Source organism: Genypterus blacodes, unplaced genomic scaffold (genome assembly GCF_046128005.1).
Source record: "Genypterus blacodes isolate CSIRO-AG114 ecotype Tasmania unplaced genomic scaffold, CSIRO-AGI_Gbla_v1 ptg000040l_1, whole genome shotgun sequence".
In the NCBI taxonomy this organism is placed as follows: domain Eukaryota; kingdom Metazoa; phylum Chordata; class Actinopteri; order Ophidiiformes; family Ophidiidae; genus Genypterus; species Genypterus blacodes.
The window spans coordinates 1,834,912-1,895,859 of NW_027466853.1; the positions used below are offsets into that span (position 1 = coordinate 1,834,912).

The window sequence follows — 60,948 nt, forward strand, 5'->3', positions numbered from 1 at the left end:
CTTTGGTGCTGTTCTGGTGTGTGACAGCTCTATCGACTGCCGATAGTAATTATGCCCTTGAACAGGGCATAATTTAAATCATGTGTTCAGTTTCTGGTCCTGTGCTTTGGTGCTGTTCTGGTGTGTGACAGCTCTATCGACTGCCGACACAGTAGTGGGTTAGTCATTTACTTGTCTCTGTATATCAGTACAAACATTTTTGGTTTCTTTTTTTTTTTTTGCTATTTGTTTTTATTGGAGCAAACATTTTACATGCCATTGTGCTTACAATTGTAGCATATTTTCGAGATAATTTTTTCATACAGAAAGGGGGTGAAGAGGAGAGACAGAGAGACAGAGAGAAAGAAGGAAGGTTGTCTTTTTTTTTGAGTAATTTTTTTGGTTTCTACAAGCAAACAGGAAATGGAAGGAGCCAGCTCCCGATGCTTGGCAGGGAGACTTGGAGCTACAGAATACAACATAAAACACTGAGATCGGCAGATTATGGACATTTCTTTTGGTTTTGATATCAGTATTTATAATACCGTAACTGTTTCTCTATTTGTATTTCATCTGTTGGTTGTGGGCTTTATTGTGGGTTTCTTTCTTGTGGCTGAGGTGTATAAATACCCTATGTACATGTATATATTGTTTAATTTGGGAGGTCAGGTTTAGATTTCTGTTGTGTTATTGGTCTGCTGACTTCATTTAAGAACCAAGTTGCATTGTGCATTTGGATACTGAGATATTCTTTGTTAAATTAACATTTGTAATCTTGGATTGATCACTTAATTATAATTTGGCATAATAAAGCTTCAACTGTTTGTTTTTTTTTCTTTTACTAAACCTTTCCTCGTTTTCTTGCGGATGCTGCTTGGTCCCTAACATAGTGTAAGTGCATGATGGGAGGAAAAAGTAAGCATAAACATTCACCCAAAACGAACCCAATCTTGACGTGCATATACTAGATTTGAAATATAAAAAAAAATAGATTTAAAAAATAAAAAAATATGCTGAGGACCCTTTCTATGTATCCGCACGTTGATTGGTTAGCATTCCTCTGACGAACTTCTTTCTAGCCAATCAATTGCTTCCATCAGCCGTGTGGTATCGCAGGAAGTGCCAGACTGAAAACAAAACAACAAAGAAGCTTCCGAGACAATTAACAGTTGCGTTCAAAGTGAGTATTTTGAGCCATAACGTGCAGACAAATATATACAAGACTTTACCAGAACCTGCCGACAGAACTACGAACCGACCACGAACCGAGCTCCAGGGTCCTATCGCTAAATGTTAACATAGGATTAGTTTTCATTGTTGACGAAGCAAGGATTCTGTTCACCGGCTTTAAACTAAAGGGAGCATTTACTTTGAAGAAAACTGATTTACGGGCTAATTTGTAAATACGAGATCATTCGTGTCAAGGTTGTTTAGTCGGCACCAGTTCCAGTGCCCCGAGGCAGACCCTGGTACTTCCTCACCCATGTTTTGTGATGAATGAATATGAAAATGAATATGTTGCATATGTTTACACAACTCCAAGTATTGTATCTGTCAATACAGAATTGGCACTGGCATTGTTTTTACAGCCAGCAGTCCAAATTGTCCATAGTTACAGGTGGAATTGATGTGTGATTTATAGCAAGTCCAAGTTTTGATCTTGGTTACCTTGTGTTCGTCTGTCCAACAGAATTGTTTGTTGTTTTTGTGCAAGTCTAGTATTCAAATATTGCATGAACATAGCTCATTCAACACACACTTATCTTAATATCAGATTAATATGTGCAGTAGGAATTTCGAAGCACTGCTATGAGCCCTAGAAATTATAGATTGGTAAATACCTCAAAAATACCATATTTGACTCGGTGATGGTTGACTTTTGATGTCATTTGTTTAGAAATGTGCTTTCTAAATTGTCATTGTTCTCACTAAATGATTGCTCTCATTTCCGGTGTCCTTTAGCTGAGCATCCCTATGCCTCTCAGACTGACTCGGGAGGAGCTGGATGAACAGCTTCAGCGGTTCCTGAACGAGGTAACAAAACAATAACAATATTATTCTGTACAGGTTACTCAGTTAATGTAAGTAGCTTACTAGTTGGCACACATAGAAGATTTTAACAGATTTTAACAGATGTATCACACATACCTCCGCTGTAACAAATGAAACTCGCTTCATCTGATAAAAGCCTGCCACATAACACCCCAAATCATGTTTTTGAATGTACAATTCAAAGGAGGCAGATAGCCCAAACTAAAGAGGGTGACTGTGAAACACACCAGTCTTAACCACCTGAGGACCGAGGACAAAAAGTGTCTTCCAATTTCCTTTTTTTGTGATTTATTTATTTATTCATCATTCTTATTTTTTATTTTATAGTCAGGTCAGGAGGTAATGGTGTACGCGGAAATCTAGAGTGGTTTGCCTGACAACACCTACGTCTCCAGAACCATTTGGCTTGAAAAGCAGCTGATTGCCCTAAACCATGGGTGGTGTACAGAACAATGTGTGTTGACCTCAAAAGGGAGCAGAAAATATAAATAGCCCTCCAAAATTGATAGCTGTGAAGGGGTTTGCATAAGAAAACACAAAGTTACAAAGCAAAATAGTCAACAGAAAGCACTTTAGAGGAGACACACAATACAGACTATTCATTTGCTTGATTTTAAGATGGGAACAAAATGTCATGAATTACAATTCTTTCACATCCTGAAGGCTTTCACCTGAATTTGGTTCCCTGTCAGTCTCTTTCAGATGACTCTGTGGACTTGGGTGGCATACAAAAGGCAGACGATGTTATGCAAGGCACAACTAAACCCAGCCAGAAATCAGCCCAAAAAGGAACTGTCAGCACAGTGCCGTGGTGGGACGACGATGATCCTGGTGACAGAGGAGCAGAGGGAGGTAATAATGAGCTGCCCATCATTCCACATTCATCTAACTAGTCATGTTTGCTCATAGCACGTGGTGCAGAATGACAAAGCTTATTAGAATGGCTTTGTCATCAAGGTATTTGCAATGTTGTCCAATGAACTGAAAGAAAAGCTGCAGGTCATCAAAGCTGCCGACTATAATCTTTCGTAGAAAAATCCAACAAATCTAACTCTTTTATACCTACAAAAATTGCTGAAAGTGTCCAAAATGGACAGGACAGCCAGGAGACAAGATTTAGGGTCAGTTAACTTGAGCAACAAATCATCTGCATCCAGCGATAATTGATATTTGACACCATCACGAATAACAACTTTAAAGAGAGTGTAAGGCTGTAATTAATTGGCCAGTGGCTCAATAACCAAAGCAAAGAGGAGTGGAGATAAGGGGCATCCATGACGGGTCCAACGCTGTAGTGTGAACACTGGCCTGTGGTGATGAGGATAATATTCTCACCCAGCTGATCAATTTGTTTCCGAATCCAAATTGCTTCAATACCGCAAAAAAAGTATAACCTTTCTACCCTGTCAAAGGCCTTTATAGCATCCAGGGAAATTACAATCTCTACTGAAATTTCAGAGTGAGTGGAGTGAATAATATTTAAGACAGAGCACATCTTGAAAAACAGTTGCCGACCCTTAATGAAGCCGTTTTGAAGCCAAACCCCCAAACTGCTCCAGGGGCGATGTGTCATGGCTGCCCTGTGCTGACCCCTCTTTAATGTGTGTGTGTGTGTGTGTGTGTTGTGATATGTAAGCGGGGCACACAAGAGAAATTTCAGATGACGTGTTTGCATGGAGAAGTGTTTGCATGTGATTGGACCCAATAAAGTTTATATTCTATTCTATATGAGCCACAGGCTGTGGGGTCTGTCTTTTTTTTAAGAGAAGAGCTCTTGAAGCTTGACCTAGAGTGGGGGGAAGTGAACCTTTCTCTAGGGATTCATCAAATACCGCCAAGAGTAGAAGTGCCAGTTTAACAAGGAATTTCTTAAAGAACTCTATAGGAAATCCATTGGGGCCTGGAGCTTTTTTAGACTGCATAGCTCTGATTGAGGAGAGCAATTTTGCAAGAGAAAGCAAAGAATCCAGAGCTGTGGCAGTGTCATCCTTGATGTTTGGGATAATGAGATCAGCAAGGAAGCAATGGTGTCTGAAGGGAAAGTCAGACGTTGTAAAGGGAAATGTAGAATGATTTTAATGTGTTGTTTATTTCCAAGGGGTCAGTAGTGGTAATGCTAGTGTGCGGTGTTCATAATAAGTAGCTCGGGTTTGTAGCAGTAGATGCTCAGCAATATTGTTGGAGATGAGATCAACTAGGTCCGAAGATTAAGATGCTTCCTAAGAAGTTCTGGGGAGGGATCAGATCACTGTTGGTCGGGGGAGGTGATGGCAGCTGAGTGTTTTTTAACTTGGTACTTTTTTTTAAGGAATACGAAAAGATGTTACCCTCAAGGAATGCTTTCAGCGACTCACAGAATCAGAATCAGAATCAGAATAGCTTTTATTAAGTTTACACTTAAAAGGAATTTTTTGTGGTTATTGGTGCGATATAAAACATATAAGACAACAAGACAACAACCATGCAAAGAAATAAAAATAAATTAGAAAAGACATGAAATTAAATAAATTAACTAAATTCAATAAATTTAATAAGATTAAACATGCAAGTTGCTAGGGAAATGATGTGGTCAGTGGCAGACCCGGGCCTTGTTAATGAGGCCCACTGCAGAGCAGTCAATGCGAAATTGAATCGTTTTTATTAAAAGAAAGAAACTCAATAGAAAGAAAAAAACTCAATAGAATCAGAGGTCATGTCACAAAATGTTTTATCAAAATGTTTTATCTACCAACAATAATGAATTAAACCTCCAGAGGGGAGGAGAGGATTTGTGTGTGGATAGATGAATATCCAATAGTAAATAAAATGCTTAAGTAGTGTGAAGAAGCAGCACATGAGTCGAAAGAGTTATCTATGAGATAGCTAGAATAGATGATCTATTCGAAAGTAATTGTGTACCTGAGAACAGAATGAGAACTTTTTTACACAAGTTCTTTTCTGTAAGTTCTTGAAAGGCGGTATTTTTTTCCTTTTCCAGGACTACTGGGATCTAAGAAGACTTTCAGGAAGTCTTTGAGGAAGTCTCAGCCAATTGAAGAGAAGCATGAGTTGGATGAAGAGCATAGTAGCTTGAGAATGAAAACGGCTATGAATGTCAAAGACAATAAAGACCCAAAAGGTGAGTGAGGGCAGTGTCCTAGAGTGTTCAGTTCTAGAAGTCATCATAGGTCCAAAGGTATGGACCCAACCCAAAGGAGACCTGTCAATTTCAGACCTAACCATAAATGCAGCTGACCTGAACACATCCAACCAGAGGTTTAGAGAGCAGAAAAAGAGGACTGGTGAATTGGAATTTCAGATTTCTGGGTTTGGGGAAGTAAAAAAAATGTTCTGAAGCAACAATCAAAATGGAAAAACAGCCTGGAGAATTCTATGCAGCAGTTCCACATCTGAACAAAGTTTTTATGTAATATGGAGTCTTTGAGATTGTGTGTAAAGTCAAATATTTTTTTTAACTTCAGGAGACGTACCATATGGACCAGCAATCGAAATGAGTCTGGGATTGGACACTCTAGAGGAACAAGAGGAGAAATCCAGGTTCTTTGCACAAATGGAGACCGAGGCTTCATCCACCATCGATTATTCCAAGCTTAATAGAGAGCTGGACTCGACAAGTTCTATTCTTGGTACCAAACTCAGGTATGTAAATAGAGCTTCCCTGCATTTTGCACATTATATCTGTCAGTGTGCACTGTCATGCACAGGAATGCCATGAGTTAAGGTCTCATGCAACGGTTTGGACATTTTGATTTTGTTTTATTTCCACATTGTCATGGAATGGGTGATAATGAGGGGAGCCATTTCTATGAAAGAAATTGTTGTCTGTCTAGATTTCGGAGAATAAGTAATACTGTGAAATAGTTTGTCACCTCCACAACTGACAAAAGTACTTCTGCATGGACGTGTGAAGTGCCAATTCACATTTCCCTTTTTTCCCCAACCATGACACACGCAGAATGTTGTGTATTTGTAATTTGTATTCTTTCCTTGCTCTTTTCTCTCCTTTTTCAGTCGTATTGACAACATGTCTCGGTCTCATACTGTTTGTGAGCATGTCGACGACCCCTGAAGAAAGTTGACATCAGACTTTTTGAGTGGCATCCTAACACATTTGTTTATTTAGTCTCTAACAATCGTGTCTTTGCAGCTCTTTTGCAAATGAGTGTCATACCTCTAATGTTAACTAATGCATTTCTACTCGGTAGGAAAACTGAAGAAGCAATGGATGAAAGCAATGAAGTTCAAAGCACGGCCAAAGTCACAGCAACGGACGGAAAGTCTGCAGGTGAAAACAAGAAAACCTTGTTGAATGTCTGTTTAAATAGATCTGTGTCTCAATCTGTTACTTTCCGTGTTTACAGGCTCTCTGCACTATAGTGAAGATTTTAAGGAAGAGAACAGTGAAGAGGCCCTGAAGGTTTGTAATTGGATGCTATATGGATTTGACTAATTGGAAGCTTAAGTGGAGATTTGATAATCACAGCTTTGTTTAATCCACTGTTTTTCAGAATTCTGAAATGTCTGCCATTTTTACCAAAGGTAAGAAACAAACATATTTCTTTAAGTTGATGGGGGTCCAACAGAGGGAGTGTCAGATGGGGCTTGATTGAAATGCAGAGGCTCATATTGTATTTTGATACCCCTTCAATGTTGGAAATACATGTAAGACACAGGTTCAGTGAATGTAGATTTTGTCAAAACTGATATACTCTTCCATAGCGTTACCGTTTTTTCAAGACAGTATTTATTTCATATATTTTGACGGTTGTGGTCTTTCACTGTCTGCATGACAAGGGTTCATCTCTCTCTCAATCCAAAATGTGGAGTTGTTTCTCTGCTTGTCATTGTCAATATTCGGTCCATATTTTGTTGTAATTTTTGCACTCCATGTTAGTTTCACACCATGAGTCACTGGATGATGCTCATTCCATTAATATTGGCAAAGATCAGTAATGCCCAAGTCCCCAAAAGACAAGACAAAAAACACCCAAAGTGACACATACCGACTTGTCATAGACACTCATTATACACTCGATATAGAAATGCAAAGACATAATGAAGAGACACAGATTTGAATTCCTGCCCGTTCCTTATTTAAATACTCTTCTTTCTTAACGGCAGAAATGTGGTTTTATAAACATGGATCACTTAAAAACATTGGCAATAGCAGACATGGAATTAGGAAGGCTTTAGGACTTAAAAGTGGAATGTAAGAAATGACCCTGGTCCAATCATTTGTAACATTGTGTTGAATGTTCTTTATTTTTGACACAAAGTAAACTAAAGCTATGTTGTGTAGGTCAGTCCTATGTGCAAAGTGGAGGCAGTGAACTGGAGGCTATCCATGAAGCCTACAGGCAGATCAGCCATGCAGAGATTGTTTCAGAAGACCACAACCACCACCATCACTATGATTTATCCTTGGAAGAGGAGGGGAGCAACTGGCTGCCTTCGCCTCCTCAACATGTGCAATCACTCCAACCTGCTTCTACCACTGAGTCAGGTCAGACTACATACAATCATACAATCAACAGTATTTTGGGCAATGGATTCCCTGCAGTGGTATTTCAGCAGGGAATACATGAGTACAACATAGCCGCCACGCATATGTGTAGAATAAAGCACCATGAGCCTTGCACTTGTTTAAGTGTGCCCTGTACCAGAGCCAATCAGAACCTGGTGCTCTTACGAGACGTTGTATGTGATATTGACCATACAAATACATTTGATTTGATTTGGATCTTCAAAGGGTGGCTTGCCATCTGTCCAAAGGCTCATTGTTGTGGTGCGTCGCTGCCCTTCTTCGGCGAAGATGTCCCTTTTTGGATAAGCTTTGCAAACGGCGTGTGGCGCACGATGAGACGAGGCAACTTTCTTTTAAATGTTTAATTTGACAAATAGTTTCATTTGCCACATTTACACATTTACGAAGTACGGTCAAAAGCTGTGTTGCTTTCAATTTACAGCAATACCAAGCTCTAAAGCCTTCTTAAATAAACAATATTAATGTCATCAAACTATATTATTAATCATCTAGTTCATCTTTGGCTCTGTAGGAGAAAGAAAGTGTCCTCTTGTATCTGCACCCGTTGGGGAACCACCTCCCAAATCAAATCAATCTCATATCAGAAGTAGTGAGCTCTTGCAATCTGCTTTAACTGAAAACGTAAAATGTGATAATATAGGCAAATTCAAATGTTAACTAGTAAATATACCACTGAAAGGTTTTGGAATTTAAGTGTAATAAATGTGTTAAAACCTTGAAAATATTTTCTAATCATTTTCATTTGCAGACAGATTACAGTGATTATTTTGGTTTTTGTTGAAATGATCGCAAGGAAGTTTAGAAGGTTAAAGTTGTTTTATGTTTATGTTTGTCAAACAAGAATGAGTGTGGGAACATAAGAGCAGAGTTACATTTTGTCTTTGTATTTACATAGACTTACCGACAGCAGAAGAACTGATGGAGCCCATCCGACCAGAAGATGACCGTGTCAGATTCTTCACCCTTCAGCCTTCCAGGTTAGGATGTCAAAAGTTTCAGTTTCATTTATGGTCAAGTATTCAAGAGGCAGCCAATGAGTTCTTCAACAGGACAAGCAGAGCATCCTTGTGATTGTCTTTTAAAAGTAGACTTTTCAAACCAATCCAACTCAAATCACCTGCAAAGGTTTCCTGAGCCTTTGAATTGTCTCTCAGTCTGGTTCAGTAGGCGACACAATAATGGGGAAGACGACCATATTCTAATATATTGAGCTGCAACTGTAATTGTGACATCATTCATGATGTTGGGAGGCAGTAGCTCAGTGGGTAGAGCTTCCGCTTGGGAACCGGAGGGTTGCCAGTTTGAGTCCCTGCCGAGGTGCCCCTGAGCAAGGGATCGAACCCTCAATTGCTCCCCCCTCTGCGAAGGGTGGTAATGTAATGTAATGTAAGTCGCTTTGGATAAAAGCGTCTGCCAAATGATCGTAATGTAATGTAATGTTGTCAAAGTTGACATGATTTTTGGTGTGATTTCTCCTTCCATTTTCTCATTATAGCGTTTTACAACTTGGTCAAGATAAAATATTCTCGTCATTAGAAAGGACTTCCCCACAGTCAAATTCAAAGCAGCCAGGAAAGAATGAAATAAATGAAGTTGGGGAATTGACAAGATTTCGATCCAGCTCCCCTGAACCTTCCAACTATGACCTGACGAGGACCATCAGGTCGGAAGTACAGAGACTCATGCAGGACAGTAAGGAACCTTTCCGTGGCAGACAAAGCGGCAAAGCTAAGAAGCAACAGGTGAGGCAAAACTTGAAAGTTTTCATCGATGTTGCTGTCAGATCAGTGGTGATCATTCAAAAGAAAGTATACATGTTTCCAATCTGTTCCAATTTTGTTATTTTTCTCCAACAAAACACAATTCATTTGCTGTTACATTATATTTATTATCGTGCTTGAACATGACGAGAGAGACCTCTACTGTTTCACCTGCAAATACATACATTACACAATTATCATACAATGCATAAAACACACTTTTATTGAGAGGATGCGCAGGACTGGGTGATGTGACTGACACTGATGATGAATTTGCAAACAATTATTTCAGTAATTATGTAAAAGTAAAAAAAGTAAAAGTAGTTTTTGTATAAGTTGGTTGATTAATGCTATGTGATGGATAGGAAATAATGCATTAGCTTCATATTAATATTGTGCAATAAAAAAAACTATTCAAGGGAATTGAGGATTTGCCTAAGACCTAAGGATGTGTTTGTTTCACATTGTGTAATCATCATGTTCACTTTTCCTCAGGCAGTTGGTGCTTCTGCTGTTACTCATCACTCAACATCTTCAGTGAGGAAACCAACTACAACCCCTGTTAGAGGCAGGGATTCAGGGCTGAGTAGAGCTCCTGCTGCTGCTGCTGCTGTAGTCAAATCCAAATCACCTGTATCCCAGACCCTGGAGTATGACCCCAAACCCACAAAAAGCAACAAAAAAGATGACAGCAAGCACACAGGTTGGAGCATTCACGCTATATAATAAGTCATTGTTATGCATTTCAGATATAACTGTGTATCTCTCTTATCGCTCTTATCATAAATTACTCTGGTGGATGTGCAGTGGCAGGACAGTCTTAGTGAACCCTTTGGAATTTCTTGGATTTCCCCATTACTCACTCATCATCATATGGTCTGATCTTCACTAGACAAAAAAAAAGACTGAATGAAACTTCACCTTTTAGGTTGGCACAGGATTTTTTCCCAGAGCCCAGTCTTGTATTGTGAAGAGGATGTAGACTAAGGTCTGTGGCCTGGCACTGTCAGAATAATGCTTTAAAAATGAGAATTATGTCATTTTGGGTCTGTCTTCTATTCTTAGTCTGCCTTTGGCGTTATGCTGGGCAGGAATCCTCCAGTCAATTTTGTTCATGGGAAGGCTTTGGGTTAGAGTTCAACAGCTAGGCAGGCAAAATTGAGAAGGATGGACCGCCCGTGCTGAGACAATATGGCAAGATGAAGGAAATGGGCTTGCATTTATGGGGTCAGAGGGGAACTGACGACAGGTGTGGGTGTGGGTCAACTGTGTGTTGTTTATTTATTGTTATTTATTATTTATTATTTATTTATAGTTGTTTATTTATAGTTTATTGCTGTTATCGATCACTGTTCAAAGATTCAGGCACAGCACAAATGCATTTCGTTGTATTATCATATACAATGACAATACAAGCTATTCTATTCTATATTTTAAGAGAATTGACTTTCATCATCCCTTTAATGTGGCTTTCATTGATTGTTTTGTTTTTTTAATCATTTTCAAACAGAGTTTTGTTGAGTATAAAGCTGCAATTGGGACTTTATTTACTGCCATTTTTCTCATCATATTTTGGATGTGATTGATTAGCAGAGTCAGAGGTGAAGGTCAGCAGTTATCTGACGGCATCTGTCCAATCCAAAGTGTCAGTCCTCCAACAGCAGAGGGACAACCACAAACCCCAGGACGCAGCAGAAACCCAGGACGTCAGAGGCCCTCAAGAGCTCAGACTGATACAGGATCTTACAAAGAAGAATGTAAGGAAATGTCCAACTGCTTTTGCTCTCATATGGTATGGTATGTTTGCAGCATAGCCATGTGCCCATTTACCCAAATTGTGGAATGAAGCTGACCAGCAATTGTGTCTGAGTGTGTAAAAGCAGATGGGATGTAGCTACTTTTTGGAGGGTAAAAAGAAACAGCTGGTGCATCTGTGGCTGTCTTCACCTTCACCTAGCATCTACAAGTGCAGGATGGAATTGGCCATTTTAAATGGTGGTTTTGGTCAGTTTTCATGTGCGATTTCCAGCAGGTTGAGAACAGTTCCCTGGTGGAGGAGATGAGGGTCCAGTTGGCTCAGAAGGACAAGGAACTGCAGCTGATGCAGCATCACACAGAGGAAGTCACTTCACTCCGACAGCAAAACTATCTACTTCAAAGCAAGGTACACAAGCATCCACTTCCAACACCTACCTACAATGTGTGCAAATGACATTGTGCACACGTCCACAACAAAGCTGAGCTTGAAGTAAAGAGATTAGAAGAATTTTCTGAGATCGTCTTCTTTTGATCACAACACAATAAAACTCAGTTAAGCCCCTTTCACTTTTGCAGCCATCTGTTCCTCAGCAGTTTGATATAAGGAGTACTCAAGGCACACAGAGAGACAGCTGGAACTATTACACCGCTGTGGTTAGATGGCTAGGCCTTCAATCTGCTCCACATCTGTTTATTCTCACAGTTGCAGGCAGAATTTTACAATCATTGGCATAAACTATAACCACAGATGCAGATTTATGCCCCTATAATCACAAAAACTTGCATGCAGTTGTTCTCACATGCTGAATAGTGCTCAATAAACTTTCAATTTCATATGTAGAGTTTTTGTGCCCTTTTTTTTGACTACATTCTTTAGGACAATTATAGTCACTTATCTCAGAAAGAATCAGTTTTAATATGGCTCAGCTGATTTGATCCGCTTCAAATAGGCTTGACTTTGTTTCCTCCATAAGTTTGTGGCCAGGGTCCAGTGCCAAACGAGCTTGTCTGCAGTCCATTTGTGGAGTGAACTTGATCTATACCAGTTCAGTGAACTATTGAACTTGAAATGATTGCATGTCATTTATATTAAATAATGTTCACCTTTTGAAGAACATATTGAAGGTTAGCACATACGTATGTGCTACATTCTCCTATTTACTTCATCGTCTCTGTTGTATTATTGTTATTACATAACTCTTCCACAAACCCCAAAGTAATCATGTATTATAGTAATGGTTTTCTGACCATTATTACATATTACAGAATAAAAGTGGGGGGGCTCATTTTGACAATTTGATACTACTCAATATTTAGTGAATAAGCCATCTTTTCTCTATCACCCAGCTAAGGAGTATAGAGGAACACAACCAGAAGAGGAGCGGGATGGAATCTGCAGCCAGTGTTTCAGAGGAAAAGCTTCACCTGATTAATAAAGAAATTCAAGAGCAGAATGTCCTCATCAGGGGTTACCAGCAGGTTTGCTTCCCTACGCACCTAAAAAGACATTCTGACATGTTATTGATTGTAACTCCTGAACCACACTGACTAAATGGGTGAACAAAGCCTTGTCGGGAAGGAAACATCCCGAGGTCAGAAAAGGTGTTTAACGTGTTAAACAGAGCAGCAAAGGTTTGAAGAGATTTCTTTTTTTTATTTGACAGGAGAATGAAAAGTTATGCCAGGAGATGAAGAATCTGAAGGCCCAAAGTAAGGCCAGTGAGGAGGCAATGTTCCAGGAAAACCAGAGGCTGGGAAACAAGCTCACTATGGCGAGGTGGGCTCACTGCAAGTGTGTCAGTCTAAATCAGGGGTGGGCCCTGGTCTTAATAGATCATGTCCATGTAAAGGTCTTCTACATGTGGATTTCAACATAGTTATAGTTATTAGTCATTAGTTGCTTGAAACTTTAAGACATTATTACCATCTTGCACCAGGGAGAAGTTGAATAATCCCCCGAGACATAAGGGAAATGAAGGCTCAATGGATCCATCTCAGTGTACTGCAGAGTTGTTGGCTCAGATTTGTACAATTCAGGTAAGTGCTACTGTCACTCAAATATTGTTTACATTGTTGTGCTTTTTGTCAGCTGCCTGCTTATCATTGAGATTATTTGCAGAGGAACGAGGCCAAGCTGTCTGAGGAGATTCACAAGCTGAAGCAACAAAATCAAGCCCTCATCATCAACCTGCAGAGAATGCAGGAGGAGAGAGACCTGGCGAATGCACAGGCTACTTCCATCTCGGGTAAGAATAGATAGAAAATATGTTGTTATTCAAGAAAATGCATCGAATTGCTGTTGTTCCTCAATGAGTCGTTTGTGAACCACTCAAAAGTATAGTTGTTCTCAAGATTGTAAGGTGAGCACAATGTCTCTACACTGTCAGACAATCAGATTGAGATGCGTGTTCAGGAGGAGAAGCACAGGGAGGAAGTGGCTGCCCTGAAGAAGAAGCTCCAGCGCTGTGCTGAAAAGAACCAGCTGCTAGACAAAGACTCTACCAGGCTGAAAGCTGCTTCAGCTGAGATACACCAACTCAAAGAACAGGTGAGGATTCACAGTTGTTTGTTGTAGGATATTTTTCACACACATATATTCCTTACTCCACACTCTCTCACGTATTCATTTATAGTCCTGGGTTTTTTTGTAGTTCACTGTGAGCCTGCTTTAGTCATCCATACATGTATTACATATAGAGTTTGTAATATCTATATAAAGATTTAGTGAATACACCATTTAAAGTGACAAATCTACGCAGTGGCGGGCCGTCAGGGTTGGCAAGGCCTTCTCTGCTGGCCTAGACATCATCAGAATATAAATTAAATTTTGATTTCAATTATTCCCCATAATCTATTCTCTTCAGTTCTTCCCGCCTCAGAAAGAGATTTGGAGGGGCCTGGGCTGCATGTCAGAGCTTTTATCCAATCATATTTCAGCCTTAATGTGTTGCCAGGGTCCATGAAATCTGCCCTTAGGCCTTCAGAATCAACAGTGCGGCATAGCTATGCAGAGCTAGCAAACTGAACTGGAACAAGCTAATTTGTGTAGATTTCTACAAGCTGTTTTTTTCAACCTACAATTCTTGAAGGAGGAGAAGAGATCGATTTGGTTGCAGGTATAATTACAACGCCATTTTCAAGAAGAACTTTTCAAGAAAAGCTAGACATAGTGAGAAGAGAACTGCCAACCCCGACGCTGGCGATCCAAGCGATCTTAATCAGAATCAGAATCCGAATAGCTTTTATTGCCAATTAAGTTTGCACTTAAGAGGAATTTTTGTGGTTATTGGTGCGATATAAAACATATAAGACACAAGACAACAAGACAACAACTATGCAAAGAAATTGAAATAAATTAGAAAACACACAAAATTAAATAAATTAACTAAATTGAATAAGATTAAACGTGCAAGTTGCGAGGGAAATGATGTGGTCAGTGGCAGACCCGGGCCTTGTTAATGAGGCCCACTGCAGAGGGGAAGAAACTGGTTGCGTGAGGTTTTGGTCGCTTTCCTCTCCTCCGCCGTTTCACTGCATGGGCAAAGGGCCAGCGACCCCTTGACCAAAGTGTTCAGTGAATCCACAGAAATAACAAGGAAAGTGAGAAACAGATCTGCTAGAGTAGTTCCCCTAATGTAAGAAGAGGTGGAATAATTCAGGTAGGACTGTGTAGGACATCACTGAAGGCCGAGGTGTGAAATGCACAGCCCGCCACTCAATCTACCAGAACATAATCATTGATGAGTAACAATGTAATATTGCTGAGAAGCTATATTATAACATGCCCTTTCCACTTCAGGTGAAAAAATTTAAGATGAGTGTGGGGAGAAGAGATGCTGAGCAGCAGAAGAAGACCAAAGAGAAAGCCATGGACAATGCCAAGATGCAGAACCTGGAGCAACAGGTTTCTCCTCAGAACAATCTGATTAAAGTTGTAACACTCGTCTTTTTCTTCTACAGCTGATTTATGCTTTTCCTGTGTATATGTTGTCTTGTATGAATTAGGTGAAGAAGCTTGAACTCATATTGAGACAGAGAAACCCAAACTCCCTGCCCGCTCTAATCTACGCCGCAGCTACAGCTGACAGGCAAGTGGACATGGACGCTGCAGGGACATCGCCCCTCAACCAACTGCTGGAGCAGAGAGCTAAGTGGCTGGAGGCTGAGCTGGAAGCCTCTGATGTTAAGGCTAAGCTCAGGCTGCAGGGCCTGGAGCAACAGTACCACATGATGAAGGTATAAAGCTAGACAAGGCTGACCATGTTAATATAACTTCTATGTTTTGAAATGAATTTGAACCAAAATGTGTTAAAATAGTAATAAAACACACAGATAACACACACACACACACACATATATATGTATATATATATATATATATATATCATTCTATAACCATGTTGTACGTGATATTGCATTATTCAGTCATATTACATTTTAAGGGTGTAACACCTTTATTACACCTACATTTCTAATTAGGTTCAAATTCCATGTGTTGCATAGATAGAAGAAAATTATAAATGAAACCATATTTGTTTAACAACTGAAGAGCTGTAAATACATAAATATTCAACCTATCTATCACAATGTCAATATCTGAGCACATGCAAAAAAACAATTTCTTATATTCTGACAAACTATGAACATTATTACATGATAATGTTTTTTATCAATTATGTGATTTGCTCATTCCATGTTCTCGCTCTATCACTCTCTGTCTTTACGTTCAACATTTCTGTAGTAATTTTTTTTAATCCGATGCACAAATACAACTCAACCTAAAGAAATCTGAAATTGACGAGAGAGAGAGAGAGAGAGATTTGAATCTTTACACAGTATGTATAAATACATACATACACATATATATTGTGCGCTTCTCTCTGTTCCTGTAGCTTCGCTATGAGCAGCGGATCTCTGAGTTGGAGCAGCAGTTTGAGCTGGGAGGCTCTGTGGCTGGCGCCGAGCCGTTACTCTCACAGGTTCAAACATTGAAGGAAGAACTGCACAGGGTGAAGAAAATCCAACAAAGCAAAGAAAAATCTCTTCAAAGCCAGATTGAGTCACTACAGCAGCAGCTCAATGAAAAGGTTTGATGATCTATATCAGGGGTGGGGAACCTCGGCCCGCGAGGCCGTTTGGTCCGGCCTGCTAGCGGATCCGGCAATCCGGCTCGCCTGGCCGCAATTCGGCCCGCCCGATCCGGCTCGATCCAGCCTGCCCGGCCCGTGATTTGACAGATCGCTGCACAAATTTCGAAGCACGCAATTTTGTCTGGCCCCTGAGGGCTAATGGCAACATCAAAATGGCCCGCGATAGGGAAACAGTTCCCCACCCCTGATCTATATTCTCTACATATTGTATGCACACCTCAGATTTCTGAGTCATAACATCAGGTGCTATGTAGTTAATCTGCTTAAACCCTAGTATCCTGTATCCAACCACAGAGTCATTTCCTCAGAATTTCTGTGAAAACTAAATCATTGTTTTGGAATTTGTGAATTTATACACCTGCACTTTCAACAAGTTTTGTTTATGCTGCCATTGTTGAGGTTATATATTGTTTTACTTATTATATGGGAAAGGTAATTGTAAACTTACTGCCTGCAGGCCTGGCCCAGTCCAGTCCAAAATCAGCCTGAAGCCGTCCAGATAGATCAACTGAACCAGGAGCTCACTGCAAAGACCCACAACATTCAGGAGTTGACCTGCATTGTGGAGAGGCTGCAGATGGAGAGGAAGAGGTCTGACACCGGCTCGTGTCAACACTCCAGATCCAGGGAAGATATCGGCCAGCCGGCACCAGTGGATTCAAGAAACCAGGAATCTGGAAGGGAGGAAACATTTCCACCCACTCATCATGAAAAGACCTACCAACCCACTCGCTACACAGGTGTGCATGTTCTCATGCAGCTTCAGCCTGCAGCAGACAGAATATTGTTGCTTAAAGTTTTTGTTTTTTTTATTTCAAAGCACCACCACTGCTGTATAAGGATCTGAATGTTAGGGTCAAGGTTATTATAAAACTTGACAGGAAAGAATGCCTTGAGGTCGCTGTGGTGACATATTTGTGACGTCTTTATTAAATGTGAAGTAAGGCTAATATAGATATGACTGAAAAAAAAAAGATGCTATGATGCTGATGAGCAGAAAGCTACTCCCATGTGCCATTGCATAAACAGTAACTGACCATTTTTCAACATTCTATTTGATTGCTCTCTCCTCTTTTACAGGGAGTCACATCACAGAGGTGCTAGAGGAGAATGAGGCTCTGAGGCAGCATGTAGATCTTCTAAAGGTGAAGAGTGAGCAGGAGAAGAAGGCGTTAAAGGCCAATGTTCAACAAACTGAGGAGGTTCTCTGCAGGTGGGTGGAGATGAATGTTCAAAGATATTAGCATGTAATGCATGAATTATTCATGACAGCAGGGGTGTCAAACTCATTTTAGTTTGGGGCCACATTCAGCCTAATTTAAACTCAAGTGGGCCGGATCAGTTACATCATAGCATAATAACCTAAAAAATGGATGTTAATGGACAACTGAAGTTTTCCCTTTGTTTTAGTGCAAAGAACTACAAGTTCATATTGCAGATGTTAACTTCTATTTAACTATCTTTTTACAAAACATATTATGAATAACCGGGAATTTCTGAATTAAGACAGTACAATTTCAACAATAACCAATAATAACAATAAGGTATATATACAACAACTTGGCAAGATCTAGAAATTATTTTAAATGTACATACATTTCCACATCTGTGTAGAAATGTGAACTGAATTGTCTCACTATCTGTGGATAACTCTTGGAGGAATATAGTGTTTAACTTTGCCTGGACAGTTACAATTTGCTTTCACTGACAACAATACAGGAGAGAAATAATAATAATTAATAATAATGTGCTTCCTATATGGAGAGGAATTAAAAAGAAATTATTATATATAAGAGAAGAAAAAGCCAAAATGTTCAAAGACATTTCCAGAACAAACACGCAGCATTTACTGAAAAGTACCAAGCTGGAAATGAGCGTATAAGAGCGATTTGGATACTGCTGTGGAAAGCTGGGGAGAGCAAATTGATAAAGAACATCGATTTGGGAAGATCCTAAGGCACGGAAAGCCTTTCACAGATGGAGATTACATGAAGGAATCATTTACTTAAATATCAGAGAATCTATCCCGGGTAAATCAACTTTGTTAAACGCTGATCTGACGCTGATGTGGAAACGCTGCATTTCAGTGGTGGGATGCTGTCACGTCGCCGGGACACACAATCGACATGTTGTTAAAGTTGTGGGAAATGTAGTTTACGGACAATGTACGCTTATAAGCGGCACAGATGTTTTTTATTGCTCTCGTGGGCCCCATAAAATGACATGGCGAGCCTTGGGTTTGACACCTGTGATCTATGGTATTTAAAGATTAACACATTTAATTAGTTAAAGATTTGTGATGGTCACCAGCCAAAATAAAGAAATAAAGAGTTACTGTTTTGGTTTTGGTATTGAGAGCCAATATGTGATCAGTAACAGAGACAGTAACACAATCCCTTTCAGGTTAAAGGAAGATTTTGCAGAGCAGCTTTCCTCTATGAAGGCAGAGCACTCAAAGGTGTTAGAACATCTACGGGTCACCTATGCCCTGGACCACTCCTCCTCCAAGGTTGCTGAACTTGTGACTAAACTCAACACTCAGCAGGTACAAGCTCTTTAGATGGTTTCATGTCAGTAGGTTGGACATTAATCTAGATAAATAACGTTTGTTTATGTTTTTGTTCAGATAATGATCAAACACCTTCAAGACAAGCTGAAGTTTCAGGTAAGCAGGTTTGTTTGTAGTGCTTGCTCAGGAGTTGGAATATTGCAGTCGGATCTAGACATTGGTATACCAAAGTTCATCATTGTAACCCTTCAGGCCGCAAAATGAAATCCCTCCTTTCCCATTGTTTAGCTGCAAAGGCCAGAAGAACAGAATCCAGAGGTAAAACTCCTCTGCACGCTGGAGAGGAAGATCCTCAACTTGGACCTCAGACACCAACAGAGAGAGGAAGAGCTTCAGCAGGTAGAACTGGATCACTGTGGAAGACGGGAGATTAGCAAAACGTTTACACAGTCAGTATCATTCTTTGCAGTTGTCATCATAGAGATTTGACCTGGTTCCATTATTATCCATTAGGTGATTGTTGGCTCACGGCAGTTGTTGGGGTCTGCTCAGCAGTCAGAGGTGGATCACTGGAAGCATCTGGTCCAGGTGAAACGCAGAGAGCTGGAGACTTTTTACCTGGAGCTGGACTCCATATTGGACCTCATTCGACAGCTCCACAGACAAGTCATCCTCCCCTCATGAATCGGAACTGTAATAAACCCCCCATATAGCAAACCTTAGTCCAGTCAGCTGAGAGCAGATTTGGAAGTTGGGATGCTTTACATCTTCTTTACAGAATGTCAGTACTGTGCAAAAAACACTCAAACCTCTCTAACACCCTTTAGAGGCCATAAATATCACATGCCACTATTTATTTTCAAGATCTTCAGGCTGTCCAGGTTTTTGCCCTCAGGTTTGAAATACTTGGATTACTTTGTATTAATTCTGCATTTCTATTGGGGCAATTTCCTGCCAGTGTTTTTATTTAGCAGCTGAATTTAATTCTGTATTTAAGTGCATTTACAGAATGAATTGGATTTGAAGGTGCAAGTAAAACGTACTGCAAATCATTAACTACCTATTGTGTGAAATACATTAAAGTAATTGATGCCTTTCTAATTTGCGTTGAATATTTTTCTTGTGTTTCTTGCGTAAATGACCACACTCACCTCATGGTCCAACAGTGAGTAGCAACTTTCCAAATTCTGGTTATACCTTGCATCTCACCTGCAAAATTGTACAAGTGATGGAAAATGTCCTGTGTTTATGAGTGTGAGAGAGAGGCTGGTGACTTGATCATCACAGATGTAAGACCTTGTGTCAAAGGGACTCTTCTAGAGTGAACTTGGCCTTAGCGACCTCATGGCTAAAAGACACTAGCTTCTGTGTGTCTATTTGTTTGTTTATTTTGGAAAGTTGTTCTCGAGGCTGCTCTATTGTCAGGAATACATTATTAGACATACAGTGCATGGCCCCAGACATGGGATTATACCCTGATTTCCTCAGATGTGAACAAGGACTCTCCATTTTCCCAGTGTTGCGTGGGAGGTCGGCACAATTCTAACCTATTCCTAGAGAGGATTGAGAGAGACCACCAGGCCCAGCAGCATGTCAAGGCCAGAACCCCTCAGTGAAGATACTGACCTTTTTACATTCTCTCACTTTTTCCATGTGGAACATACATGGAATCAATTCCTCCCTCTTTCTTTATTAAACCACAACATGAGAACTCAAGTACGGCACTAAAAACAAAGACAAGCTCATTTGATATCACTCGCTGTTCCACAGACTACTAAGAAATCCTCTTATAGCCCCTCTGTGAGAAGAGCCTTGGGGCATCATAATCCAGTATACAGTTGATTAGTATCCCATTCATAACCCACATTAAATCAGAACAGTCGTTTATGTTGCTAAAAAACAAAATCAAATAAAAAAAACAAAAGCAAATTGTCAATTCAGACCAGGACATTTTTGTCTGTGCAGTCTGCAGACTCATTTCCTCAGCGGCGGCACCAGATCAGTCACTTCAAGGCCCAGGGAAGAGTTCTGATACTAGGGTCCATTTTTAACTCAGTCACACCACTGCACTATATTTAGTGAAGCATGTGCTGCACAGATGGAGGTGAGGTGAGTTTTTTCATCACTTTTCCAGTTTTGCCACTTCCTCTGTATTTACCTTCAAGAAGAAGAAACAGCCGTCTGTCTTCGGTCAAACCTTCACGCTTATAATTCCCATCAACAATACTCTTTGGCTGGCTTTCTTGCCATAAATTCATTCTTGACCCATAAAGTGTTCCTTCATCTCTTAATTTTTCCTGAAGAGAGACCCCTGCTGGTACATCACCACAAGAAGAGCACTGCAGACCTCTGACCCCTGGGTCAACCACCATCAAAACTCCCTGAAGGCTACTCACAATAAACTGTCATCTCTGTAACCAGCAATGCACTAATGATTCACCAGAGGGCAGAAATGTATCACATTGCATGCAATAAGACATACATACAAAAAGAATAAATATATATAGATATATAGATATAGATATAGATATAGATATAATATATATGTATGTATGTATGTATGTATGTAGATATATAGATCTAGATATAATATATATGTATGTGTATATATATATGTACTACACAGTGTACAATGCACACACTGCCAGCCTTTTTAGCAATGCAGATTGCTAAAAAGGTGAAGATAATCAAAAGGCAGACAGGCAATGCAATTGTACCATTATAGAAGACAGAATAGCTAATAGGCCACTAATGTGACACTTGGGTAGGATGTAATGACTGATCCTTTGGGGTTGTCTTGGTTACATGCCATGTTTTGCCACTGTGGAGGAGGACCGAGTGGTGCTCATCTCCATCAGGTTATGAGGTGACAGTGGCTCAACTGCACCCCCGCACCCCCTCTCAATATGATCACTGTGGGCTTTGCTCTCCCTTTGCTTGTTGTGATGAATAAACGGCAGTATGAGCCTTCTGAGTGACTCTTACATCGTTATAAACACAAAGTATGAGGATCATCATACCAGCAGACATTAATTTCTTTGATCACTTGCTTATTTGATGATTCAATTAATCAATTCAATACTTTGTTATTTGGGAGGCTCCTCTCCAGCGTCACTTCTCTTACATACAACTACTCTATTCATTGTGGTGATCCTGTTGATACATTAGTCTGGTTGTCTTGGTTGAATTAAACATAAACCACTTATTTTGTTGATGATATTTTGATTCCTTACTGTGACACATCGACACCAGAAACTGGTCACAGGATGTTTTGATGTGCAAAACCTCAGTTTGTGACATTCTTGCATTGAAACGCTCCAGCTGAGTGCCTGTTACTCACACTTTTCCATCCACCCTGGCCTTCACCTGTACTGAGCGATAGCTGTTTGACTCAGACACAGATTGAAGGATATCAATCAAATCAAATCAAATGTATTTGACTATATCCCAACATCTGAATAGCAAGCCAGCAGCTAACGATCTGGATTACTTCATAAAACATTATTTTCACATACTTTTGCCATCAATTGAAAATGAAGGACACTGGGTGAGCGACTCTGAAACTTCAAAGATCCTCCTCCAAGCTATGTCATAAAGTTACTGGATTGGAGTTCCTTAGATAGGTGCTTACCTACAGTATATGAGATGGAATGGGGCTCTCTGTTCAGTCACACACAGGTGTATTGGTCAGAGTGCACTGTGGCACGCTGTGATTAGTTTCCAGACAGATAATTATGTGTCATTAATTATCAAGGCTATTTCAAGCAATTAGGAGACTATAGGAGTATCATTAGCAGCACAAAAAGCTCTTATCTGTCTTTGCATCAGTCTAATGCGTTATGGAGTGTGTTATTGTGTGACGGCCCTGGTGTGCTGTGGTCGTGCTCGGTGCCTCAGATCAGTGTAATATAGTATGTAAATGTAATAACAAGATAATTTATTGACACTCTTGAGCATTAGACCACACATCACCACAGCTAAACACACCTGCTTCAGTCATACAGCTATGGGTGGAGCAGGAAGAGAGTGAAAATAAGCAGTGCGGGGGAGCAACACGGGCCGATGAAATCTGAGAAGCTCCAGCATCATGCCGGATCTCTGCCACAGCTATCCTGCCAACACACATTCTGTTCCTTCCAGGGACGGTTAAAAATAACAGAGCTGTGGCAGACAACAGCAGAGTGCATCTTCTGAAAGAAATGAATAATGACTGTGTGTCTCTGAGGACCAGTCACACCGCTGCTGTGTGTGTGTGTGTGTGTGTGTGTGGACATGTGTGCATTCTGACAGCAACACACTGTATTATTCTCTGCATACACACCAGCATTACTGCTAATGGTCTTCTTTTGTCTCCTGCTCACACACACACTACAAACACAACGACAACAGAGTTTACAGTCAACACGGGACAACTCATTGATATTACATCATTTATTACTATTCTACTGGGCTCATTGTGGCACATAGGATCACAATTAATACATTGTTTATTTCCCACAGAACCACAGTAATAAATCTGTAACATCCACAGTGTAGATTTAGCAGCACAAATTGAGGCTGAGAACAAAAGTGAAACCACTATTTGTGAAGTTCTAGTTGTTTCTAACAGCCTAATCTAGAATAAAGCAGAGCGCTCTTCTGCTCTGTGAAGCTCTCTTCCATTCTCATCTCTTCCTTTTGTCACTGTGTCACTCACAGTGTTATTGTCTTTGTTTAAAGGAACCCGGAAGTCCAACCCAAACGTTTTCTTGTGTTTAGTGTATTGTTAGATATCTATCTGTGTAAATGTGTATCCATAACATGCAATGCAGACTGTGAGATTAAAGTTACACCACACTGTGTCTGCCCATTGTCAGTTGCAGTCACAGTGCATTCCAGTGCAATCACAATGCTGCATTCAGGTGGTGTTGGAAATCGGATAATAACAATTTTACAACTTGAAAATTGTAATATTCAGTGAGCTACTATGCTACCAGTCTGTCCTAAGTTATTTATACAGATACATTTTGCTTGTATTGTATTGGCAACCTTATATAAAATTCATGTACAACTTCGTCTTGCATCCAACAGAAATAGCTGGCCTGTGATCTGCACCAGTTCTGAGGCAGCAGCAGGGACTGCCTGTGCCTGACATTATGGAAAATAGACCTGTCCGCCTCTGACTGCTGTCCCAGATAGGTTTGTCCTTCCAGCAGACAGAGTGACCTTCAACAGGTACACAGAGGGATGGCTGCTTCTATTTCTGACCAAAAGATCACAGACCTCCACGATTCAGATTAATGAGGAAACATCTGAAGGCTCTGAATGCTCAAATGCATCTAAAGACTGTATGTTGTGTGGACGCTGATACTGCTGTATGTATTCAAACCAACACAATCAAAGAGACTAACTACTAAATCAACTGAAAGCTATAAATATTTCGAGAAATGGTGAAGTTCTTTCTCTGCAGTTATGATCGCCTCTATGTCTTCATCATTTTCTTGCATCTTATTGTTGGACCATTCTACAAATGTGCCAGTCTTCACTTTTCAATCAAATAATCAGACAGACAATCACAGAAATAATTAGACGGATTTGTGATATGTCTGAAGATGAAATAAGTGATAATTAAGTATAGTTTACAGTTAAGTCCAGGTTTAGAACGTCCCCTTACCGGCCATGACAGATGGAGGACAATAAAATACAGACAAGCGGCCATATCATCCTGTATTTCTGGATTCATCCACCCTGATAAATGTCACACTCAGAGAGCAATCTGCAACTTATTTGTCTTTCTTTTGGCATATATCATGCTTTGGGTTCACTCTGTTGTGCTTTGGTGTTCTTTAAGGGTTAGTGGTGTGGGAAAGATGAAGGATGAAGGATGAACATGCACATAAATAAGTGCAGTAAACAATCACCTGAACATGCAGAAACTTAAGATGAGGATTCAAAATATATTTAATTCCATACATTTGGAGTTCAATTCCATACCTTTGCTTTAAGACAGCATTAATTCTAAGAGATAAATAAGACTGAACTACTGAACTTGAACCTGGACCATGCAATTATTTATATTGTATATGTATTTCATATATGTATTGATATGCACATAATTTTAACAATGGGATGCTATCCACTTTTTGACTTGATTAATGTTTTGCATTGAACACAGTACAGAGTATGGTTTACATACTGAATGTCTTATTGACGTATTTATTGTTGGCCCTTTGAATCACTAAGAACACTGATGTCATTTTTAGTGTCACAGGTGGATCACATTTTAAAGATGAGTCAAGCCTCATAACGATAGACAGAGATAGGAGCAAATGTGACCTTCAAAATAAAGTAGCCATGAGCTCGCAATTTCTTGTCAGTCTTGTTGTCCTTTCTCTGTCTTGGTGGCCTGTTTCTAGTCCTGCCATGGGACAGAAACGAATCTTGTGAACTGCTGATTAACGTTGATCAATGCAAATGGTTGAAATATAACTGTTTTTGTCAGCATGTCCCATTTACAGGATACAGGATTATAAATTGGGAGATCAACATTGATCTCCCAGGAGTCAGGCGTTGTCTTTTTCTTTTGATTTAGAAAACGTTTGAACTTGCACAAGGACCCTCTGTCCACCCATGGCTGAACTTCAGTGCTTTCATTTCTTCTGCTTCCATTTCTTCTGTCTTTTCTACTCACTGTTTTTTTTTAGAATTTGTGACATAATTTGTACTTTTTTGTTAATCCAGGGGGATTCACAATTTGCGCTGCGATCAACCGGTCTGACGGGGGCATTATAATCACGGTATTATTATTTATTACTTGTTAATCGTGTTAAACGATGTCAGCTCAGAACTTCAAATCTACAAGGAGCCACTACAAAGGGCCAAACAAATAAAAGTGACTTCATTTGACTATTTGAACAATGTTTGTCCTATTATAATAAATTACAGTTTATTAATCCAACTATTTTTAATAGAATATATTGATGTCAAGATTCACTGTCATTGTGTAAATGTCTTTTAGCCATGTTTTGAATTAAGCAGGTTTTATAAAGCCGGTGACTCTCTGTTCATCTTATTTTCCACATGTAAGTGATTTCCGGTCTGTTCCGGTCTATTTGTAATGTGGTCACACTTGCTCTGTGTCTGACGGGTTTACCATATATGTGTTTCACCATGGAGTGAACCGAACTTGCACTGGGAGATGTTTCCACGCTGTTTGTGACCATGGAGTTTCCAGACGTTGACCACTTGAACTTCACCGCGGAGTCGGCGGCGGACTCCCACCCGCTGTGTGAGGCGTGGAGAGGCGGCTCCGAGGGGCCCGTCTTCCACCTCGCCAACATCTTCCTCTTCTTGGGGTTCATGGGTGGAAGCGGCTTCTACGGCCTCTTCTACCTGTTCACCTTCCTGACCCTGGGCTTCTTCTGCACCTTTCTGTGGGCGTGGACGGACCCGTGCAGCACGGACGCGTTCCTTTGGAGCTTCGCGCTCTTCGCCGCTTGTTTGGCTCAAGTCCTGCACGTCGCTTACAGGCTGCGGAGCGTCACTTTTGATAAAGACTTCCAGGAGCTTTATAACTGCGTGTTCAAAAAGCTCGGAGTGTCGCTGACATATTTTGGGAAGATAGTAGCCTGCTGTGAGGGAGACATCCACACCATAGAGAAGGACCACTGCTTCGCCATTGAGGGGAAAACCCCCATCGATAAGCTGTCAGTGCTGCTGTCCGGCAGGTGACCAACAAGACAGGATTTCAAAAACAAAAACAAGCCCACATCAGTTCCAGAGGACGTGTTTAGTACACTGCACTGCACTACAAAGCTCTGAATGTAGTATTAGAGAAAATGTGGTGCTTATTAAGTGCGTGTGTATGCAGAAAGAGGGGAGCAATATTAATACAGTAGACTATATTTCATTCGTATGGTTTGTTGTGCTTGGGCTCTGAGTCTGTGTGTACTTCTGTGTTCAGGTTAACAGCAAAGAATGGCGTTTTATGAGCCTCAAAGAGAGAGAAGAGCTTTCACCTTTTCTTCTAATGTTTCATTCACTGAGGCTTCGTTATTTTTAGTGAAGGTGCTGTGTTAACCCGTTGATGTTTCAGTGACTTCATGCAACTGGTAACAGAGAGCTTACTAACTAAACTGAAGTAAGGTCGGTAAGATGCTCTGACACGCCGTATTTCACACCACCAACATCAGCACACAGACTGAAGCTCAGCCAGGATGTCAGGCACAGCAGCACTGTTGTGTTGAGGCTCAGTACCCAAGCCCACACTAGAACTATCACAGTATGTTTGGTTGTGGTCAGAAGTACAACATGCTATGAAATTTGATTTTATACAGTAGCAGCTAATCCACGTGATGTTGTTTTTCTGTAAAGCCCTTTAATGTGTCCCATTTTTGATGTCATGACAGCTTTCCATTCGTTCTCCCTAGAATTCGGGTGACAGTGAACGGGGAGTTTCTGCATTATATCTACCCCTTCCAATTTTTGGATTCACCTGAGTGGGACTCTCTACGGCCATCAGAGGAAGGTGTATTCCAGGTTAACTTCAACTTCCAAGCGTTTATAACCTATTTCTGGGTTTCTCCATCTTTCCAGTCCGGCCCATTTCCATTTCCCCTGTCGTCTGTTCTTTGAAGATGCATTTCATCAACACACCTGATTGAGCTGAACAGCTGTGTGTAGAGCAGGGAGCTAGAACATACCCTGTGTTGTCAGGTGTCATTATCCAGATAACATATTTGATTACAGATATTGTATTATAATTCAAGGTGTAAATGGGGCTATAAGATTACATTTGCATTCCTACAGCAAACACTGGAATGGCTGCTTTTGATCTTATTTTGTTGCTGTGTTCTCCATAGGTGACGTTGCGTGCTGATAACGGTGGTAGATATGTGGCATGGAGGAGAAAGAAACTCTATCTACTGTTTGCCAAGCATCGCTACATAGCCAAGATCTTCGCCCTTATTGTGCGCAACGACATTGCGGAGAAGCTGTACTCCCTCAGCGCCAAGGCCTATGATAGCTCCGGACACCGCTATGATGTCCGCCTACCGAGTTGCTGTAATGCACCTGGGACAGAATCGGAAAGGGCATCTGTCTTCCTGCAAGTGCCGGTGCAGGGTGGGAGGACAGCCACAGCACACACTGCTCAGTGACACTGGAACACAGAATGAACCCTGACTATAGCTACGGTGCACATTCAGCTGTATTCAACCCCATCAAGCTGCTGCTTCTGAGAGCTTCACCCTGATTGTGCACCGTATCAAGCAGAAAAACATCACGGCTTTTGACAGCTGTGGGCACTGTGAGGATCTCCAGTTACCAAGTTACACTCACATGCCTGAGACCGAATTAGAACATGAAGATGTCCTCCTGTAAGGCTGGGAGGAGCTTCAGCATGTACTGCTCACTGACAAACAGAATGAGGTCTGGCTGTTGTCATGGCTGTAGGTTTAAGTGTTCCACCATACAGTGTTAGTTTTGCTCTGTGTCTAGTACTTAGTATTAGTATTTAGGACGCACTTTATGGTACATTATTAGAATATGTATACATTATGTAGAGTGTTTACAGTGTATGAATGTGCATTGTTGCTCTGTAGTTAAATGCCAGTGCCAGCTCTGCACTGGAGACAGGAAATAATGAGCAATGAGCAATAAAATCATCATAGGTTGGTGTATTTTTATGCATATTATATCTTAAGGGTTTGTTTGCAAAGTGAATGTTCAAATAAATGTTTCATATTGTTCATTCTCTGTAATATTGTTTTGAAAACATTGACTGATATTAACAAAATAAAAATGCTTAATTTATTACATATTTAATGTGTACATATTTAATTTTCTATTTTAAATTGATTTGAGATTCTTATACTGAATGTTGTTTGTAACATCTAAGTTGTGGGACAAAGCTTTATATGACATATTTATCCTTAACCATTTTTAAATTGATAGGAAATCATCTGTATGCTTTTCTAGCAGATATTATTTTCTTCCAGCATATAGACACTTATTATAGTTTTCTTACATTGTATATGTGTTATATATGTTGTCATCCTAAAATCACAGATTATGAATACAATTTAGATTGATACAGATCTCTGACATTTAAATTTTAATGGAAAAGTTCACATATCCCTAAATGACCAGACTGTACAGTACAGAGACATCAATGAAAATAACTAACGGTAGTACGTTTAGCAATTTTGCCTTTGTGAGGACTGAGCACAGACACAGCATCGCTGGTGCTGTTATTAGCTGCCAGTGTACACTTGTCTGCTGATGACATAGTCATTTATATAAACATTCTGACAGCTCTTTGGAAACACTTACAGGACTTGTTTTTGTTAGAGGTGTCCTGGTCCAGAGGCTTACCCAGCTGAGGAAAAGGCCTCTTATACATGCAGCTCCATTCTCCTGGAACCTTTTACAAATAAGAACTTGTTGCTGCTGGTGGCTCTCAGCAGGTGTTTTGTTGTGGGTTCTTTGTTAGTTGGCATCAATATGTAGATGTTTTTGAGAAGTGATGGAGTTTTTGTTTTATTGGTGTGGTTTATGTACATTGTGCTTTTAAATCCCTTGTTGTAATTTTATGATGTAAAAGTGTTACATGTTATGGTTATGTACAGATTTCTTCTGCTGTCTTAGCAGGTCTCCCTTGAGAAGAGATTCTGAATCTCAAGTGTTGTGTTGTTAAGTGGAATAAAATGTTGTATTTTGGATTGTGGCGTGTCACTTGTGAAATTGGGTGATACACATGAGCAATACGCTGTAACAAGTCAATCAAGTGTGGGCGAGGCAGTAGGAGATGAGCCTCTCAGCATTTCATTGCCATAGCATGAAAATACTCTGGTGTTTTCATCTCTGCTGAAAAGCTTTTGTACGTACGTATCAGATCGTGTTCTGTGTCCTTTACAAAATATTAAACAGCGTCAGTTACTATTAATTTTTAAGAAGAAAGTTGGGCTGAGTTATACATTTGTCTGCCCATGCTGCTATTGACACCTGGACACATATTTTGTTTAATTACATAACACAATACATGATGGAGGACATTTAGATATATCTGTGAAGAGTCTTCTGAATCAAAGCAATCCACTAAAGCTGCTGTGATATCAGAATGATTTACTGAATTTTGATGATTTGATGATTTTTATGAATTACTAATTTAAGAAACACTGAATTTAGCAGAGGGTTTGGTTTGGTTGCTACACAGAATTTGATAGTTTAAAAATGACTTACATGAAAACTTTCACTTTCATTTGACCATCTAAAGATTTATTTGCAAACCAACATACAGAGACTCAATCAGCCACTGTAACTGTGCTACTTCACGAAAACATATTTGCACAGACAATGACATTGACACAAAGCATATTAGATAATGGCAGAACAAATATATGTACGACAAACTGTAAGACCGTTTGTGCTCCCTGGTCGCCCCCTGTCGGCACTCTAAGTCATTGCAGGCAAGGGACCGTCTCCGTTTCTTGCCCATTTTAGTCTCCCGCCTGTCAGCAGAGTGGAATGCGCCGCTCACACTGTGCAGCCCCCCAGCCAAGGGTCCAGCACACACACACACACACACACACACTCAGGAGCTCACTGCCAGGGAGCATCGGTTTGCAAACATCCATACAGAGAATACTGACATCGGCCGCTGCTGAATCGGTAAGTACGTGAGCATTTCCCTCATTACTTTGTTGGAAAGTTGTTCGAGCCTGCTGCCCCATGCTGGGTATACAAAGCGAGTTCACTCACTGTCTGTGAGCCCACACGACCCTCATCAGTACAGCGGGAGGGCATCGGTCTGTGTGGCCTGGATTTGCACAGGAAACGCATTTCATTTTGTGCTTTTGATTTCTGGAACATCTCAAATAGACAATATTTAGTGGGATTTGTTTTCATGGACTAGTGAGCCGCACCATATAATGCTAATGTGACATCATTTAATTTCTACTATAAAATCATCTCACTTCAAAATCACGTTCGGTAAAAAAAATAGCCTCTTTTATTCTTCCAGTATCATCTGGTTCTGCTCTGCTCGCTCTTTTTCGAGAAGCAGCGTTTAGTTTGATGACACACATTTATTTGTTTTATGTCATTTATTTATTTATTTTATTTATGGAATAAACCTTCAGCTGATCTGCTGGCCCCAGCTCTCAGCTCTTTAAGAAAAGGCTTTAATGCAGCCTGTTTGCCACACACACACACACACACACACACACACACACACACACACACATATATATATATATTCTGTATATTCATTACAGTTTTATTGACTTTTAGAATGTATTTGAACTGACTTTGATCCATTTTTCAATTGTGTGCATGTGCTTACTGATGCTACCTTCTGACTGGGAGACAACTAGGTGAATGCATGTTCTTGTTCTCACAGACCAGACAGTGTCCAAACAATACCAAATATCTATTTTTGGAAAAGAACAAAAGCAGTATTACAATCCTCTGCACTACCATAATTGTCATTTCTTCCAAGGACCACTCAAAGCATTGAAGTCGTATGTACCACTCAACCTTTTGGTATGTACCACCTTCTGATGAGCACTTGAACGCAGCACATCCTGATGAGGAGTGACTCTGAAAAGGCCTGATATGGCTTGGGTTTCTGCAGTTTCCATGCAGGCCGGCCATGATACTGTATTGTGACAGGATTGATACTTAATCCCTTAGTTTGTCGTTGTCTGCGACAAAAAAATCCCAAATCTGCTCGCCGTCAATAAAATCTTTCCTTTTGAAGCCTGCTTGATTCAACATGCACATTCTCAAACCCTGCCTTTGTATTCTAGGTGACTTTCCAGCAGGATGTCTTCTACTCCTGACATCTCCTCTCTCCTCTTCACCACACCGGCGAGCTTCCCTACAGATGCTCTCGGTGGTCTGTCAGAGAACAATGCCACATCCTGCCAGGAGTGGGAGCAGACCCACCACCTGATTTTCCACCTGAGTAATCTATCCCTGCTCCTGGGGCTCGTCATCCCCACAACATTGGCCCTGCACATGATCCTGTTGCGCCTCCTGCTGATGACAGGTGATTGCACAGTGGCACCAACTGATGGCATTCCTACGGTGGGAATGAAAGCACAGCTGATAGTAACTGGGAATGCTAAATTTATCACAGCCTCTTGTGTGTCAACAGGCCAACATTTTTTCTGACCCTAATCAAAATTGTGAGTCTAATTATATTAAATGAATAAATTGTAACAAAGCAGTATTTCTATCAACAATGGTATGAGTACTGTTTGTTTCTGGACTAAAAGTAAACATGAGTCATAGTGAAAAATGATATCACAGAGAGGATAGAAATGAAGAATAATTCTATAAATTCAAGTTGACAGAATGTCATGTTAAACACAAACCTGATTCCACAATGTAACTTGAAGCTATAGCAATCAGAGAAGAAGTACACAATATTTGCCTACAAAAGTTGTGTTATTTAAATTATATAATTTTAAGAAATGACAGCTCATTGGTGCTGAAGGACAGAGTGTGATGACAGAAGAAGTGAATGTCCAATGGAGAAAAAAAAACTTCCAGTGTTTATCTTCTCCTGGGAGGGGGAGGGGGGGGGGGGAGAGACAGGAAGCAATGGGTTTTATGGGAAATGTGGCTTTGGTTTGAGAAGCACAAGTTCAAGTTGAGGTCGTTTATTTATATACAGTTACATGATTTCAAAGGGCCTTACAGAGACAACTGAAGGAAGACAGTATCTGATGAAAAAACCCCTGTATGAATTAGTTAGTTAGTTAGTTAATAATTAGTTTGGTATATGAATAACAATACATAGACAAAAGTAAATTAAGGAGCTTTGTCATCATTCATTGTACTAAAAGCATCATGCAAGTCTTGAGATCAGATATCACGATCCAGATTCTACATATACGGGAGGCAGTAGCTCAGTGGGTAGAGCTTCCGCTTGGGAACCGGAGGGTTGCTGGTTCGAGCCCCTGCCGAGGTGCCCCTGAGCAAGGCACTGAACCCTCAATTGCTCCCCCCTCTGCGAAGGGTGGTAATGTAATGTAAGTCGCTTTGGATAAAATGCTTGTAATGTAATATACAGAGGTTTTATTTTATTCCATTTTAATGGCACCCTGTCCTCAGTAACTTACTGATCATGGAGCTATAGAGAAGAGAATCATGTTTTTTCCTCTTTACCAAGTAGTTTTGGTAAAAAGTGAAAAGGTAAATAATGGTGAGAAGTCTATCCATTACATAGGAAGGTAATTGGTTTGTATGAGCTATGAGTCCAAATGAAGAACAATTACAAATGATCACAGTGTTGCAGTAAAATAACTTACACGTACAAATGTATCCCACCTTTGGCCTGGGGCCTCACTTATAAAAATGCACATGCAACTTGCGCTGAAAATGTGTAAATGCTCATAAGAGGTTGAAGTACTTAGTTACTGCTAGTTAACAATGTTTAGGTTTATTAAGACATTTCCTCCATTGCATTTCCACCTTATCAATTTCAATCAACTTGAAATCGTTGCAAGTTGATAAGGCTGATATCACACCCAGCACACAATTCACTTCATGAATATGGGATTACTGATTACTGATGTGAAGTGAGGTCACTTTATAATGCTTCTTAATAATTGCTAAGGGGCTTCTCTGGTGGTGCCCCTGCCATATGACAGGAAAGTGGCCCCGCTGACAGCTGTGTGTTTGGGATAATGCATTATGTATTTTGGATGTTCCTATGTAGAACTGTAAAAGTATTGGGGAGAGGATGGAGATTTATTCAAATATATGTTGGAATTGATTTATTATTGCAGCAGGAGAGATATCTGAGTCCGTTTTTTAGCTCCTGAGAGAATCACACAGAAAGACAAGAAGAAAAAGAGACAGGGGCAAAGTTATATAGATCATAGATCAACCAATATGCATAAAGTGCAAGGGTTTGTGGTATTGGTAACCAGAATTTGGATCGATGACGCTGAAAGACTGTGCTGCTGCCTGTTTTCTGGTGAGATTATTCAGCGTGGGAAGCTTGTCGCATGGTCTTTGGATTGCTTTATTTAGATCAGGGGGATCAGGCATGTCCTCAGTTTGCCTGTGTGTGTTCCACCACCACAAGTGCATTCACCTGTTGTGTTTTCAAGTGTTTCAGATGAGTATGTATATTGTTTTATATATGAGCTTGCATACGTTTACAGAGTATGTATGTATGTATGTATGAGTGTTTCAGTAGAGAGTGTGAGAGCGTTTCAATAGTGTCTCAATATTCAAGTCCTACACGGCCCCTAACATTATTCACTCTCTGCTCAGGTTAATACATACAGGAAGGGCAAACATGCTGATTGAATTTTATTAGAATGTAGGTGGGAGAGAGACAGACAGTGAGAGAAAAACAGAGTTATGGAAATGTGCTTGATTATGCAAGACTATAAAGACCTCTCTCTTTCTCCCCTTCTCTCTCAGCTGCCAGTCCATGATAAGCAAATGCATGTTTATAGACAGCTGACTCACACCTTCCATTTTAGGCAGCTGCTGTGCAGGCCTACATACAAACAAGAGAGGCTGAGCATGTGTCTCTTATTTACCTTAACACTCTTGACCATGAATTTGGAAGAAGTGAAGCCCTTCATACCTGCATAACAATCTGGATTCCTGACAGCAAAACCAATACAATCGCATTTGAAGAAACAAATGTCATTGTGCTGTCCTTTATTTGTTGAACGGATCAACTGGACATTATTAGCATGAATATTTGCATAATGTCAAAGAAAACCACATGTAATCTGTAATCAGTTATGGAGAAAGAGCAACACTTTGTAATGCAAGTAATGTCAAATTCAAACAATTTGAAATGCAAACAAAGGAAATGTAAAATTCCTTTATTACACTTGAATAAATGTCAACTATTAAAGAGTATTTACATCAATATATATATATATATATATATATATATATATATATATATATATACATATATATAATATGTTTAGGTTATACAACCAAAATGTCTTTTTGCTTGAATATTTTAATAACCTCTCATCTGTAATTTTAAAGAGGCCATGGCAGTTTGTAGATAACTAGTTCAAAGAATGCCATATAAAATAGAATGAAACCTATTGACATTAACAGAATCATATCAAAATAAATGTATAGCTCAAATTATGCTGTGACATAAAAAGTATTCCATTTATTATGATTAGGACATTGAGTCACCACCTCTATATTTAACTTATATTTTATGTTTTCTCTCTCATCTTCGTCCATTACAGGATGCTGCTTGTTCATTCTGTGGGCGGCGCTATACAGATGCAATCTGGACGTCATGGTTTGGAATGTGGTGTTTCTGGCGGTCAACTTCATGCACTTGTTCTTCCTCGTTTACAAGCGCAGGCCTGTGAGTTGTGTATCCTAATGCCTTAGAATGTTCTTATTAAGATTCACACAGTCATTTTACATGTAGGGGACTTGTCACTTGATGTACTCACGCTTGGGAGACTGTATAGATTGTGTTTTGTCTGGCTTCATTCCTCTCCAGCATATTCTCCTGTGTTAGGTCCTTCTTTACATTAATGAGTTGGTTAGATTTAGTTAAAAAAAAAAATCCATGGTGCCATCAGGGGACTTTTAGTAAGAATGGGGGCTCCAGTCTGCTGACAGAATCAGACCACAACTTTTCATAATGAGCCAAGGGACTTGCCCGCTGCTGTGCTTCTTTGGCAGTTCTTTCAGTACATATTTTTAGACCAAAGGCATATTTCTGAATCCTACTATTACTGATTTATATTTTGATAAATCCTGATGATAAGTATCAGAAGTTGTGTCAATGTGCGTTGTTAGATCAAGATTGACAGGGAGCTGAGAACTGTCTACAAGAAGATGTTTGAGCCTCTACATGTGAAGGAAGCATTGTTTCAGAGGTTGACGGGACAATTCTGCAAAATCCAGACCCTGAAGAAAGGCCAAGCATATGCTGCTGAGGATAAGACCTCTGTTGATGAACGCCTCAGCATTCTCATTAAAGGGAGGTAAGTACTATTTGACCTTAACTTAAGTATTTTATGATTGCTTTTTTTTACTCTGGCTGAACTGAAGTTTGGATTTGTGTCTCTGTCAGTAGTCACAAAAGAACTGCTGCTTAAAAAAAACACATTTTCAATTTGGCCTCAATACATGAAAATGATAATAAATGAAGATTCAGTCATGTAATTAAAAGTCATGCTGCTCACTGAGTTGGGTCTTTGTGTCTGCTAGCAAGGGCCTGCAAGTCACTCAGGACTGTCGTTATATCAGTTAAAATTGTGTATTTTTCCAGGTCAGGCTGATCTTGTTTTTCTTTCACAATTGACAAAGCCTCAGATTGATGACAAAACATTAATATTCAGCAATTTCCAGAATCTCAACCAAGGTCCATTACAACAAGAGAAATGCATTCTTTCAGATTAGGTATGAGACTCTTAGAGAGAAATATTGGGCAATCTATTCATTGCCCAATATTTCTCTCTAAAAGTCTTCATTTATTAAGCCCAAGTGTTTAACAACAAAAGGTTTAGCAGTTCAAATGAATTGAAACATACTGTATACTGTGTGGTTTGGACTTTGCTTTGTGAAAGGATGAAGGTGTCATATCGTGGTCATTTCCTCCATAACATCTATACCAACTCCTTCATTGACTCGCCAGAGTTCAGGTCAACTGAGATGCACAGAGGAGAGAAGTTCCAGGTAACAGAATCACACTTTATGTAAACACACCATGTCTCTTCCATGTAGTTTTCATCATGTAGTTCTACATCAATGAATAAATCTATCTACATCAAACTAGTGAATGATTGTTTTGGGACCAGACCAAGATGGTGTGTCTGTTTTTTGGCTGTGATTATTGTGTTCTGACTTGCCCAAAGGAAACAAATCCCTGTGCTATTAAACCTTAACCCTTAAGTGTGAATATGTTTTTTAGGTCTCCTTTGTTTGTGTGATGGATATGGCATATAGTTCCACTTATCTTTGTTAACACATCTCATTGACAAACAGGTGACCATTATGCCAGAGGACAGCTGTAAGTTCCTGTGTTGGTCTCGAGAGAGGCTCACCTACTTCCTGGAGTCAGATACTTTCCTCAATGAGGTGTTCAGGTACCTCATTGGCAAAGACATCACCAACAAATTGTACTCTCTCAACGACCCCACACTCAGTGACAAGGTGGGCTCACCTCTTCATTAGCGTTCAGCTATCTCAAAGCTTGTTTATACTAACCATTTTATTGCTGGTAGAAATAAAAACATATAAACAAGACATTGTAGCTTTGTAGGAAATAAGTTAACAAAGTTATTTCTAGACTCATATCCACAGTTGAGTTCATGATCCATTTTCTTGTGAGACATTATTATTTTGTTAACATATCGATGTCACATTGTTGATATTCCAATTGTTTGTCTGATGTTGGTGACCATGACATTGACCTAGATGATAACGATGTGGCTCTCACCCAGGCGGTGAAGAAGATGGATCGGCAGCCCAGCCTGTGCTCCCAGCTGTCTATGATGCAGATGAGGAACAGCATGGCCAGCACAAGTGACACTGATGACGTTCTGAACCAAATCCTACGTGGTGGATCTGCTGGCTCCTCACTGCGTAAGTAACACAACCCAACACATCTTGACAGTGACTTGGCTTACTTGCTGCGCAGGAAAACATCACATTTATGTTTGGCTGTCTCACTGAAAACAGCAAATTGTGTAAATGTACGTTTGTACCAAGTTAGCCATGGAACATAAGTTACCATGGCGGCAGAGCGTGACGAGAAGTGAGGCAGGTTCATGACAGAAAAATCAGACTGGTGCCTGACGTTAGCTAGCTAACCCTTTGATCAGGCTTTGAAGTACAGCCAGCAGGGCTTTGAACTGGAGTTTCACTTTATTTGTGGTGCTCTCCCGTCTGAACAACACATTCACAACCACTACCACAGCATGTCTTCAGTTATATCTTTGATATATATCATTCAATGTATTCACCAGCCTGCCATGCTGATGTGACACTTTTCATATCGGAGAACAAAATGACTCCGCGTTTGCAAGATCACAACAACATATTCAAAGGAATGTAAACTAACTTTCTCTTTCTTCCTTCATGCCACTCCTGTGCAGCCTGTTTTCCTTGTGAGTTGCTGCTTCATATGCCTTTTTCATGTGTACACAAGCATCTGTGGCTGTGGGATTTCTGCCTGACAGGGTGCGTGATTGTATCTGTGACAGTGTTCCCTGTCCACCCTCCAGCTGGGACTCCCTGACAATGCTATGAGACCATCTATTTGATTAGATTATTTCTCCATCACTCCTCCCTCCCCAACCCAAAGGAGTCTGTCCGCTTTGTGATTAACCAACTCATTACATAGATTCCTTAAACCGATTCATTATAATTAACGCCGATCTTTCCGTAGTTTGATTCCCTTCTAACCTGTTCTTTCCTTTTATTGTCTGGTATCATGACTTAAAACCGCAGTCTTAGTCTTTGTCCTACAATTAATATCCTGTGATGATATATGTGCATGGAAATACAAAATCCTGAGTTGTTCATAGTGATCTGTATCTGCAGGCACGTCCATTTATTTGGAAAAAGTATCTAATTGCTGAAATGCAATTTTTGTATTAAATCTGATCAATGCTCATCTCACCTCGAAGGGTATTTTTTGGGTAAAACATAAAAAGTTATCTTGTACTTTGCAACATATGCATAAATGTAATCCAAACACCATGATCTCAGCGGTGCAATCTGAGTGGCTGACATTTTCCAGACACACTTTAAAGTGGGCCTGGGTTCTCTCCACACCATTCTTGCTGATGCCAAACTCAGACTACACAACTTAATGAATCCTCAAATCACAAGTGGTGTAAAAAAAAAGGAAGAAAACACAGAAAGTCAGAATGTTGAGGAATGGAGTTGTTGTTTCTATCTCTTCTCCCTTCTCTCACACATTCATTGGCTATTGCTCATTGAACAGGACTGGTCAGACTGAGCTGGTCAGATCTGAAGAGCAGTTGAGACTTGTACCAGTTACATGATGGGGATGTCTAGGACACTGCCAAGATTGGGTCAGGACATGTCTCTGCTCAGACCTAACAAGTGTCTGTGACGGGCACAAGGAGTGATTTGGCTAAAATTGTGTAGACTGATCTAGGCAAAAGTTCAGCACTCGCATAAAACAAAAGTCCCTCTTGATATGATATTGTACCAAAACATTGCAACAGAAGCTTGAGGTGGTCAAACAACCATTTCACAGACTTAAATGAATACAGTATGATTAGGGCCATCATATGCAGTATATGCAGCAAATGTCTGGCTTTATTGGCAATACTCATTAAAGTCTGAAGCCATTCTATCAGCCCGTGTAGAGGCTTTTATGTTCATACAAACCCACAATACACACACGTTAGGATGGAACAAATATACAGTTTTGGAATCCTTCAAGCCTTACCTCACCAAAAAGTTTCAAGATTCATACTAATTGAACCATGAATATCCACAAGCAATTGCACAGTAATTCAGCCATTAGATTTCAGGATAACCTGTTAGAGTCAAGGGAAGACCAGGTTTAACACAATCGTTTCTGTTGAACCGCGGTTACACTACCAAACATTCTGCAATACAGAGTGGGCGCTTCATTAGGAGCAGATATTTATTTATTTCCAGTGTATCCCAGATAGATAGCAATATAAAAGATGTCAAAGTACCTTCAGCTGAGTTTATCTGTTCATCATGTTCTGATGTATTAATGTTAACGGACAGATTATAAAACAATTAATATATAATACCAATGAATGAACCTCATATATTTTTTGTCTTTGTAGAAAAATCACCTGGCACCAAGAGCTCGTCAAAGATGAAGCCAATAGAAGAAAGTATGGAGGATGATGTGTTTGAAGCAGAGTTACCTCCTTGCCATACAGCCAGCACCTCCACTGAGGAGGTGTAACCGGAAGAAGTGGAACACATCAATCAAATACTGATCTTGTCAACTCCTTTTCAACACCCTACAGTACAATATAGACACTTTTTAAAATTATATATTGGATTTCACTTACAGTCAGTCACTTTCCAGTTATGGCCACAAGCTCATATCGTGCTATAGGGAAGCTTTGGTATTTAAGAATGTATTATTTACAATCAAGGGCACTTTCTGTAATTAATAAGCATTTGAAGTGAAATATTATATTATTATTATGATTTCACTGTTAAACTACATTCAATAAATGTGTGAGCCCAGTGTTAGATTATAATTGTTGCTGTAAATCTGTCTGTGTTCTATTGGGGAGATAGGCATGTAAAAGCTACTAGAATTCAAGGAGTAGAGTAGAGTGCCCCCCTGTGGCCATACCGGTACAATGCATGCCTCTACTGCTTTCCAAAAAGCAAATTAGAATCATAGATAAATACTCCTTTCTTCCAGGGGTGTTTGTGTTACTTCAGGATACTGAGAATACTGTTGTTTGGTTTATACACTCATTCTGTGTCTATTAAAGGACCACACATGTTTTGACCCACTTTTGTTGCAAGGATCTGTATATAATTCCTCAGAGCTGAAAATGTCTCAGTTCTTCCACATCCTGCAAACTCACCAGACATGTCATCCACTGAGCATGTATGTGATACTCTGGACCGGCACATGTTCCAGTTCCAACCAATATCCAACAATGTCTTACAGCTGTTGATGAGGAGAGGGAGAATATTCTACAATTAACAATGTCATCAATTCAATGCAAAGGTGATGTCTTGCATTACATGAGGTAAATGGTGGTCACACAAAACACTCATCACCTGGGACTATCCTGAATAATATGAAATCAATAGATACAGTAAGTGCTTAATGAATCTATTTCAGCTGACTAGTTTATGTTTACCTTTCAACTCAATAACATATTTCGAAATTGGCAAGTGTGAACATTTCTGTTCATAGTAGCTATGTTGTTCAGATCAAATACAAGTTATGCATAATGATAAATCCTAATCCTATAACTAGTCTTTCTCTCGTGGTGCTGGGGCAAAACGCAGAACGATATGAGGAAATCACATATTACATCGACCTTGCATTTGTACTGGAAATGCACCAGGGTAGTTTTCCATGCGTAATGCGCACCCGTCTTGTGTTCGGTACATGCCTACGTTACTTTAGAACCCCTGTGATAACATAGAGGTCCACTTCGGCACTAATGACACTAAGATGAGACTCTACTCCCACTAGGACAGCACCTTCAGACGTTGCCACTATCAGGGACCCTCTGTCCTGTACCCTAAGTCTTTTTGAGACAGTTTCCGAGGGCTCTGTGGGCCCCTATGCCATCTGCAGGTAGTTCCTATTGCACACCCAGCCGTTCCTGGAGGAGAATCTCTCTTGGAATTCTTCCTTTTTCCCTAATACATTAAGGTTTTCTGTGGAGTTTTTCCTTGTCTTCCTGGAGAACTCTGGGCATTTTCCTGATGTTATGGGCCTGTAAAGCCCATATTTTGGACTATGGAAATAAAGTTGACTTGACTTGACTTGACTGTGATATACGTTGCTGAATTGCCAGTTATGGAACCTCTGCTGCTGTTATGGCTGTGGTTTCCTCACTTTGTCTTTGATGCCATTGTGAATGATCTACTTTATATGGTCAGTGCTTTTTCAAAAAGATTGATGCTAAAAACTCATGTTACAGTTAGAGCACAATTGGACTAAGGAGAAAAAAAGAAAGACACCACAATACACTAGATTGATTGAATTTAAATGGATGATCATGATGCTATAGAAGGACATCAGTATATTATACTGGGCAGCAGTGACAGAAGGCCCCACAGTGTCAATGGCATGGACAGCAGGACGCTAGGTATACATTATTCAAACCACAGTGACAAAACCAAGCAGAACGTTGCTGTATTGTCATTTGAAACCACATTACCCATAGTACAAAGCGCCTGGACGTCATGAAAACCGGAAGCGCTGATACAGTTAGTGTGTAGACACTAAGTGCAATGCTTCTACCGTAAATCAGAGTGACTGCCTCGGTAGCAGTGCCGGTTTTTTCCACCGCCGATGGGCGACGCCCAGGAACATCATATTATCTTGAAGAAAACATAAGCTCATCTGGCGAGCTTTGGGTTCCCACCTCAATCCTTTCCGGTGGGCCCTTCACCTATGATGGAACGGGCGATGGAGCAGCTTAACGTACAACTCAGCCGACTGACCCGCTCCCTGCGCCGGGCCAGGACTGTGGAACTCCCGGAAGGTGCCGAAACAGAACTAAAAAAGGGTTAAGCTAGCAGCTCAGTTACCGAGCAACGCAAACTACCGTGCGGCTAACAACGACTATCGGACAGCGTGTTATTGTAGTGTTCCAGTATAACGAGTGTCCTTGTTAACTGATAACTTTGCTGTGGATGTGTTGATGATTGCATAGGAGTATGTTTGTATTCATTTTATATAATAAGCACTTTTACTTAATGCAGCACAATGACTCAATGGAATCTCTGGCTAGCACAGCTGCGCTAAATTATTAATTAAAATCGTTCAACGGTAAAGGATCCTTAATTCCCGCAAACGGCTTAATTTATTGACAGTTGTGTTGTCTGAGGGTGCTGCCTTTTTTCCGGGAGACATCTATTATGATTGGTCAATTGGTATCACATGTCTTGGTTTTGCGGGAGGGGGTTTTGCGGGAGTATAGCAGTAGAGAGTTGACAGTTCGGGATACACGACCATAACCATGGTATCAACCAAAACCTGAGAAAATAATTATATAAATATTCTTAGGATTTCATACTCGGCTCAGCCAATCATGAAGTGGTAGTCTGGGTCGCATTCATACCCATAAACTTGCCCACCTAGAAAGGAAAAAATACTGCCAGTTTGCAGTTATTGTTGAGTCATGGACTGGCAGACACATGGATGGTGTACCACTAGTGCTGGACAGGCATTGAACGTAAAGTGAAGTTTCATAGCTCACCTAACATGTGCATGGTACCTCTGAACAGGCCATACATCATCTTATTTTATCAAAACAACATGGCAGGAATCCCAAAAATCCGAAAGGTTGCTTATAACTAACATTTCAGACATGCCAGAAATCCATCCAATTGCCTTATTCGGATCGTCTGTGTCGTTGAACATTCAGGGAATTAATCAGACCTTGACACTCCCCTGACACTACACGTCCAACAGCACCCAAATTTGCTGAAATTCTGTCTGAGTATGGCCAAATTGGGTAAAGTGTCAAGTGTCCTACCGTGTAGATGATACTCAACAATAATGACACAAGGTGGTGATCACACATATTGACTGTTGGATTCTGAGACTCCACTAATACAAATCAATAAATAAAACTGATTATATGCTAAGTATTGTATATCATATAATTTATTCATTTCTGCAAATACCTGAACATACCAGGTTGCTGACCAGGTTACAATATAAACCAGAGGGGTGACAGTGTACTTGTTTGGTTGTGCGCTGTGTAGTGGTGTTGTTATATCTGCGTTTTGTTTCATCTTGGGTGCAGTGTTTAAAAAAAAAAAAAAAAAAAAATCAACTATTCCTCTTTCTCTCCTCGCATAGATAATGAGACTGCCGTGTACACACTTATGCCAATGGTCATGGCTGACCAACACAGGTAAGAACACAACCGCAACAACACTGACATTGTTGCAACAGTTGTTGTTAGAGTTTGGAAACTTGTGTTTTTGGATGGAGTGGTTTACATGCGTTGTTCTCAATCTGTTAAAGGTCTGTGTCAGAATTGCTGTTAAACTCCAAGTTTGATGTGAACTATGCCTTTGGACGTGTGAAGAGAAGTCTGCTACACATCGCTGCCAAGTAAGACATTGTTTTATTGCTACTTTTTTTTTTAATTGAGCAACTACAATCAAGGGGGTAGTTCTTGTGAGCTTTTGTCCCTTAGTTGTGCAGTAACTATGAGTTCTGACCAGGGCCAATTTTGAGTTTCAGTCCTCCACATTGACATTAAGTACTCAAGTGAGCGTATGAACAAAGGCGTATGCGTAGGCAACATCAAGTTTAGACCTGGCTGTAAATTATCCAATTCTCCTACATACATTTGTTTAAATCACAAAAAGCCATAAAAACCAGTTAATATGGAGACTGAAACGGGGGCAAAGGTTAGTTTAGTTAACAATTTGCTAAGTTAAAACTGACTTATTTATGATGAAACAAATGAAAATGGCCGAGACAAAATAGTTGATACCCCCTAGAAGTGAAAATAAATTGGATTGTAGTGAAATTTCAAACAGACAATTTCCTTTAATGAGCATCACAGGTGTCTTCAGTCTTCTTAATCAGCCTTTATAAATGGAGAAGTGTCGTGGCATTGTGTGCACCACTGTACGACACAAATTCATCAGTAAACACAGAGGCCAAAGAATAAAAATAGGAGGAACAACATGGACACTCAATGGAAAGCCATGTGCTTCAAAATGATGCTAATGAAGACATGCTGCCTTCAGACAACTGAACAGGAGTGTGCAGGACAATGTATTCCATATTGAGCACCAACTGTAGGACCACGAGCTAACCTTCTCATCTAAGTGTCAGTCTGTGTTGCAGTGTAACTGAGAAAGAAGCTTATGTTAAGGGTTTTTATAAAGCTTGACAGTGTTCGTGAAAGCTCAATATGAAAGGATTTCTTTGTCACTCTGCTGATGTATAGCTGCGGGTCAGTGGAGTGCCTGGTTTTGCTGCTGAAGAGAGGAGCCAACCCAAACTACCAAGACATCTCAGGCTGCACCCCTCTGCACCTAGCTGCTAGAAATGGGTATGATTCTTACACTGGAGTTACTGCTGCCACAACCAGTATGTTCACATGTGCGTTTCAAACTTTTGCCTTCAGACAAGTGAACAGGAGTATGCAGTGCAGTTAAAGACATTGCGATTTGCAGTGGCTTTTAAATTATATCTGACCTATTGATTCAAAGTGTGGTAATTCAAAGGTTAGTTTTTGAATGTGGCCGATGTTTGCACAGATGGGTATGGCAGACGGATGAATTACTGATATGATGTGTGTGTCTGTGTGTGAATGAATGGAAGAGGAGACTCATAGAAAAAATAATGTGTGCACTGTTCCCACCAGACAAAAGAAATGTATGGGAAAACTGCTGGAATTTAACGCTGATGTCAACATTTGCAACAATGAGGGACTGACTGCTGTGAGTAGTTCTTTTTTGTCTTCTGGCTTTTGATGTCATGGAGAATGTTGTGTGTCATCCTGATTCTAAGGGTTGTAATCGTGATCTCCAATATTTGACTGTGATGGACTAAGGTAGATCTGATACCGACTGGTCCTCTGTAACTCTGCTGTAGATTCACTGGTTGGCAGTGAACGGTCGAACAGAGCTTCTCCATGACCTGGTCCAACATGTGACCAATGTGGATGTGGAGGATGCCATGGGCCAAACAGCCTTACACGTCGCCTGTCAGAATGGCCACAAAACCGTGAGACAAATTCAACCTATTTCTTTCAATACACAAACCATTATCTTCAGCCCTGCCAGTGAGAGGATTGGACTCTAATTGTGATTCTGATAGTTTGTGGTTAAATTGGTCACTTCAACAAAAGTCTGTTGATTTAGTAAAAAATTAACAAAAGTTCAAATCAACAGAAGCTTTTCCTAAAGCAGCGACGACTTGCTCTTATATCTCTAACCAGTTTCAGGTTAAGTAGCTGTTTTATTGATTTCAGGCACAGATGTATTGCCACTGGCATATCAGAATCAGAATCAGAATAGCTTTATTCGCCAATTAAGTTTACACTTAAAAGGAATTTGCTCTGGTCCTTGGTGCGTTTAACATATAGCATATAAAAAGACAACAAAATACAACATTTAAAACAACAAATAAAAACAGCAGCTCGTCAAATAATTAAATTAAAAACGCACTAAATTGAATACTGTTACATTGTCTTATGTAGTAGCTAAGTCGGTTACTTTGGAATATGATAATAATGTTGTGCAAATCAGATAAGTGTTCGAAAACGTTAGCAAGCAGGCAGACGTAAACGATCTGGGGAAAGCATCAGCTTCTCCTCCATCCTGCTTCTTTTTTTTGTGTCTATGTGTGCATATCACTCCTCATTTGGCTTAACTGAAACACATCATGCATGCGTGTCTACTTCAATTCTCAAGCTCAAAAAGTCTCCTTTGCCCATGTTAAAGCCATGCTCATACTGTGTGTGTGGCATTTTGTCAGTTGAGTGTGTTTGTGCTCCTGTCAGACGGTGTTGTGTCTCTTGGACAGTGGAGCTGATATTAATCGGCCAAACGTCTCTGGAGCCACGCCTCTTTACTTTGCCTGCAGGTGATGCCACATACACACTCCCCCAGTGGGCTCACTGAAATGTTGGTCCATCATTATTCATAATAACACTCTGACTCTTTCATACTTACTCCTAATGTAATTTCCATTATTATTATTCCTATTAATATTATTAGAGCTACACATTGTAGTTATTTGTTCAGTCGGTTACGTTTAGTCCCTCCTGATGAAATGGTAATAAATTTGAACGACTCATGAAGAATGCGAGTCCTAAAACTCATTATCTATTTAACTAGGTGAGCATTTTCCAGTTGCAGTTAAATTCCAGAAAGACCGCATTGACTTAAACAGGATATAAGATCTAATCTGACTGTGGAACAAAGAGCAAACAGAATACATGTTTATGGCTGTGTTCAGACCTGCCTCGTTTGGAGCACTTATTCCTTGTAAGTGTTAATGTATGAACTCAAATCGGAACAAAGCAAGCGACCCACAGATGTGAATACAGCCTTCAGACGTCTTTTCAAGATGACTCTATCCTTGCATTAATTTATGGAAATGACATGATAAACATGAATCAGACTTTCAAAATTATTAATACGTTATTATTACAAGATTTGCAATCACTAGAAATGCTCTTTGTAGTGTAATACCCTCACCCTCAGCACCACTTTACTGTATCAGTAATGGTTTTGTTTGCATATTTAACCGTCAGCATTTTTTGTGCCGTTGCATTGTAACTCTGTGTTCTTTTGCAGTCATGGACAAAGAGACACAGCACAGATTCTGCTTTCAAGAGGTGCAAAGTACCTTGCTGACAAGAACGGACTCACTCCTTTAGATCTCTGTGTCCAAGTAAGCATTTCACTGCTGATTCACGTTGTACCAAGTTGTGTTTCTCCTCCGTCTTGTTGTCTTACCGTCCTCTTGTCTTTACCGTCCTCTTGTCTGTGTCTAGGGTGGATACGGTGAGACCTGTGAGATTCTCATCCAGCACCACGGCAGACTATTCCAGACTCTTATACAGATGACACAGAGTGATGACATTAAAGAGAGTATGGTATGAGCCTTTTGCAATATGTACATTTGTGTACTCTTCTGATTTCATTGACAGTGATCTGTGTGATATCTTTGTGTGTGGGTGGGTGTGTGTGCATCTGTAGCTCAGGCAGGTTCTAGAGCATGTCTCTCAGCAGAATGACAGTAATTACCACAGGATCCTGATCAGTCTTGCTGAAGTGGCCACCACGAATGGACACAAGCTCCTCAGGTATACAATTCTAACTTAACAAACTCATTTCACAGTTATACTCATAATACAAGCAGTGGTGGATAACTGGCTTTGTGTAATGGCTAATGTTTGCATTTTGCCGGTCATATATTGGTGTAGTTGAGTTTATATAAGACATGGAACGTGAGTCCATCTGTCTGTCCATCCCTCTCCCATCCATCAGGCCGTCTGTATCTGTCCCTCTCCGTCTTTGGTCTCTCTCAGGTTCTATCCCTCTCTCACTTTTTTCTTTATCTCTCACTATCCGCCCCCCTCTTTTAGACAGTGGGTCTTCTTCTGTCCCTCCCTCTGTGTTCTTCTCTCACTTGACTCCAGTTGATGCATCTTTCCCCAGCTCCGCTTCCTGTCTGGTCTTGAAAATATCGGCAGCCTTCACATTTTCTCCCAGCAGGCCCAATCCATCTACTCTGTATTCTAGATAGAACATTACATTGTTTTGAATTGGTTTACAATTCAATAATTCAAGCAAATACAATTACTCAAATTGAATCAGAGACAATGTGTACAGCTTTTCTGTCTGTCCTGTTCTTGTGTCAAGATTTTGGTAAGATTTGTAAATTGATATTTGAGGAAAGTCTCCTTTTAAATATATTCATTTTGACTTTCCATGATTAAACTAGCTGATGGCTGTTACCGTGACTGCACATAGTGATTATGTGAGCTGTTGAGTTAACAGGCTGTTTCACATCAAAACAAGTGAATTGATGAGTGTACCTGTTCAATTGGAGCTGATATAGCACCTAATGTTATGCAAATGGATATGTTTTTATCAGTATTTCCTTCCATTGTCTTCTCCCTCCCCAGCCTCTCCAGCAGTTTTGAAGCTCAGATGAAGAGTCTGCTGAGAATTGTTCGCATATTCTGTCATGTATTTCGTCTTGGGCCTTCCTCACCAAATAATGACATGGGATACAATGGCAACAAGACACCTCGCAGCCAAGTCTTTAAGGTTAGAGTGAAGCCGTGCTCATTCTGACAGAAGTGGAGGAAACCACATGTTTAGTTTCAAAATGATGATATAACTATTAAATAACTATATATCTTGAAATAGAGCATAGAATATTACTTTTAAAAGTTGTTTTCCTTCCTTGCCCTAAGAAACGGCCCCTGCTATTTTTATAAAATAACTTTTCTGTGTGGGTCACTGTTCATTTCCCAGGTACGAGTACATATTAACGGCAAAGTAGCAACTCACTTTTAAGATAACTTGGAACGATAAGAATGAGCAGGAAGACGGGGCAGGGTCATGTTTTAACGTATGGAGGGATTTTGGCTCATGTATGTGAATCCCTCCAGGGATTAGGTTTACACTTAGTTAGTTTTGGCAGAGATCACATTATGAGCCAGAGCATATGTAATGCAATGCAGCAAGGAGCTGCTCATTGAGACTAGTGAGGCTGTGCAGGAAAATATAACCCTCTCACTGTCCTTCCTCTTCACTGTGCCCTGGTGGCAAGGCTGCCAGCTTGGGGGGTTTAACCTGTCAGTGTCTTTGCCTCCCAAACCCCAGACTGAGCCAATAAGAAATCCACTAAATGCTGACGTGTGGAAGACAGATGTAGCTGTTGAGGTCAGATGGAGTTTATCAATAAATGTCACAGAAGTTTCCTCTCTTGTTAGGTCTTCATAGATCAATGTTCTGTTTGATCTTTTATCCTGTCTTTCTCTAACCTTCTGTTTGTCAATTTCTTCTTGCTGTCTTCTAGCCATTGGAACTGCTGTGGCACTCTCTGGATGAGTGGCTGGTTTTAATCTCCACAGAGCTGGACAGGAACAGGAAGAATCCCTCCTCCGCCACCTCGGGCAGTGAGATTGCATCGCTGCTTCTCAAACAGCGGGAGGTTGACTTCTCCACCTCCAACTCAATGCTCTCCTCATCACTGGACCCACAGATTGTCATAGAAACAGAAGTGTATGCTGATGGAGAGGACGTCATCTCAATGACAGCTAATCGACTCAGTGCAGTGATCCAAGCCTATTACATGAGCTGTTCCTGTCAGATGCCACAAGGGTGCGTCCTCATCCATAATATGGGAACTGAACCATCTTTATAAAGAAGAAAAACTAAAACAAACACCATCAATGATACAGAGCACTTATATAGTACATCCAAAAATCACATTATCCGTTCTGGAATTGATGACTTTGCATTCTACGACTAGAAAGCCCTGAGTGTACATGCATAATACAAAGTAGACAAAAATATATCCTGCAGCGCTCAAAACATTCTGATTCAGGCTCTCTGGGGCACTTTTACAAAGAACACCCAGACAGCCTGAATCTGAATGTTTTGAGCCCTGCAGGATATATTTTTGGGGCACCTTTGTTTTCTTGTCTGATATGTCTCATACCCCCTAGCTGTAATTGATCTAATTACTTGTCACCCATGAGTGGTAAGCAGGCAGAGCTGAACCTTTGTTTTAGCTCACTTAAGCACTACCTCTTCAAGTCACACTTGGCTGAATCGGGTTTGGAGTTAATAGTATTGGACCAGGTTGATCTCAGACAACACATGTTTCGGTTCGGTTCAAAATTTCAAGCCTATTTCAAGCTCTTTTGCTTTTAGAGTAACGTGTCTAAACTAGGGACTAAGTCTATAAAATGCATACATTCCTCTTGGATTCCTGCTCGAGTGACCATCCCTGCCTCTTCAAGCCTCTGTTTGTTCATACTTGCAAACATCAATATTTCTTTCCTTTTAGCTTTTTCTTTTCTCCCCCTCTCCCTCTGTGTAAAAAAAAAACAATCATGCTCATCACCATGTCAAATGCTTTCTGTTCAAAAATGTTCCCAAGAAAAACAACCCTACATTCCCATTTCCAGGCATATAATTATACTCTTGTTAGATCCTTAATTACCCATGAATAATGACTTAATCTTGACATGCGTTCTGAAATATGAGCTTCCTTTTAGTTATTCCAAGCCATCTCACCCAGGTTTGCATTTGCATACTGGATATGTTTCTTGTTATGACTCACCCTCATTTTAGCGTAGATATTTTATTGTTTTGGATACAGATACTAAATGACCACAGACTCATTAGAAAACAGGTGCTGTACCATCTTGCTGTTTGTCTTTTTTTTAATTCTCTCCTCCCCTCTTTCTCTTGACCTAGAATGACGTCCCCGCGCTTCATCGAGTTTGTCTGCAAGCATGATGAGGTGCTGAAATGCTTTGTTACCAGGTGAGTCAATGTGGCCGTCAGTCTCCTCACATAGTATGGAGCCGGGTTGGGCAATTGCTTCTCCCTAGTCCCAGATTGTTGAGAAGGTCTTGTTAGATTGTTGTAAAAGGATTGCACAATTGAATGTCTAATGTCTGTAATTCAATATTCACACATATCACATTGTAATTAGATCATAGAAAACCAATGTTCACTGCTTCTTCAGTATTTACAACACTGAAATGGTTTAATTTATTGTACCCTGGAATACAATCAGTTCTCCAACTCGGCTATTAATATCAGTGAAATTAGTTACAAAATAGAGCATGTATAACTTTATTACACCCATGCTATTGTAATAACTTCCATTTATCTGACACAGCAATTACACAAACAGTTTTTATTGGCCCTGAACCAAACCTTTCAGGTCGGTTGGGATTAGGGCCAGCACCTTTTCTGTGAATTTGTTTTTCAATGGGTCAAGGTCATAGGGCAAGTTCAAAGATTTTGTCAAATGCGAACACATAATACATATTGAAATGCAAAAATACTTTAATATGTATTTCAATCACTTCAAAAATGAAACAGAAAAGTGCAGGTACCTACCAAGAAAAAGTTACTTGTAACTTTTTTCTGTGGTTAAATATGTATTATTCACAACAAATTACTGTTTCAAATTAAAGCTAATTTAGGTTCTTTCATTAGATTTTCTAGCTTAATGAATTCATTTCTTTTAGACGTCCTATTGAAGGAGCTGCTAGATCGATGTTTTTGTTCTCCCATTTCCTATCTTGTCTCTCACACATTTATCTCCCGTCTCTCTTCGCCACCTGTTTCAGAAATCCAAAGATAATCTTCAACCACTTCCACTTCCTCCTGGAGTGTCCAGAGCTGATGTCACGTTTTATGCACATCATTAAAGGCCAGGTAAGACGTGATCAGAGTCTGTAGATATTTGATAAGATGTGTTTAGAGGCTTGACGACATAGACTAGAAGACCACACACAGCCCTGACCACCTTTACATCAGGGGTCTTCAATGTTTTTTCAGGCCAAGGAACCCCAAACTGATGGAGAGATGGAGCAGGGACCCCCTGCTATATATATTGTATAAAATTGGGTTTTATATCAAACTGGGCCATGTATAAATATAGCTACCCTGTTATTGTGCAAGCCAGTGACGTGCGGTGAGGTTCGTGGCTGGGGAGGAACTTTCAAAGTCAGATTAACAAATATATGAATTCAACAGAGTAGCATAAATTCACACCATTCAACAGGCTGCTTGCACATTGACTACTGGTTATGTTTCATATCCCGTATCAGCATTCTTTACACACACATAGGTACATATTTGGCCAAAGAAGAACAAAAATGTATAGCGGCTCAGAGAGCGCATTTGCTCTGCTGCACCCTCTGTGTGTTCTTCATTTGCCATCACAATTCCACAATTCATACTCATTCAATACAAATGAAAGTATATACAGTCCACAACAAAAAGACAAATGTAGTTTTATTCTTTAAAATAACTTAATTTTTTTTGTATCTTGTTTTATATAATTGTTTTATTTGTCATTAAAAAAGGGGCTGTTCTTTCATTTTTGTTGTGGACTGTACAGCAGTGAGTGTATGCATGTCTTAACATTACTTTTAAATGAAGTCCATTGGCCTATACTTCTGGACACACATCTCTATGACTTTGGTGTAAAAGTCCTCTTTATCTTCTTTTAGTTTAATGTAAAAGTCTCTGTCTCAAAAGAGATAACTGCTGGGATGAAAGTCGTGATGCGGTGCACTTGACTTTCTCTACCTGACTTTTTAGCTACCCACAACACCTGAAAAAGAACAATTGCAGAACAAGCCTGTGTGCACACACACACACACACACACATCCCCCTTGTAGTTTGTGTCTTTTATGCATTTTTTCACTTTCAATGTTCATCCTGCGGGCCGGATTGAACACCCTAGCGGGCCTGTTTTGGCCAGTTTTTGAGGGATTGCGCAATCCGAGAGGCCCGTCGCTGCCTCCTCTCTCGTCTTTCCCCCATATTCAAACAGGAAATTAAACAAATTCAGGGATATCGCCTATGAAAATCATTGGAATGATTAGAATCATACAAAAATTACATTTCTATCACAGATCAGTGGACAAATATTTTTTTAATTTATTTTTACTCATTATTTGTTTTTTTCATTTCATGACACCTGCCTCCCCTGACCGCACGCCACTGATTCAAGCCTTCAACATGTGGCCTCGTGATTGGCACAGCACTGATAGGGGCGGGTCCTCCTCTTTGTGTACAGGAGGCTTGGAGGGACAAGTCTAGGCTAGTCTCGTGCTGTGAGTGAAGTGAACCAGTGCCCAGCCTGAGAGAGCTCCTGTGTGTCCTTAATGTGTGCATTGCTGACTGAAAGATCACATCTTCTGCCTCCATTTATCCGTTCACTACAATATGTTCGATTCATGTCAATGTGTATTTAAAGACATTTAAATTTGTGGGTGGAAAAATTTGATAAAAAAAAACAAAAACTTATGAACTTATGAACACTATTTTACTTTGAGCAATGCTGTGCTTTTTAAACAATATTTGCTTTAATTAAACTTGCTGCATTGGCACCTGATAGTATACTGTCTAATGCAATTTCTATCAATCAAATTTCTATCTCAGAAAACCTAATTGAGCTATTATAGTGTATGTGTCAAAGTTACAGTTGATCAATCGGTCTGCTCTGCCATTAGCATTAGATAGCATTTTACCACATTGTATCCAGGGCTATACATACACGTAATAAGCTTCATAATGGTCATCTCTCCCATAAAGCTTATTTGCATTCAGACAGACAGACAGACAGACTGGTCGTACCAGCATAAATCTACTGGTCCCCATTAAGTACTGTACTGGTTATATTCTCCTCTGTGTTCCACCTTGACAAGTTGCTCTCAGCCCTGTCTTTCCTGCTCCTGTCTTTGTCTTTGGGGACCTCATTGAAGGTGACTTTAGAAAGTCCTTTGTCTCTACTGCAGGATCATTTAATAGTGTTAGAACCATGGAGATAACACTTAAGTTCCATTTATATGGCTTCATAAATTTTAAGTGCTGCTCCAAGTTGTGCAATGTTCACTCACTCTTAAATGTTCATATTTGAGCTACATCGTTCGAGCCTCGTTGCCCATGGATTATGGCTCACCTGGGACTAGGCCCATATTTTAATTACAGACTTTAAGATGGTGAATTTGATTTCATCTCTTGATTCCTTTCTAGGTACAACCCAAAGCCCCAGAGAGAAAAGCTTTTCTTTCGGCTCCACACTTGCTCTCTCTCCTCTCATCCCTCACTCTGCCACCACTTAGGAAAAAGCATATATTATGCAAATAGAAGCCAGCCTTGTCTCTGTAATACAAGCAAGCATTTCAACACTAAAGGTTTTCAGATGCTGCCAGTAGAGAGAGAAAAAAAGCCAAAACGTGTTAGATCTGAAAGAAAAGTGAAGTTCTTAGTTTAGCAAAGTGCTGTGCAGTGTGATTATGATGCAGTGAGGATGTCTTGTGGTTTTTCCGTAGCCTTTCAAGGATCGCTGTGAGTGGTTCTATGAGCATCTGCTGGCTGGGCAGCCAGATTCTGACATGGTTCACCGTCCGGTCAATGAAAATGACATTCTGCTCATTCACAGAGGTACCACGTCTGTCGCATGAGGAGAACCGCACTTGTATCTGAATTGAAAATGGATTTGCATGAAATTGTCGATTGTTCACTGACTCAATGGTAAATTTAGCTGATATGGTGTTGATTCAGTATCAACAACTGACAACAAGAATCCAATGATAAGGTGAGAAAGTCAAACAATAAGATCATATCTCTCAGTAAGAAACTTGATGATATGTCCCAGCTCTTTAATTCCAGCAGCACAAATTAAAACTTCAAATGCAGATTGAGGTGTGTTAAAGCACTTTTGTACAAAACAAAGGAGCAGCAAAGTGTAACGCATGTTCTAAGCCAATACACCTTAATTACAGTCTTTGTGTGGGTTTGTTTGACTCTGTGTCCATAGCATATTCATTATTTGCAATACAATAACTTCATTAAGTTTACCGGCAGATTTTGAAGCATGCAGTATATGAATTTTATTTGTGTATCTAATCAACAGACTCCATATTTAGAAGTAGCTGTGAGATGGTTTCAAAGTCCACCAATGAGAAACTCAAACAGGGCATTGCTGTCCGGTTCCACGGCGAGGAAGGGATGGTGGGTTTGATCATGATATGGCACTACATGAATGTTTAGTAGCATGGTACATTCAAAGAGAAGTGTGTTGTGGTGATATTTGCTTCTGATACTTAATGGCTGGGGTGTGATGTTCCAGGGCCAGGGCGTTGTTAGAGAGTGGTTCGACATCCTGTCCAATGAGATCATCAACCCAGACTATGCCCTCTTCACTCAGTCAGCTGATGGTACAGGATGTTGTCCTTACCTTTATCAATATTATAACGCATGCTTGACGTCTTGGAAACCATGATTTGTCAAAGGGGATATGACGAAGTAAAATGAAAGGGCTCACAAATATTGTATTTCTTGGCAAATGTTGTGAATCCTTATTGTGTTTGTGCAGGTACGACCTTTCAGCCCAACAGTAACTCTTCAGTGAACCCAGATCATCTGAACTACTTTCAGTTTGCGGGTCATATTCTGGGGCTGGCAATGTACCATCGACAGCTGGTCAACATTTACTTCACTCGCTCCTTCTACAAACACATACTAGGTAAAAGAATAGATGACTGAACTTTGAATGAACTGACACTGACATGCAGCGATTGTAATGTGACATTTTGACCTTATTCCACACAGCTATAAATAGGTTAAGTCGATATTCCAATTCAATACTGAACCATCCAGATCTGGTCTAAAGTCTTTGCTCTTTTTATAGCTGCTAAGCCACTGAGTTTATCACCCTCTGCAGCACATCAGCTGTAATTTTAACTTAATTTTGACCTCAGCGTTTTCCAAAAGCTCCTAGGTCCCCAGTAAAATGATGAGCCGTCTTCATCAGATCTATCCACTCTGGAGAGCTTTTATTTAAAGCTTTGTTTGTGGGGGGTTGAAAATGCCATTTTAGGGTGGACGGAATTCCAAAACGGATAAAAGATTTGTTTGCAGACGTTACCATGTTAGCGTGGATGGGGTATGAGATGGTGCAGGAATATATCAAGACTTGGTACCTAAGTAAAATACACATATGGAGATGATTTGGAGTTTAAGACAACTAAAGAACAAGCAAGCAAAATAAGATCAGAATTTCTTCCCAGATATCACAGCCCTGGTACTGGGGTAGTTTGAAGTTTGTGTCTTCAAAATGCAGCATGTTTTTCCGGAAGAGATTGATGTGCCGTGCAGCATTTGCACAAAAACATGCTGTTGTGTGAGCCGAACGTCCTGCAATTTGTTTTACATCAGACAGTAGATCCTTTGAATCAGTGTTGTAATGTTTCTTAACGCTGCTGACATGTAACGAGCAATCATTGACACACTCACAAGAATGCATGCTGAACCCGATAATTACAGCTTAGTAATCATTTTTTCACAGTTTGAGACCGGGGTGGAAGTGCTTTGCTTAATGCAGGTGACCTAAATATGTTTTGCATAAAATTGATATAATGCTTTATGCATTTTAAATACTAAGTTGATATAGAACCTTTTTACTTTGACAAGCCCCCCTACTGTAATTTTAATAATAACATGATGCATTTTATGTATGCATCATGTTTTTAATGGTGTTTAGTTTATGTTGTTACTGTGTTAACATTGTGTCTTTACTGTTTGGCAGGTATCCCAGTGAACTACCAGGACGTATCGTCCATTGATCCAGAGTATGCCAAGAACCTGCAGTGGATCCTAGATAATGACATCAGTGATCTGGGTCTGGAGCTCACCTTCTCGGTGGAGACGGATGTGTTTGGGGCAATGGAGGAGGTGCCACTCAAACCTGGAGGCACAAGCATTCTGGTCACCCAGGACAACAAGGTCAGGCAAACTGCTCAGTGATCCATGTGGGTGCCAACGCATTTCAGTCATTTTGTTTCTAAAGTTAATTATTGCTTAAAGCAATTTTGGAAAATTGAAAAGTGCATTTACTCGAGTAATATTGAGGTACTGATAGTTAATCATTCACATATAGAGACATTTCTGCTACTGTTTCAGAGGGAGATTAAGTTCCTTCTGTCCTAAAGTCATTATTCTTCTCCTTTTTTTCCTGTTAATCTGTTTTATCTGTCTCTCCTTCATTGCTCCCTTACCTTCTTCAACTGATATGAGGACTTTAATTTTACACTCAGATGTATGCAAATAACTAAAATGCTGTCATTTTACCTGTAAGCGAGATTTCTGAATTTTCATGTGGCTACTTTTGCTTACGTAAAGGAACAATGAACCAAAGCAATTTACAAATGTTAAAATAATGATTTTCTCTGAAACAGCCTAGACTGAAACAGTTTAAGCCTCAGTTACTCTTATATGATTTGACACATGACTTACTACATAAGAGATTAGTAATAGTAATAATAATTGTTATTCCCAGTTTCCTAAATAGACAGACTATAATCACCAGTTTTTCAGGTGTCGTGGAAAAGTTAGGACGTTTGACATGAAAAGTGAATAATGAGTAATATGTCAGCCATCACTGAAAAGTCTGCAGTATTTTTAGCTGCTGTAATGACCCGCTTAAATTCCCCTGTAGTGTTTTCATCTATAGTTGGTCTCCTGTGGGCGATTGATCTCCTCCAGGTTCTTGCCTGAGAGTGCCAATTAGAAAGTGTATTACTGAAAGACTCCTATAGATGGCAGCGTCTTCCAAGTGAAATACCCTCGCTGGAAGAGAGCCCAATAGAAAGCATTTCTGAGCTTTCTGTCTTTCTCTCGTCTATCTGCATTTCTTCCCTCCTCTGATCTCTCACTGTGGTTCTCTCAGGCAGAGTACGTCCAGCTGGTGACGGAGCTGCGAATGACGCGAGCCATCCAGCCTCAGATTAATGCCTTCTTGCAAGGATTCCACACCTTTATCCCCCCCTCTCTCGTCCAGCTTTTTGACGAGTACGAATTGGTGAGTCCTCTCATTCATTTCCTCTTCTGAACTCTTACCTCACATCCTTTCCTGGGGGGGGGGGGGGGGGGGGGGGGGGGGGCGAGGGTGTCACAATGATGCTGGGTCACCTTGAAGCCCCTCCCTTTTCTCCTGCTCCATCAGATAGATTTTTTTTATCCTTTCTTGTGTCTGGATCAATAGTGTAGCATGATGATAATCCGGCAGTGGATTTGTTGGACATGCCTCGGTCATACTGTCATTGTAAGACATCCGACAACTCAATGATGGGTTTTGTCAAAACGAATTTGAGTTATGAGTTAAATTATTATTCTTATCGGGGTGGAAAAGCATCATCATAATGGTTGCCGTGTACTGAGGCAGTATATGCCCACCATGATACACTAACCAAGAAATCAAAGCCAAGATTTTAGTATTAAAAAAAAAAGATCTTTCACTTTCCCCAAGTAATAAATGAGTTTCAGTGAAAATGTTCCACCTTGTGCTTCTCAGAATTCAACATCTGATTATACACTTACTGTTTTGATGTCTGTCTGTGTGTTGTGTACACAAAACTTGTCTGGTTTTGTGTCTCTCTGTGTGTGGATATTGTGCATGAATGCAGGAGCTCCTGCTGTCAGGGATGCCAGAGATCGACGTGCAGGACTGGTGCACAAACACAGAGTACACCAGTGGCTATGACCGTCAGGAGAAAGTCATCCAGGTGGGCTGATTGACACAATGGAGAACAGACTTGTCACCGTCAGCACAATAGGCCACTAATATTGATGTTGACCGCTAAATATCAGTGGTCATAAATGTACTTATTGAAACTTGACTGAAACAGACTAATTCAATAACGCGACTGCTGAGTTATTCGATGGTTATGTGCACAGCACCAACATAACCATCTGAACTGTTTTGGATTTTATCATTTTCACACTTTTTTATGTCTGTATGCCAGTCTGGAAGTTAATAGTCCTCTTGTTTTTTGCAGTGGTTCTGGGAGGTGGTGCAAAGTCTTACTCAGGAAGAACGTGTCCTTCTCCTTCAGTTTGTGACTGGAAGGTTTGTCAGCTTTTTTTTTTTTTTCATCCCTACAGGTCTTAGTATATAACATTTTGCATACTGTAAACTGACTCATAGCAGACAAATATGTAATTCTTCCTCCGTCTCACCTCTCCATCAGCTCCAGAGTCCCTCATGGTGGCTTTGCTTATCTGATGGGAGGCAGTGGTTTACAGAAGTTCACCATCGCTGCAGTACCATTCACCTCCAACCTACTGCCTACCTCCAGTACCTGGTAATCAGTCCATTTTTTCTCCTCCTGTCCCTCTCGTTGGTGCGCAATTTGGGACACAATTTCTCAATTTTGGATGGTATTTACTAACACTGATTATGTTAATGAGCACAGCAGCAGTTTAAGTAATTTAAATGATTAGCTAAATGATCAAAGCTGCTGGCTTTAAAGACATCAGTCGGTATGTGTGGATAAAAAAAAGAGTTGCAGTCCCTGCAATTTTCTTCTTGCTTTCATTTTAAGGCCATTGCCACAATGGTTTTGCCTCTAATGTTTAGCACCTTAAATGCGATGGTGGTATACATGCTATAGATTATGATTGTCATTGTTGTTGGTGGTGGTGGACACAGACCCATAAGAACTAACTGAAACGTGCAGCTACAAGCAGGTTTGAACAGCAACAAGCACTAGAGGGCAGAATGTTTCTTCTGTATTGTTGGTAGTTGTTGGAGGTGCTCAAACACTGTGTCCTTTTGAAATTGAAAACAGGAAGAGGTGTCTACAGGGCAGAATGAGCAACGGGTATTGAATATCACTTCAGGGCTTTCTTTTGGGTTGCCATGACAATCATGCCTCTTTCATCAGCTGTATATGAGTTGTCACAACATTGCCAACAACCTGCTGTGAAGCACTGCCCTGTACCTTTTTGACAATGTCCCTATTTTTTCCCCTCCATTCACAGTATCAACATGCTGAAACTCCCAGAATACCCTACACAGGATGTCCTGAGAGACCGCCTTCTGGTAGCACTGCATTGTGGAAGCTACGGATACACCATGGCGTAACAGTCATATGAATCTATGTTGCTATTCAGCACAAAATTGGGTAGTAAGGTCTTCAATCATTTGCATTCTGCAAGTTCATGCAGAATTCGAACTCCCTTTTCTATTAAAGCATTACTGCTTTTTTGGATTAAGCCTGTGTACAACAAAGGGAAACGGGGACTAATGAGGCTTGCTGGAGAAACTTGGCAGACGGAAAAGACACAACAGGTTGTGTATTGGATTCCGCCTCTAAAGATGATGTGGTAGTCCAGGTCAAAATGTGTCCCGTTTCCACCACAAGTAAAATGTCAGTGTTTTTCTCTCTTCTGTATCCATTTCACAAGCAGCATTTTTTACAATCTGTCTGTTGGGCCAGTATCAGCCCCATGTGTTGGTCTAATTATGAGCTGCCAAAACCAGTTACATTATAGCCAGGTAAGCCAGTGGAGTAACTCATGATGACCAAGTGATTGATGATTCAGCATACTGAAAAATGTTTTCAGCATTCAGTCTGTTGCTGTGAACAGATATGTATTCATGGTTTACTCAGTGAAACAGCTTAAGTGGATATTCTGTTATCTCAGTATGAATGAATATGAATATGAATATGTGGCCTTGTGGTCGTTAGTTGTTGTCCCCTGTTGTCATGACATTATTTTAATAGCCATGTTTCAGTGATTCCTGTGCTTTTCTTTAGTATAGTAGAACAGCAATATAAGATATCGACATGACGAGCATTTGGCTGGCAGTGCCAAAAAGCAAAAGCTGGAATCCTTTTTAATGTTTTGTTTTTTTTGGTATTATTTAGTATTTTTGTCTTCACAATCGGGCTAAAGCCGTTTTCATTCTAAAAAGGGATGGGCCTCATGTATTGAATGTACCGTAGGAAATGTTGCCTTAGTTTAGTTCATCCCTTCTATTGTTTTATAATGGAGTGTAAATATTCATTAATATTTTATATTATATGTCAGTGAATTCATTGTCTGGTTTGCTTTTGTAAACACTTGTTAATGTTGATTGAAAACAGAGCCTTTATACATGTTTCTGTAGCTGTAACAAATCAATATCAAATTATGTATTTTACCATAAATTCTATATGTTGAGTTTTGAAAGTTTATCCAATAAACCTTATTTTGACTATCGGAGTGATTTGGTATAAATATTCAACGGGTTAATGCGGTTGATGGTGTGCAGCGGTCTGCGCTGTGAGCTGTATGATTGCCTAATAGACAAGGTTACGTATGTAGCCCCAGTGTGAATTCTATGCTGGGTCACTAGTTCAGAACAGCAGGTCTGCTGCTGTTAAATGGCCCCTAATCAGTTGTAAGCAGCAACATCTGCTACACCTTTTTCTAAATGCATA

The 60,948-nt window shown here is 40.1% G+C and overlaps 3 protein-coding genes across 4 annotated transcripts; all 3 read left to right on the forward strand.

Annotated features, from left to right (window-relative positions):
• The first annotated feature begins 1,057 nt into the window (after positions 1-1,057).
• Positions 1,058-19,541, forward strand: cep162 (centrosomal protein 162). Its single transcript, XM_076148563.1, has 28 exons — positions 1,058-1,159; positions 1,942-2,013; positions 2,724-2,883; positions 5,009-5,149; positions 5,493-5,670; positions 6,237-6,316; positions 6,393-6,448; positions 6,540-6,570; positions 7,331-7,534; positions 8,472-8,553; positions 9,072-9,318; positions 9,832-10,039; positions 10,927-11,093; positions 11,366-11,500; positions 12,442-12,573; positions 12,759-12,871; positions 13,032-13,131; positions 13,214-13,340; positions 13,482-13,642; positions 14,894-14,998; positions 15,100-15,330; positions 15,987-16,181; positions 16,702-16,984; positions 17,325-17,457; positions 18,648-18,789; positions 18,871-18,909; positions 19,042-19,152; positions 19,267-19,541. Exons 2-28 carry the CDS (start codon positions 1,954-1,956, stop codon positions 19,435-19,437), a joined length of 3,792 nt encoding a protein of 1,263 aa, XP_076004678.1. The 5' UTR covers positions 1,058-1,159; positions 1,942-1,953; the 3' UTR covers positions 19,438-19,541.
• Positions 19,542-25,953: 6,412 nt separating this feature from the next.
• LOC142999038 (uncharacterized) lies at positions 25,954-40,248 on the forward strand. Its single transcript, XM_076148429.1, has 10 exons — positions 25,954-26,459; positions 27,162-27,270; positions 27,594-27,886; positions 31,548-31,783; positions 34,983-35,107; positions 35,551-35,738; positions 36,324-36,432; positions 36,742-36,909; positions 37,200-37,341; positions 39,555-40,248. The coding sequence occupies exons 1-10, from the start codon at positions 25,954-25,956 to the stop codon at positions 39,677-39,679; spliced, it is 2,001 nt and encodes a 666-aa protein (XP_076004544.1). The 3' UTR covers positions 39,680-40,248.
• Positions 40,249-41,684: 1,436 nt separating this feature from the next.
• On the forward strand, positions 41,685-60,727 carry hace1 (HECT domain and ankyrin repeat containing E3 ubiquitin protein ligase 1). Of its 2 annotated transcripts, XM_076148502.1 has the most exons (25): positions 41,685-41,966; positions 43,292-43,346; positions 43,460-43,549; positions 44,400-44,504; positions 44,820-44,895; positions 45,050-45,181; positions 45,960-46,042; positions 46,759-46,855; positions 46,959-47,060; positions 47,164-47,270; positions 48,096-48,240; positions 48,802-48,861; positions 48,998-49,302; positions 50,407-50,475; positions 51,294-51,381; positions 54,013-54,124; positions 54,597-54,694; positions 54,813-54,900; positions 55,059-55,208; positions 56,271-56,467; positions 57,411-57,542; positions 58,147-58,245; positions 58,519-58,589; positions 58,711-58,824; positions 59,504-60,727. In XM_076148502.1, the coding sequence occupies exons 1-25, from the start codon at positions 41,876-41,878 to the stop codon at positions 59,604-59,606; spliced, it is 2,769 nt and encodes a 922-aa protein (XP_076004617.1). In that variant the 5' UTR covers positions 41,685-41,875; the 3' UTR covers positions 59,607-60,727. The 2 variants fall into 2 exon arrangements, with proteins under 2 accessions (XP_076004617.1, XP_076004618.1); XM_076148503.1 differs by lacking the exon at positions 48,802-48,861.
• Positions 60,728-60,948: the final 221 nt, after the last annotated feature.

Coding starts and splice junctions, on each gene's coding strand:
- hace1 (XM_076148502.1), top strand. CDS start 41,876: ATGATGGAACGGGCGATGGAGCAGCTTAACGTACAACTCAGCCGACTG. Junction 51,382..54,012: donor TGCACATCATTAAAGGCCAG/GTAAGACGTGAT, acceptor GTTTTTCCGTAG/CCTTTCAAGGATCGCTGTGA. Junction 55,209..56,270: donor CTTCTACAAACACATACTAG/GTAAAAGAATAG, acceptor ACTGTTTGGCAG/GTATCCCAGTGAACTACCAG.
- cep162 (XM_076148563.1), top strand. CDS start 1,954: ATGCCTCTCAGACTGACTCGGGAGGAGCTGGATGAACAGCTTCAGCGG. Junction 6,317..6,392: donor AACGGACGGAAAGTCTGCAG/GTGAAAACAAGA, acceptor CCGTGTTTACAG/GCTCTCTGCACTATAGTGAA. Junction 13,341..13,481: donor ACAGGCTACTTCCATCTCGG/GTAAGAATAGAT, acceptor CTACACTGTCAG/ACAATCAGATTGAGATGCGT.
- LOC142999038 (XM_076148429.1), top strand. CDS start 25,954: ATGGAGTTTCCAGACGTTGACCACTTGAACTTCACCGCGGAGTCGGCG. Junction 27,271..27,593: donor CAGAGGAAGGTGTATTCCAG/GTTAACTTCAAC, acceptor TGTTCTCCATAG/GTGACGTTGCGTGCTGATAA. Junction 36,433..36,741: donor ACAGAGGAGAGAAGTTCCAG/GTAACAGAATCA, acceptor ATTGACAAACAG/GTGACCATTATGCCAGAGGA.